Source organism: Candoia aspera, chromosome 1, assembly GCF_035149785.1.
Source record: "Candoia aspera isolate rCanAsp1 chromosome 1, rCanAsp1.hap2, whole genome shotgun sequence".
Classification (NCBI taxonomy): Eukaryota; Metazoa; Chordata; class Lepidosauria; order Squamata; family Boidae; genus Candoia; species Candoia aspera.
In genome coordinates this window covers 234928451-234988195 of record NC_086153.1, presented here as the reverse complement: position 1 = coordinate 234988195, position 59745 = coordinate 234928451, and the positions used below count along the sequence as shown (strand labels likewise).

General features: G+C 44.5%; 1 protein-coding gene across 1 annotated transcript; it reads right to left on the bottom strand.

The window, feature by feature from the left end:
• Positions 1–11188: 11188 nt before the first annotated feature.
• On the bottom strand, positions 11189–57422 carry INCENP (inner centromere protein). Its single transcript, XM_063289240.1, has 18 exons — positions 57306–57422; positions 55408–55552; positions 54794–54904; positions 49790–50544; positions 48071–48119; positions 41008–41041; positions 39548–39644; positions 31503–31554; positions 26115–26229; positions 25894–26031; positions 20033–20142; positions 19822–19942; positions 18676–18798; positions 14728–14900; positions 14421–14535; positions 14201–14299; positions 12865–13015; positions 11189–11717 (listed from the first exon to the last, which is right to left on the bottom strand). The coding sequence occupies exons 2-18, from the start codon at positions 55542–55544 to the stop codon at positions 11512–11514; spliced, it is 2586 nt and encodes an 861-aa protein (XP_063145310.1). The 5' UTR covers positions 55545–55552; positions 57306–57422; the 3' UTR covers positions 11189–11511.
• Positions 57423–59745: the final 2323 nt, after the last annotated feature.

Sequence of the window (59745 nt, the reverse complement as noted above, 5' to 3'; positions counted from 1 at the left end):
GGCCCTTTGGATTATTTGCCGTTTATTCAGATGTTAAGATGCTATCTGCATGGACAGGTCTAAATCTTTATGAATCTAGAGCTTACAGAGCACTGTCAGACAATCAGCACTTGCTGTTTCTGGCCAATGGCTGAGCAGAGAGAGCTGTCACCTTATCGGTGCCTAATTGGTATCAGGTCAAGGATGCCCATAAGGGAGTGATCTATCTTGTCCTCTTAGATTCCACTGAGTGCTTCTTTATTTATTCATTAATTACACAAATTTATATGGCTGCCCAACTCACACACAGTGACTCTGGGAGGTTTACAGAGTTAAAAAACCAGTAAAACAAGAAAAAAAAAACAATAAACCTCCCTACCCTACCCCTGGCGGTAGCAGATACTCTCTAAATCAGCCTTTCTCAACCATTTGACCCTGGAGGAACCCTTGAAATATTTTTCAGGCCTTGGGGAACCCCTGCATATTCAGGCTCAAATGTAGGCCAGAAGTTACAAAATTATTATATTCGTTTCATGGGAAGGCCTGTATATACAGTATGCATTAACAGTGTTCTTAAACTAAAAGTAAAGAATGAAACTTACCTCTTTAATGTGAAGTTGCCTGAATTTGAAATAATTTTTTAAATAAATTGTTATCTCCCAGGGAACCCTTAGTGACCTCTTGCAGAATCCTAGGGTTCCACGGAACCTGGTTGAGAAACCCTACTCTAAACTAACCATTTCGTCCATATCGGCCTGGAGTCCCCAGGCCCACTGACAGAACCACGTCTTCAGGGCCTTCTGGAAAAGTATCACGGTGGGGGCCAATCTTATCTCTGGGGGAATGAAAAACCTCAAAAGCTTCCCAGTCAACATGGCAACAAAACTTTCTTGCTCTCCAAACCCCTGCAATTTATAATGCTGGTGTTCAAGCAATCCAGCACCTTTTTCTAACTGTCCTAATGCATTACAAGAACAGGAGCAGAGGAGCCAGGAGGTGAGGAGGGGCAATAATTCTTCCATTGGGGGCATCGGCTGCTTCTTAAAGCACCCAACGGCAATACCCTGTTGGTTGTAAAGCAGCATTCACTGGGCTGAAATGACATTTTCTGCATTCAAGGATAAAAGCACTCTACACAGACGATACTGCGAGTGGAACACTCCAGTGAAAACATCATGCAATTGCTAGGAGCATCAGCTTGCTTGAGACCAGAGACTGCAAAATCATCTCAGATACCTCAAAAGTAAACTCTGCTTTGCTTTGCTTTAGAAAGAATGTTGTGCAGTCTGTAACATATTAAAACAAAAAACTTGGAAGAGGATCTGAATCGAAAAGGTTCTACCAAAGCTGACCCTACCATTAAGTAAAGTGGTGCAACTGCCTCAGGTAATAGAAACTGAAAATCTTGATGCTGTAAGCTTGTTGGAAGGCAGAGCTTTTGTAGTATAGGGGTTGTCCTGTTCTCAGTAAGCTGGCCTGCCGTTGACTTAACTAGATTTACCAGATTAGTAGCAGTGCTGGTGGTCTCTCTCCCTTAAGATTTTATGTCTCCAACAAAAGGTGGATGAGAAGCAGGAGTTTCAGGTCCAGGTCTTTGGTATACTTCCCTTCTTCTTTGCCCATGGTTGTAATGCTGACAGTGTCTAACCATCATGATCTTGAGGCTAATGCTTACAGAGTGAAATGCATGTGTGAACAAGTCACTGTAAATTAAATATCTATAAACACACTTTTCATTTTGCAGTGCTTTTCAGTGGAGGGAATTTAAGCAAGCTCTCAAGTTCTGGATGTGAATATTATGCATACTCAAACCAGGTCTTGTGGCATTGGTACAATCCTTGTGAGCAGGATGTACAGAAAGTAAAAGGCTCAGCAGCTTCAGACTTTGACCAGTAAAAGACTGGTAGTACTGACTTTGGGTATGGGTGGACTCTGGGACAACATGCCTTCACCAGGCCTCCCCATTTTAAAGGACTATCCCTGCCAGCAGCAGCATTGTCCTCTCTTGTCACAGTTGGCATCTCTGAAGAGGCAAAGAGGATGAGGTTGCTGCTTCACAGAGCTAGTTCTTCAGAGTAAAGAGTGTATTGACTCTAATTCTGTGTAAAACTTGCCTGAGAACAGTTCCTGAAATAAGGGAAAACACAGTACTTGAAATGTATGTTATATACTGATGATTCGTGTGGGGAGGGGGCTTAAAGGCTTAAAGTTTCCCAAATAAAGAATGAATGTCTTTATTCTTGGCATTGTCAATATGATGAATCGTTTGGTTCTGACAAATGCCTGGCTACGTGGACTTCTGATATCAGATATGTCAGGGGATTTTTCCCCTTCTTTCTGCTGGGAGCTTTCCTTTTATTTCAGTTTCACAAATAGTCATAGAGCCCAAATTATTATCTTGTTCTTCCTTCTCCAGGTGCTGGAGCTTGAGCACCTCAATGATGCCATGAGCTAAACCGTGAAGGGCCACCCAAGACGGGAAGGTCATGACAGAGAGGTCAGACTAAATGCGATCCCTGGGGAAGGTAATGGCAACCCACCTCAGTATTCTTGCCGTGAAAACTAAATGGATCAGTACAACCAGAGATATGTCGGTATACCATCGGAAGATGAGACCCCCAGGTCGGAAGATGGTCAAAATGCTACTGGGGAGGAACAGAGGATGAGCTCAACTAGCCCCAGACGTGATGACGCAGCTAGCTCAAAGCCGGAAGGACGGCTAGCGGCCGACGGTGCTGGTGGTGAACGGCGAATCCGATGTTCTAAGGATCAACACACCATCGGAACCTGGAATGTAAGATCTATGAGCCAGGGCAAATTGGATGTGGTTATTGGTGAGATGTCAAGATTAAAGATAGACATTCTGGGCATCAGTGAACTGAAATGGACTGGAATGGGCCACTTCACATCAAATGACCACCAGATCTACTACTGCGGACAAGAGGACCACAGAAGAAATGGAGTAGCCTTCATAATTAATAGTAAAGTGGCTAAAGCAGTGCTTGGATACAACCCAAAAAACGACAGAATGATCTCAATTCGAATTCAGGGCAAGCCATCTAACATCACAGTGATCCAAATATACGCCCCAACCACAAATGCTGAAGAAGCTGAAGTAGAGCAGTTCTATGAGGATCTGCAGCACCTACTGGACAACACGCCTAAAAGAGATGTTATTTTCATCACAGGAGACTGGAATGCTAAGGTGGGCAGTCAAATGACAACTCGAATTACAGGTAAGTATGGCCTGGGAGAACAAAACGAAGCAGGACACAGGCTGATAGAATTTTGCCAAGACAACTCACTCTGCATAACAAACACTCTCTTCCAACAACCTAAGAGATGGCTTTATACATGGACTTCACCAGATGGACAACACCGAAATCAGATTGATTACATCCTTTGCAGCCAAAGGTGGCGGACATCTGTACAGTCGGTAAAAACAAGGCCTGGAGCTGACTGTAGTTCAGATCACGAACTTCTTCTTGCACAATTTAGGATCAGACTAAAGAGATTAGGGAAGACCCACAGATCAGCTAGATATGAGCTCACTAATATTCCTAAGGAATATGCAGTGGAGGTGAAGAATAGATTTAAGGGACTGGACTTAGTAGATAGGGTCCCGGAAGAACTCTGGACAGAAGTTGGCAGCATTGTTCAGGAGGCGGCAACAAAATACATCCCAAAGAAAGAGAAAACCAAGAAGGCAAAATGGCTGTCTGCTGAGACACTAGAAGTAGCCCAAGAAAGAAGGAAAGCAAAAGGCAACAGTGATAGGGGGAGATATGCCCAATTAAATGCAAAATTCCAGAGGTTAGCCAGAAGAGATAAGGAATTATTTTTAAACAAGCAATGCGCGGAAGTGGAAGAAGACAATAGAATAGGAAGGACAAGAGACCTCTTCCAGAAAATTGGAAACATTGGAGGTAAATTCCAGGCAAAAATGGGTATGATCAAAAACAAAGATGGCAAGGACCTAACAGAAGAAGAAGAGATCAAGAAAAGGTGGCAAGAATATACAGAAGACCTGTATAGGAAGGATAACAATATCGGGGATAGCTTTGACGGTGTGGTCGGTGAGCTAGAGCCAGACATCCTGAAGAGTGAGGTTGAGTGGGCCTTAAGAAGCATTGCTAATAACAAGGCAACAGGAGACGATGGCATCCCAGCTGAACTGTTCAAAATCTTACAAGATGATGCTGTCAAGGTAATGCACGCTATATGCCAGCAAATTTGGAAAACACAAGAATGGCCATCAGACTGGAAAAAATCAACTTATATCCCCATACCAAAAAAGGGAAACACTAAAGAATGTTCAAACTATCGAACAGTGGCACTCATTTCACATGCCAGTAAGGTAATGCTCAAGATCCTGCAAGGTAGACTTCAGCAGTTCATGGAGCGAGAATTGCCAGATGTACAAGCTGGGTTTAGAAAAGGCAGAGGAACTAGAGACCAAATTGCCAATATCCGCTGGATAATGGAAAAAGCCAGGGAGTTTCAGAAAAACATCTATTTCTGTTTTATTGACTATTCTAAAGCCTTTGACTGTGTGGACCATAACAAATTGTGGCAAGTTCTTAGTGGTATGGGGATACCAAGTCATCTTTTATGCCTCCTGAAGAATCTGTATAATGACCAAGTAGCAACAGTAAGAACAGACCACGGAACAACAGACTGGTTTAAGATTGGGAAAGGAGTACGGCAGGGCTGTATACTCTCACCCTACCTATTCAACTTGTATGCAGAACACATCATGCGACAAGCTGGCCTTGAGGAATCCAAGGCTGGAGTTAAAATCTCTGGAAGAAACATTAACAATCTCAGATATGCAGATGATACCACCTTGATGGCTGAAAGTGAAGAGGAACTGAGGAGCCTTATGATGAAGGTGAAAGAAGAAAGTGCAAAAGCTGGTTTGCAGCTAAACCTCAAAAAAACCAAGATTATGGCAACCAGCTTGATTGATAACTGGCAAATAGAGGGAGAAAATGTAGAAGCAGTGAAAGACTTTGTATTCCTAGGTGCAAAGATTACTGCAGATGCTGACTGCAGTCAGGAAATCAGAAGACGCTTAATCCTTGGAAGAAGAGCAATGACAAATCTCGATAAAATAGTTAAGAGCAGAGACATCACACTGACAACAAAGGCCCGCATAGTTAAAGCAATGGTGTTCCCTGTAGTAACATATGGCTGCGAGAGCTGGACCATAAGGAAGGCTGAGCGAAGGAAGATTGATGCTTTTGAACTGTGGTGTTGGAGGAAAATTCTGAGAGTGCCTTGGACTGCAAGAAGATCCAACCAGTCCATCCTCCAGGAAATAAAGCCAGACTGCTCACTTGAGGGAATGATATTAAAGGCAAAACTGAAATACTTTGGCCACATAATGAGAAGACAGGACACCCTGGAGAAGATGCTGATGCTAGGGAGAGTGGAAGGCAAAAGGAAGAGGGGCCGACCAAGGGCAAGATGGATGGATGATATTCTAGAGGTGACGGACTCGTCCCTGGGGGAGCTGGGGGTGTTGACGACCGACAGGAAGCTCTGGCGTGGGCTGGTCCATGAAGTCACGAAGAGTCGGAAGCGACTAAACGAATAAATAAACAACAACAATGACAAATGGATTATCTTTATTAGCTCAAAAGTCTCCCTCAAAAGTCAGTTGGCTGGTTCTGTGCATAGGTTTAGAATGAACGCATTGAAAGTAATGGGACTTCAGTTAGTTTATGTTTCATTGGTCTGAAAGGGTTTGTAACCCCAATATGTGAATTTAGATTATGAATACATTGTCTTGTATCATGTGAACAGGTGTACACATTGTTAGCACTATATTAACCTACAGCAGCATAATATACATTCATTCAATCGGTTACTCATTCATTCACCATTGCATCTAGTTCTTTATCTACCCCCATCTCAAAACTTGCTGGATTACATCAACTGCCTAATTACTCAATATACTTAGTTCAGAGCAACCTTTCCTAACCTGATGCTCTGGAGATATGTTGGGATTCCCAGCCAGAAATTTCACAGGACATGCCAACTGGGAACCTAGGCAATAGTGTTCCCAATAAATAAATCTAAAACATATATGATGGAGAACAGTAACATAAAGAACGTTTCTTTATTCATCTGCTTTCCCAAAATTGCCATTTGGGCACATTCTTTGGAGAAAGCAACCTCCATTGTTTGCGGGGGGTGGGGTTCATGACAGGAGAGATGATGGTCATGGCATTATAATCAAAGATCCACCATTTTGTATGAATGTGAGATGTCAATATGTGTAGAAAAGGGGTGAGGCTTCAACCACTATTTTGCCTGTTACAACTCTCTCCCTCAAATGCTTCTGGGAGCCACTAAACTGGAACCACCTGAATGTTTATGCTTCTGAACAATTTCTACAATACAAGCAATAGGTATTCCTTAAAAAAAACATTCTGCTTTTTTTGCCTTGGGACAGAAAATGAATAAAACCCTAACCAAAGCAGAAGGGAAGCTAGGAAAATGCTACAGAAGAAAAATGGAAACCATGAATATAATTAACCCATTTCCTTTCTTGGACAAGAAAAAAAAAGGAAGAAGCAGCTTATATATATGTGTGTGTGTGTGTGTGTGTATAAACATTTAAAAAATAATGGCAAACACAGACTCTTTGATGATGGAACAGTGGGAATATCAACCCCATGTGACACCCACATTCAGTCTTCCTGACCATGCTATTTTTTTTTTAAAAGGCTGGGTGAGGGTTTGTATTCTCTAGCAGCCAATGCTGAAATGGCCTTCGAGGAACTGAGCCCAGTGGCCACATGAGTGCTGCTCCATTGCCAGAGCAGGCCAGCAACTATTTCTGGAGGGCAGAAATGTTGTATAGGCACCTCCTCCCATTGCAGATGAAACTTCCAGGTACATTTACCTGCTGTGGTTTTAAAGTACACTTTTTCCTCTTATGTTACCTTCAGTATTCCTGTTCATTTTGGCTGCTGTGCTTTACTTGGTTACAGGCTGACCCAAGAAGGAATACCCTTCAACTGACTCAATGATTACCATGGTCTCTAATATCTTTTAGAGCTACTGTTACTAAGAATGCTGTAATAACATAATGGTTATATCACTTGCTTTGTAAATAGAAGGCTGCTGGTTTGAAACACACCAAAAACACTTTTTAAAATTATGATTTTATTTTCTCATAGTTTTTCTAGTCACCTGATGAAGGATTTCATCTCTGGCTCCCAAATAGCCCCCAGGAATATATGGATGGAATTTGCTACGAATGATTTATTTTCCACTGTTACCTTAGTCTGACTAGCATATTGACTTGGCTTTTCCCCATAACCTCACAGTCCAATCCCACTTTTTTTTTTAACTCTCACCCAACTTCCTATTCTCTTGCTCTGTTCCCAGTCTTCCTGAGTGTTGTAATTTTCAGCCTTTTCTGTGATATATAAGCTTCTAATTCTTCAGGCTTTCTGCTAATGTAAGTGTGAACATTAGGATTAAATGTTCCCTAATTTTTTTTTTAACTAATGCCCTCACTTCCAAAGACCCAGAAAAGTGTTCTATATGTTTCTTTTCCACCACAAAATTACGCATTGTATTTTCTTTTTTACATCCAACTTCCCATCCATTTTCTCTGGAAGCAACAGTGTTCTGTGCCACAAAGCTTTCAGTTGTTTATACAGCTATATAGTTAAGATGTGGTTGCACTGTGCTAGTGACAGCATCCATTCAGTTTTCTTGGTAGTGCTATAGAAGTGACTAGCTACTGTTGCATTTTGGGATTTTTTTTGGGGGGGTGACTTATCAATCTAGCCCAGTGTTTCTCAACCTTGGCCATTTTAAGATGTGTGGACTTCAACTCCCAAAGTTCCCCAGCCAGCCATGCCACACATCTGAAAGTGGCCAAGGTTGGAAACACCAATCTAGGCAATGCACAAGCACATTGCAATAGGTTGTTAGGTGACAAGAGCACGAGTGACTGTCTAAAGGGCCTCCCAGCTGAGGAACAGGCACAACTGGTGCATATGATGAACCTATGCAAAGGCCCTCCTGGCCACAGCTGCCACCTGCTCATTGAGTAGTAGCCGCAAATCCAAGAGGACCCCCATGTTGTGCACCAGTCTCAAATGGGGAAGTGCAATCCCATTCAAGGCCGCTGGTGAAAAAGTCCCCAACCTGTGGGGGTGGGGGGGCAAAACCGCCACAGCCACTCAGCCTTGTCAGGATTGAGCTGAAGTCTGTTTCACCCCATCCAGACCCGAACAGCTTCCAGACACTGGGCTAGTACATTGACAGCTTCACCTGTGCAGCCCAGGGTTGAGATGCAGAGCTGGTTATCATCAGCCTACTGATAAGACTGAACAACTGACAGATGACCTCATTCTACAGTTCCATGTAGATGTTTTGAGGGGGAATGTGTTGAGCCTGGAGACACCCCACAAGTAAGGGGCTGTAGGTGCAATCTCTCCCCTCCCGTCAACACCAACTGGAAGTGACCACTAAGGAAGGTGAACCACTGCCATACAGTGCCTCCCACTCCAAACCCCTGCAGCTGATCTAAAAGGGTACTGTAGTCAATGGTATTAAAAGCCACTGAGAAATCAAGGTGCAGAAGGATGGATATACCAACCCCATCACGGCACTGGGAAAGGTCTTCAACAAGCACAACGAGGTTAAGGTTTGAAACCAAGATCAGGAAGACCTACTGAGTGACCTTGGTCCTGTCACTATTATTCAGTCCAAAGTACCTCAGAAAGTTATTGTGGAGGAAAAACCAGAGGATGGAAGGATAGGAAGGAAAGCAGGAGTCTCTGAAGGAATGACAGAATATAAATCCAACTTTGGCTTTGGAATTCACATTGGCAAACTACAGTTTCAGAGCAGAAAGTTAGCTTTCCTTTTCAGTTATGGTATTTGGGGAGGGTGGTGAAAATGGTCAGTTCTGACTTCATGAAAATCCAATTTCTCCATTGGTTTCAGTGGAAAGCTCTTCCATCTTTAAAGATATCACTCAGGGAAGACAATTGTTACTTTATTCTACAGGCAAACATTTCAGAATCAATTATGGGATAACAACAAACCAGCTTTAAGAGGCATCCCCAAAAGAGGTATGGAGAAAAGGTGGCAAGGAATGGGGAATGAGACAGGGTGGATTAAGTGAACCAGTATGAGATACTTTATCCAAGGAAACCAAACAAGTGAAAAGAAAAATAGAAGTGCTCTTTTAAAAAAAAAAGGAAAAGGAAATGGTTTACAATTTTTCTTGTTTTGGAAGGTAATTCGATATTTTCCGACAACTTGTCTCTAACAGCTTTTGGACAGATTGTTACAGAGTTCACTGTCTCTTTTGATTTAAGGCTAGTTAGTAACAAAGGTAGCTGGTTTAACTTGCTTTCCTCCAGTCAAGTGGGTGTCAAATGCTGCCCCTAATGTGGGGTGGGGATCACTATAACTTTGGATCAGATAAACCTGAAGTTAGGTGGCCTTGGCTGGGCGTGGGGATGACAGGAAGGCTGTGTCATAAGGAAGTATCCTTCATTATAAAGGGATTTTGACACCAAAGTTAGGGAGCTGTGTGGATGGGCCCTAAGCATCCAGTTAGATTCACCAATTGTCAATGTTTCTGGACTCTCCTGTTCGAGTCCTGTGCAGTTGAGGTGTTCCTAATAAGGCCAGCTCTCCTCTTAGCCAGAACCTCAGCAGGCAGTCCCTGAAAGATGAGGGGTGGATAGAGCTGTATGTACCCTAAGGATGCTGAACTCTTGCCAGCCCTGAAGTTTTAGCCACATATTTGGTTGGCTTTTATAAACAGAATGGAGGTGATGAGATTTAGTCCTCTTCAGGGAGGACATTTCTTGGGCCAACCTTTACTATGGACTAGAAACATAAAAAGTATAGCTCAAGAAGTGTCTAAGACAATAAGGAATAAAACAATTTATAACGGAAACGTAAAAAAATAGCTATTTTTAGTTTCTTAGTGTATCTTTCCTGTTATTAAAAAAAATTGAACCAAATACAAAAAGCCAATTTTACACTCCCAAGTTCCTGCTATGTATAAACATGAGATATAACCATATCCTCTTTATCATAAAAAGCCTGATAGGCAGATTTGTGCCTAAAAGCAAGCTAGGCTACAGTTTAACAATGTCACAACACTACAAAATCTTGCAGTGCTGGTTGATATTTTTTCCTCAAAATTGTGATGGAGTTTTTGCAGAATCATCCCAGAACAGTCTAAAGGGTAGAATGCATGTATTGTGTTCACCCATAATGGTTTCATTTTGAATGGTATAAAAATGTGGCATTTTGTATGAAACGGTTTATTGATTTGTAACTATGGTTTGTGCCTTAGAATGAGGGTGAAAGGGCAACTTCACTGAGGCAAACATTTTATAGGACACAGTAAGTAAAGGACTGGCACAACTTATTAAGGAAACTAGGGATTAATATCAGCCAATCCTATGCACAGCTATATTGAAAACTAAGCCCTTTTATGAGCAGTTACATTCTCCATCATCTCTAACAATAAAGCTCAAAAATACATTCAAGAGACATTTACCTCCAGGTTCTAAAACAGACCTCCCATTAACTTACCTGATCTTTTTAATAACTGGAAATGTAAAGAATTAAATATATGACCTTAGGCACGCTTCATAGTACATTTGTATCCCCCCTTCCCTCAAGGGCTTGATTTGTCCCAATTTATTTTTATAGTAATCTAATGATAGATTAGAATGAGTGTGTATTCACCCAAGGTCACTCAATGACAACTCAAGATTTGTCCTTACAGGTCCTTATTCTTAGTCCTACATGCCAGTTACAACAGCCCCACTAGGGAGAAGAGACAGAAAATAATATACTTTATAGAGATAGGCTGTCCTAACAACCAGGAAACACACTGAGACAATGAACTGGTCTCTAATATTTATTACTAGTACCTAACAGGAATCCTAACAAACTGAAGAAGCGTGGGAAAAACCCAGACATATAACCCCCAAGGGTTAAGGCGGTCCCGATCTGTGTCTCTTTGAATGGCTGAACAGTTCCTCAGTGCTACGCATGCACTTGACAGTCTGGATGGGAGCCCCCTGCTCGCCATCCTTACTCATGACATAGGCTATAATAAAAGAATCTTGAATGTCTTATTGTATTGTACCTCCACTCCTTCTTATACCTCAGTAAATCAGGCAAACATTTGTCTGAGCTACTTCCAAATATTGTCTTGCTTCCCAGGACTTAAATAATGTTTCAGCCGTCTTTGCCTAGGTAACGGTTCTTATTTATTTCCGTCGAGGTCAACTCCCTTACTCTCTACATATAGGTTCCTAACAGCTGACATATATAACAATAGGGTTATTATAATATTGTTGCCAATCCTAGCAGGTCACTTAGGCACCGTGAGCAGAGACAGAAACTTCATCATGGGAGCATAATATTTATTAATATTGATAAAAGAAAAAAGAGTGTACACATTAAAAAGCAATACATGTTCTCCTTTGACAAATATAACCAGACACACATTAGACTGAACAGGCATCAGCACCTCTTGAAAGCAGAAGGGACAGATTTGCCACCTGTGAAAGGTGGGGAATTCCATACTGCAGAGCTAGTGCGCTTGAAATAACGCGGCTTGCTCTTATAGAAGATTTCTTCCAACCTGGGACTCTTCACCACTCCAAAGAGTGCTTTGGTATTTGGTGGGTTATAATATTGACGCAGGATTGCTTGGCTTAGCTGATTTCCTAAGGGAAGGAAGAACAGATATATTGACTGCTGTTTGGGGTCTGTATTCTGCAGTTTCAGTTCTTAAAATGGACAGCAAGAATTCCCAAGGAAGAATGGATAATTTTTCCCCAATCTCATGGATGAAATTGTCGTCTTCCCTCATAATCCAATTCACACAAAAGACAGTAGCAACAATTATGAACATTTTAAAATGAAAAGATATTGTGCATGTGTAATTAAAATTAGAATTGATCTTGTCCATTGCTAGCAAAGCATTTCCTTCCTGAAATATTTCCAGACCATTACAGATCGCTGCTGGAAGCACTGAAATCTGCCTGCCAAAATATACTTAACAGATCTGGCCCATAAAAGAGATGGACATCCTATATATTGTAGATGTATATAATTTGGAATGTATTTATGTAAGTTTTTGTAATGTGTTTCTTTTTCTATATTAAAAATGAAAAAGGTCTCTGTCCTCAAACAAACAGGAAATACAAATTCTGCTTCCCAGCACATTTTAAAGCTATATTCACTAAGTATGAAAAAAGACCAAAGTGCTAAACCACTACGTTTAAAAGATACTATGTCAAGTCTCCAGGTACATCATGAATACTGCATTGTCACACTGCACAGAAGTTTCACGTTTTTAGTAGCCCAGATCTTTAGAAGAAATACAATTCCATGTTGCCCAGCTTTGCTTTTAAGCAAGCATGTTTAGAAGATGCTTGAAAATCTCATTAGACCACAGAAATGGTTACACTGGGTCATAAACAGCCAGAAACTTCTAAAATGTGAACAGCTTCTTTCCAAATACCAGTGACAAGAAATACAGCTTCTGAGCACAGTTGTTCTGTTCAGCACTCAAGGCCAATAGCAGGATAAAAATGTTCTCTGTAAACCTGTCCACCAATTTTTAAAACCATGTAAAGTGAACTACCATATCCCATGGCAACAGGTTCCATAAAATACTGGGAAGCCTTCCTCAGCCTGGTACCCTCCTGGCACATTGGGACTTTGTCTCTCTGAATTCTTAGCAAAGAGTTGGGAGTTCTAGAGGTTGCACTTTCTGTACATCTGCCGGGCACTGGATTAGGGAAAGCATATTTAAGGGAGTGCTCAGCTGTAATGTGAATCAAAGAATACAGATGGTTTCCAACATACCAGTAGCCCAAGCAGGGATGGGTTTGCGGGGCTGGCTCTCATCATCTGTTGAATCATCACTGTTCAAATCCATCCCATAATTATTTAGATCAATCTTGGGTTGTTTGGGGCCTTGAGGTGTCATCTGGTATGAATTACTGATAGGCGAGTTCTAGAAAGAAGAATGCCAGAAAAATCAAGTCACTGGAATTGGATCCTGGAACCACTAAGAGAGTTGTAGGACATGCTAGAGTCCAAGAGGAGATCTGTTAGTAGTTTCCCATTGTTTTTCAGAAGAGCAACTGACATAACTTATTTGTTCTCATTTCCAAACAAACTCTCTAGTTCTTCCCAACAGTGGCAGCAGGAAGGCCTAAAAATTATGTCTCAGTTGAGAGATCCCAAGCTGCACCCTCCCTCCTTCAAAGCAGCTGGTGGTAAAGCATAACCTGAAGATCCAAAGTTCCTTTCTATTTCAAGAAAAAGTTATTTTCTATTAGAATAATAGCTTTATTTTTCTAACGACAAGTCCTAGGAGGCAGCCAGGGTTTTTTTATCCAATGTATTAGTCCAGATATTTCCTTCTAGCACGTTTTATTTTTCCTCTTTAGATTTTAACTTCTGCCACTATACTTTCAACTTTCCCCAGTTTTGTGAAAGGATGTCTATCTCAGAGAGACAGAGGCACACTAAAAAGGTACCCCCCCCCAAACACAACACACACACAGAGGAAGGAATGAGGGGAGAAGCAAATTTGTATTAAAGTATTATAGGGCAATAAAATAGGCCAATGTTTTGATTTGCTGCATTTCTCAGGGCCAAGGCCATTTTATTCTAGTTTACGTAGCAGTTCAGTGTCAAACTGTGGTTATTGTAGGACTAGGACTGTGACTCTCCAGATGCTGCCAAGCTACAATTCCTAGCAGGAGTGGGTGAGGAGATAGGAGTCAATCCTCATCTGTTTTATTGCTTTATTGGATTTATGAGCCCCAATATCATTACCGGGGCTGGTCCGGGTTCTTTTCTTGCCTCTGGATGGCATTTTTAGGGTGTGGGACTGAGCCAGAAGGGTTGAGGCCAGTCACAAGCTGGGAGCTTATTTCAGAAGCTGCTAGTTGGTCACCATCTTGGCTCCTCCCCTTTTATGGGTGTATACAAAGAGATGTTCCTGTTCGATTCAACAACTGAAGAGCCAGAAGTTCCACTTTGTTGGCAGTATTAAAAATGGCTCTGTATGGTAAACCTTAAACACCCACTAGAGTTAACCTGCTTTCCAATATAATCTTAAGTTTAAGACCATATACTTAGGGTTACTGTCACTCTTTTTGCTAATTATTCAGTGTAGTTCTGAGATTACCTCAACATTCACCGTCACATTCAGTTGTTTATTGGCAGTCTCCGCCTGAGCCTCTAAAGTTGTTTTCTGTAGTTCCTCTTCTTGCTTCTGTTGTTCCTGCTAAAAAGAGGCCATGCAATATTGAGAAAGGACATTGCGGTTGCCCCACAACAGATCCAGATGAGGTGGGTGGGCTGCAAACGTAACGGAAGACATTCAGAGAGATGGATGAGCCCCTTACCAACTTCCTCTCTTTTTCCTCCATTTCTTTGCTGAGCCTCTCCTTTTCCTTAGCTGCTTGTAAAACCTCTCTCTGCAAGCGAGCAGCCTTTTCTTTCTCTTGCTGTTCACACTCCCTGCAAGCAAACATGCTACATTACCACCTGAAGAGAAAACCAATCAATCTTTTCAGCATAACTTGAACCCCGTTAGTCCCAGCTATGCCACCAGATGTCCTAATCATATATTTGTGCACATGAGAACTCTTCCCATGCCTGCTTCTATGAGAATTCATGGAATGGAAGGACGCTCAGCTATTCTGTTCTTACTGCTGCGCCTGGATCTTTTCCTGTTCTCGCTTCCTCTCCAGTTCTCTCTCAGCAGCCAGGTTTTTTTCTCTTTCCAGCTCAGCCTGGCGTTGTTCGGCAATCTTCTTTGCTTTCTCTTGTTCCTCCTTTCTTTTCCTCTGCATCAGCTCCTTATGTCTACGTTCTTCCTCTTCCTAGGAAAAGATCATGTTATTTTCTAAGTGAGGTTCACACCATAGGCAAATGAAGCCAGTTAACCTGAAAATCAGAGAGGAGTCATGGGAAAAGTCATACATGGCACTAGCTACATCTCTCCCACAAGCCCATCTGAGATTGCAAACCTGAAATATCCTGTTTTTCTATTCAACTCTTAAATGCTAAGATTATGACGAAAAAAGAACCCCAAAATTCTAACATTTTGAAGCTTAGCCTGACTATGTGGGGAACGATTTGTGAGAAAAAAGTTCTACTATAGGAGGAACAGTATACTAAGAATTGAACGTGATCTCCCTAGTGCACCTCTGCAACCATTGTACTGACGTGGGTGCTACAAGGCCACAGATATTTAATACAACGTATGCTATGATTTTGGTTTGATTCAAGTCAAATCTGCACTGGACAAGATCAGTTATAATCTGCTTTATCCAGGTTTTCCTCGATGTTCTGCACTGAACTTTCTATCCATGTGGTTAAGTTCTCCAGAGGAGCTTGCATGGGTAGCAAGCTCGATTCATTCTGCAAATGTGCCCAAACTATATCAACTACCATCTTGGATTTCATTGGCTATTGACTGGTGGCAGCATTTCTGACATGGTCTATCAATGTGATACCAAGGATTCTATGGAGATAGAACATTTGGAATGTTTCCTGTTTTTGGATCTCTGGCTCTAGAACTATCTATTATTCAGCCCTATATAGAATTTGTAGTATCAGTTACCATAAATTTTGATGTATATAGTAATGTGAGGCTTCTGCCAGATGAGTAAACCAAAAACAGTGGTGGCCGCACCAATGTCAGCCCTTCAAGGTACACCAGATCAGGAAAAAGAGTCCATAGGACTATAGCTATACTTTATGGAGATAGACTATAACAACAGAATCCTGCAAGTCTGCCTGTCTTCCCTCTCCTCCCTCTTATACCCCAGGGAGTCAGGGAGGAGGGCCAGTTGAGTTTCTAACATTTTCCTGCCTCTCCAGACTGCACTTGCTGTTTCCCTAATGGCCCCTAGATTCCTTCTCCAAGGTTCTCTATACCAGTCTGGGGTTTCACTTCAGCTGTTAAGGCAACCTCCTTTTCCTGTACTATGGAACTGGAGTATTTGAATTCTTGGACTTGTTCTAAATTGCACTCCATTTAGGTGTATGGATAATGCTGATTGCTAAATACTGTGTGGTCAGTACTTCATGTTTTCCATGCTGATGACCAGTCCAAATAGCCCTGTTGCATCCCTGATGTCACAGAGGATATCAGTGGCTTCCACTTTTTCATCAGCAAATATGGCCGTATCATTTGTATCTATGAGGTCTCCAATGATTTGTCCCTTGCCAAATTCAATTCCATGCCTATTTGCGAAGACTTTTTTCATGATGGTGTCTACTTTGGTATTGAATAGCAATGGAGATAGAATGCATCCCTAGCATACCTCAGTGCTGACTGGGAAGCTCTTCTTCATGGGCCACTTGTTCTGTTTTTCAGAATTCAACTACCTGCTTGAATATTTTATTGGCCATGGAGAACAGACTGATCCCACTGTAGTTTTTGCACTCACTGTTATCTCCTCTTTTAAAGATAGGGACTATGATAGCTTGCTTCCATGTGCTTGGTTCTTGCTCTGATAGCCTGAATAACTGAATTAGTTAGCACAGTCACTGTAGTAAAGTGTCGGCGTCTGCTGCTGTCTGTGCTTTTGCTGGGACATCACATCAAGCAGTTTTGTTTTGCTTTACATGTTTTCAGTGCTTGCCACCTCCCCTGATGTTGATTTATCAGGAAGGCCTAGGTTGTGGGGTGGTCCTGCAGGTTGTATATATCAGATTCTTGTTGGTTATATAGTTGGTAGAAATATTATTTCTACTGTTTCAAATGTTCAGTGTTGGAACATAACATGCAAATGAGTGTTGCTAATGCTTTCATTGATGCTATGTGTACAAGCTCTAAGATGTTGCGGTGTACACTGTCTAGCATTCTTTTTGATGTGCAACTTCTTGCAAGTCTGCAGGAATATTATCGCTATAATAAAGACAGATGATATGGTGAAGTTAGTAGTATTGGGATTGTTTCTTTTGGTCAATCATGTCTACACTTTCATCTGATATCCAGGCTTGGGTGTGTTTACAGGGGGCAGAGCAGAGAGACCTGGTGCATTTATTTAGTTGAAGCAGAGAGATTTGCAGCTTCCTCCATATTTTCTGGTTCTGCAAGCATTGCAAAGCAATTGGATGGGGCTAGCTGAAACCATTGAGGATATAATGGCCAGTCAAGACCATTCCCTGCAGTGCGAGAGTTTTGCCTTGGGGGTGGGTCTTTTAAAGCAGAGTTGCACTTACATGTATAAGATGATGATCAGACATGCAGCCTGCTTCCCACAGTACATGGATGTCTTTAAATGAGGTCCTGAATTGGTTGAGTATTATAAAGTAATCCAGGAACGTGGCATTGTTTTTACTGGGTGTGTGTCATGTAAGTTGGTGTTCTGCAAGTGCTGGAATATGCTATTTCCAATGATTAGCCAATGTTATGCTGCAAATGATAACAGGCACAAGCCATCACCATTTAATGCCAAACATTTCTGACTATGTCCTCCTGTCCTGGCTAATTTGCCCCAGCATGGGCATTCAGGTCTCCTGCAATGATGATAATATGGCTGTGTAATAGAGAGTCCAGTGTGGCTTAGCACTGAAAGTAGAATTCATTCTTTGCTTAATTTCATAAAATTCACCAAATGAATTTGCATAATAGCTAATAATGTGAAGTCAACTCAAAATAGGTTGAAAAGCCACAATACTGTTAGATGCCTTTTAGTCCACTGTGAAAGCAATACTCTCAGTATGCTGGTCGCCCTGAGTAATATAACATCATCCATTTTTCAGTGTCTGGAACAGTGATTCACATGTTGCTTGAACCAGGCAGTCACAATTCATCCAATGCAGTCATCAATATTCTGTAGCTTCTTTGTTTAGAAAATTTACAGAAAATGCAATTACCAATTAATGAAGGTGATTCAATTTTCTGAATCTAGAGCTATATCATCATGCTTATCTATTGTTAAGTTTTAAATACTGGAAACCAATAATTGGTGTTAATTTTCTCATTTGGGCAACTTTGGAATATACACATATAGCACCTCTGGCTGGATGGACAATTGTTGTTGTTGTAAATAACTCGATGGCAACTAACATCTCATGACGACCCTATGTATAAGATCAAGATACACTAGAACTCTAGTAATAATGGAAAGATTTGTGACAGCTAGAAAGTTATGGAATGTGATGTCTAATAAAAGGTTTGACCCCTTTTCTCATGCTAAATTGACTTTATGGGGAAACACAAATTTAAAAGTGGGAAAAAGATGGTGATATGGAAAAATTGGATGGAAGCGGGGATACTGACTTTGGAGCAACTGATTTTTTTGTTGTTGGTCTTGACCAGTAGTTAACTATCATTGATGCCCTGGATGTGGTAGCATTATTCAGTGAACACTTTTGTCCCAGTGCTTGTGTAGATGCATGCTTTATTTTGCAATCCCTTGGTGGAAGATTAATCCTCCCCATTTATCTAGGCTTGGGACCACCATATAGATAAGTTACCATCTGGTTAAACTAAGGATATAGTTACTTAAGAATACCACCAAAAATCAGCAGAAATTAAAACAATTGTGTCAGTAATAAATAGGAATGTGTTCATTTCACCTTCCTCAGTCCCCTAGGTCCACCACCTCCCTGCTTTTGCCCACCAACCCTCTACTTTACCAGCTGTAGTGCTCTCTGTTTCCGGGCATCTTCCTCTTGTTTGCGCCGGGCTTCAAGCTCTTCCAGCTTCTTGACAGCTGCCCTTTTCTTAATTTTGTCTTCTGCCACTTTTTCCTCTCGAACCTAAAATATACATTTTGCATTGTACAGAGAACATATTCTGTTTGATGCATGGGGGGAGACAATACATTATGCCAAAATAATCCCTTTTCTTATCTTAAGGCTGGGGAAACAGTATTTTCATGGCCAAGGGCTATAGTGCATAGGGCCATGTCACACACATGGAAGGGACTGATTTTTTCCTAGCTTTGAGAAAAATGGGATAGAGGGTTCTTTGTTTTTTCTACAATTTTTGTGGATTCCTCACCTGAAATTGTTAGGAAGCAATTCTACTAACATGTTGATAGGAAAGCGTTATAGGGAGAATAAAAAACAAAAAAGGGTCTTACAGTCTGCACATGATAGGGGGACCTCTAGAGTTGTAAAGCAGAGGCATGGAAAAGAAGTAAGAGTCCAAACCATGAAATGTGATGTGGAATTATATTCTGAAAATTTGGAACCTAGTATGAAGTATGAAGCTCAGAAGACTGTTCTTTTCCAGCAGAGACTCTGCTGCATCTGAATTAAAGTTTTGGATGGAGTTTCTACAGATGAAGAAGGCTGTGAGAAATTTGATAAATATGATTCCATATGGCCAGGGTTTAATTTGTTGGTTAAGAGTTGGTTAAGATTATATTTCATTGTTCTAATATGTACAACTTTATTGTTGTTTTTGTTACTACTATTATCTTTTTTCTAAGCTTTATTTTATTTTGGTTTATCTTGTTTTGTTTCTTGGAATTATCATTTATTACTGTACTGGATTATTTTTTTTTCTTTTGTTACAGATTAAAAAGCAATAGTTTTTTTTAAAGAGGAAGTAAAAGAAAAAGTTAAAAGGGGTGTTTTCTTTACATGAGACTGAAAAATCTGGTATAAAGAATGTACTGACCGCCTGAGAGTGGCTCTGAGCTGAGAAGATAATACTCGAAGTGCATGATTTTAACAATCCCACCTGGCTTTAGCAGAGGGTACATTAGCAACATCTTACAGCCAGATATTATGCAGGGGCCCCACCTTCCCCACAAGCTCCCTCACTGCATTCACCTTCTCATTCTTCTCTTCATGTTGAGCAAATTTTTGCTCAATTCGTTTCTTCTTCTCCTCTTCTAACTGCTCTGCTCGCTCCCGGGCCTGCAACACCTTGCGGAGGCGCTCTTCACGTTTTCTGAGGGCACACAGGAGACCAGTGAGAAGAAAAAACAGAAAACTCAGGGCAGATCACAAAAGGAGCAGCCAGAAGGTCTCAAATCCATACCGCTTCATCTCTTCTAGTCGCCGCCTTTTTTCCTCCTCCATTTTCCTTTTTCTTTGCTGCTCAGCCTCTTCTTTCTTCCTCAGATTCTCTAACCGCTGCCTCTCCTTTTCCTAGACCGAAGAAGAGACGGAAGAAGCTTATCTTAGTGCCTTATGAAAAGCTGCATCCATTTTTATTGCTACTGTAATGGTCCCCCCAAGGCGAAGGGTAGAAAGCAGAATTGTGGCTGTAGCTACAGAAAGGTCACCTTTTCTCAGTTCTGGTGAACACATTTCACAGTAAGACTATGCAATGGCTTCAGAAACAAAATAACAGGAACATGAAACATACAATTCAGAATATGGGATGTTTCTGACAGCTCAAGAATGTTTTTTTTTTCCCTGGACCACCACGACCTGGCCATTCATTTGGGTGGTCCAAAAACTTTCTGAAATAGACTGGCAGAAACAGGAAATACAGTGCATTCAGAAAGTATTCAGACCCCCTTCACTTTTTTCAATTTTGTTATCTTGCAGCCTGATACTACAATCGTTCAAATTCATTTTTTTTCTCATTAATCTACACTCAGTACCCCATAATGACAAAGTGAAAACAGAATTTTAGAAATGTCTGTAAATTTATTAAAAAGGAAAAACTGAAATATTACATGTACGTAAGTATTCAGACCCTTTGCAACAACACTTAAAATTTAGCTCAGGTGCCTCCCATTTCTCTTGATAGTTGCTGAGCTGTTTCTACACCTTGATTGGAGTCCGCCTGTGGTAAATTAAATTGATTGGACATGATTTGGAAAGGCGCACACCTCTCTATAGAAGGCCTCACAGCTGACAATGCATACTGTATCAGAGCAAAAGCCTTGAGGTCAGAGGAACTACCTGCAGAGCTCAGAGACAGGATTACTGCAAGGCACAGATCTGGGGAAGGCTACAAAAAAAATTCTGCTGCGCTGAAGGTTCCCAAGAGCACAGTGGCCTCCATAGTTCTCAAATGGAAGAAGTTTGGCACAACCAGGACTCTTCCAAGAGCTGGCTGCCCAGCCAAACTGAGCAATCGGGGGAGAAGAGCCTTAGTAAGAGAGGTGACCAAGAACCTGACTGAGCTCGAGATCCTGTGTGGAGATGGGACAACGTTCCAGAAGGACAACCATCACTGCAGCCCTCCACCAATCTTGGCTTTATGGCAGAGTGGGTAGACAGAAGTCTTCTCAGTGCAAAACACATGAAAGCCCACTTGGAGTTTGCAAAAAAGCACCTGAAGGACTCTCAGACTGTGAGGAACAAGATTCTCTGGTCTGATGAAACCAAGATTGAACTGTTTGGCCTCAATTCTAAACATTATGTCTGGAGGACACCAGGCACCGCTCATCATCTGCCCAATACCATCCCAACAGTGAAGCACGGTGGTGGCAGCATCATGCTGTGGGGGTGTTTTTCAGCAGCAGGGACTGGGAGACTGGTCAGGGTTGAGGGAAAGCTGAATGGAGCAAAGTACAGAGATATCCTGAATGAAAACCTGTTCCACAGCACTCAGGACCTCAGACTGGGCCAAAGGTTCACCTTCCAACATGACAACGATCTTAAGCACACAGCCAAGACAACACAGGAATGGCTTAGGGACAACTCTGTGAATGTCCTAGAGTGGCCCAGCCAGAGCCCTGACTTGAACCCTATTGAACATCTCTGGAGAGACCTGAAAATGGCTGTCCACCGACGGTCCCCATCCAACCTGATTGAGCTTGAGAGGATTTGCAAAGAAGAATGGCAGAAAATCCCCTAATCCAGGTATGCAAAGCTTGTTGCGTCATACCAAAAAAGACTCAAGGCTGTAATTGCTGCCAAAGGTGCTTCAACAAAGTACTGAGTAAAGGGTCTGAATACTTACGCACATGTGGTATTTCAGTTTTTCCTTTTTAATAAACTTACAGACATTTCTAAAATTCTGTTTTCACTTTGTCATTATGGGGTACTGAGTGTAGATTAATGAGGAAAAAAAATGAATTTGAACGATTGTAGTATCAGGCTGCAAGATAACAAAATTGAAAAAAGTGAAGGGGGTCTGAATACTTCCCGAATGCACTGTAGGTGTTCTTGAATACTTTTGGATCAACCTCAGAACAACTGGATTAGTGAGGCCTGGGAAAAAAGTGGAATGTTTCAGAGTTCTACACAATGTCTTACTTCATGAACAGAATGTTTTCCGTGTATACAAAACAATAGTGCCAATTTAGTCACAATTTTCAAGTGGGGGAGGGGAAACCATGTAAGAGCCTGAGTAGTTCTTTGCACGCCCAGCTTTGCTCCTGCAAGTCATGCTGACTGCCACTACAAATTCCTGAAAGTTTCAAGCAATTGGCGTTAAAAAAAAAAATCAAGAGTGGGGATTAAAAGAACCCAACTATTTTGGTAAAACCTGAAACATATGCTATACTTAGGCGTTGGGACCCTTTATAGCTATATAGGCACTTCATTACTTTTTAAAATATGTTAAGTATAAATTGGCTTGTACATAAGAGTATGATTCATGTATAAATGTTTAAGGTATACTTTATTCAGAAAATTTGTTATATATTCCTTGACTGAATTTACTCAGTGTTTTAAATTTCTATGGAAATGGGACTACAAACTGAACTTTGCAGTGGAAAGTTGAACATCTTTCTGGAACATCTCTTCCTTTCTGCATGTTAGAAGAATTAGGCATGCAAAATGTGTATACTAAAAACAGAAGAAACCGTTGATATTGTAGTAAAATAAAGTTACATATTCTGGATCTTGTCTTCCACTGTATCAAATGCAAAAAAATACTAATTTTCCGGAGAAAAAAAAGCTGAGAAAATGTCACGACTCAGAATACACATTTTGCCATATGAAACACTGAATCTGTCTCTGAGTCTGAAATACTTTTAACTGTCAGCAGTTTCTATTTCTTTTGGCTTTTATTTTTATTCTTTTCATGGACTTCTGAAAACTGAAATTTTGTTTATGATAAGAAAAGCTTCTCCATCCTTCTCCATATTAGTTTATTTCTTGATTTAATATCTTTCCAAATCTACATAATTTTTTTTTTGCATCTTTCCATATATCATTTAAGAAGAAAATGTTAGGAAACATTTCATCGTCCACTGTTTTCATTAAAACAAGCAAACAAACAAGAAAAAGTCTTGAGAAAAGTAAGTTCTCTGGACCTTTGCACTCCACTGTCACTGCAAACTGTTAATACGGTTAATTAAACTCCACTCAGATCTGAAACAGGAACAAACAACAAGGATGTTTTTGCACAGATGCAGCACTGGCAAGTAATTTCTACTTCAGTGTCTCACGCTGTGCTCTCCACCGCTGGCAACAGCCACTTAGCCAGACCACAAATGATCCTTCAAGAGAAAATTCAACAGGCAACATTCTCTTGTTTAGCAGGAACAGCATTCCTGTGTTCTTATGGACCAAAAAAAGCATGTATAGATGCCGTTATCCACAGCTCTTTTTCACATGTGGCAGGGATCAGCAATCTGATGCTAGCCAAATGGTTGGAACAACTCCCATAATCCATTGCCTTTGGCAATGTTGGCTGAACCTGATGAGAGTCTAAAGTACAAAATGTCTGGACGACAGTATATGCTGTTATAAGGAATCAAACAAACTTGACTGAGGCAAAGATTCAGTGCACAAGAATAGGTGTGAGGAGAAGGAGCAAGCACACGAAGCATAACATGGTAGATAAGTGATTAACTGTTTCCCCTCAGAGCAGCAGAACGAAGTATCACGCCACAGGTGCCAGCAAGAGCAGAGAGGAACTACACCTGCCAGCAAAATCAGCTGCAGAAAAGATAAAGGAAGGCAAATGCTGGGACAGGGTGTTGAGTCCATCCCCTTTGCTTGAGGAGAGACTGGCATGCTAGTTGGCCCCACTAGGCTTCACTGCCATCCAATTTGGCTAGGAAGTATGCCTCATTTAATTCAGTGGGGTATTAAGTAATATCGTACTGGTTAACATTCTTGTCTCTTCCTTTATTGTAAGTATTTGGGCAAAAAATGTAAAATAGTCTGTTATTCAGGAAAAATCTAGATACGTAATTTTATTAAATTACATCCAAAGACAGACCCTGGAAGAAGAATAACAACAAAGGTATATGTTATGGTAAATGTGCCAAATCATTTTGGCTTTGCGTGGGAATAGAAAAATGCAAGCTTTATTCATACGTGGCAGAATTTGGGCCAGAAATACTCGGAATGTTAATGTACACTGAAGAAGGTTGACATGCACCAATTTAAGGCTTAACTAATGTAAGCAAGTTAGCATTTATGAATTGCAACAAAGGGCTACTTTAGATGTCATAAACCAAACATTGTCACAGAATACAGGTAATCCTCATTCAGTGACCACAATTGGGCCTGGCAGCTTGGTTGTTAAGTGAAGGGGTCACTAAGCAAAACCACAACTGTGCTTATGATCTTATTTCAGCTTTCCTTTGCTTTACAGACCTGCAAAGGTTGTAAATGCGAGGACTGGCCGTAAAGTTATTTTTTCATCACCATTGCAAACAGTCGCTAAACAAGACAGTTGTTAAACAAGGACTACCTGTACACATATATAGCTAGTTACAACTGAGCATGTCACTATGAATTATATTTTTTATTTATACTTCATGTTGTACACCTTATAGCAACTGTATTACTAACAATATACATGAAGTGATCAAAAGGTAGCTTAAATAGCTTCTTTGTTGCACTTCGTTAGCTTCAAAAAATGGATCAAAGTTGAGATGAAATAGTAAATGTACCATGTTCTGAAGTATTGAAGGCTTTCTCAATAAACAGAAGAATTAGAATAATAATTGTACATGCACTATCTACTTTTCAGTAGAATGTAGTTGAAAAGTACTAGATATATGCTGGGCTTCCCTTTTAAAAGAGGTCTCTATGCAAGTTAGGGCAGCTTTAGACAACACACACTGGGTTAAATATGCACAAATACACCTACTGTAAGATCATTCTTGTTACTTACAACAAACCCTCCCTGTGTGAAGAAAAGATTGAGGCATGGTTAATAAATATATTTGGGTATTAACAAAATCTTTTCAAAATCTATGTACTGCCAAGTCTACAACAGGACTGAACTACGGCCTCAAGTAGGATCCTGCTAGTTATACATTTTGTTAATTCAGACTGAACTCCATTATCCTGTAGAATCAGTAAGAGCAACCTGCTGAGCTATTTAACCCAAGAAGCAACAATGGGTTGAACTATCTGCCAGAAACTTGTATGGAAGAATACTGAACTGCTAGGCTATGGTGCGTGGGACAGAATCATTTAGCCTGCAGGTTTAACAGAGTTGAATCTAGAGCCATGGCTCAGAATTTCAAAACAATGCCTCTCCCAGCCAACATGCCTGCCTTTCAGTCTCTTTGGCCTCTTTGCCTATCTACTTTCTTGCTACCAGTAGTGCACAATTTCACCTCTCAGACACTGCTTATAAAGTACCCGCTGAGCTACTGGCATAACGTGAGTTCCTCCTGCCTCTTTTTAAACTCCTTATTTCTTTCACCAACTGTTCAAATTCTTGCTTTTCAACCTGTTTCTTTTACTAGCGCAACTCAACTGAGATGTAACCACACTTCAAAGCCTTTCATCATTTGAACCAAAAAAGCTCCAAAGAAGGGCTTTCAATCTGAACATTTGTGTAAACTCATCAGTAATAGCAGAATAAATGCCATGTGAAACCAGTTTCTTAGCTAAAAGCAGTAAAGGGACAAGAGCTTGAACCTTTTGATGTTTAAAACTTTTGAAGAGGGGAGGACAACTTCCTCCCCCAGTCCAGAAGCCCCCCCGCTTTTTTTTGGTTACCAAGTACAGAGTACTTTAGACTACCTTGGGATCGATGCGGAGAGGAGTGTTCTGTCTGAGGAATGATTTTATAGTGCTGTTTCGACTAACAGAGCCAGGAGTCATCATCAGCATCTGGTTCTTCTGTACTGTGTGCAAGAATGTCTTGAAAGGACGCACAACCTGAAAAACCCAGAATCTTATCAATCCGTGGGAGCCCACCCCTTGTCCTGGGTGCCCGCTCAGGGTTGTGACGCTTGACTTACCTTGCTGGCAGGGCACTGAGGAGATGGAGTCTTTTTTCTTGGTGGGGAGAGCTCATCTTCCGTGTGCTGTCCATCATCTCTATTGCTAACTGCCCTCTTATAGCTTGGCTTTCTCCTGTAAGATTATAAAGGGCTCATTCCACACAGCAACTCAGCCACAACATCTCCTTGTCTCCCATACAGGTATGAAGTGTAAAATCTTATCACAAAGGACTCGGGGGCAAAATAGCTGCTTGGGCAACTATTCAATGACACCTGCCTTTTCCTAGAAACTAGTTGTATCTGTTTGCCTCCATGGGCCTACTCTGTTGTTACCTAAGTTTGTGGTACAGTCTTGAAAGCCTCTCTTAAGCAGAGGGCAGGATATCAATCCTTACTGTGAAGATCCTTTCCAGTTTGGTATGCAGATACATTCAAGGTGCGCTTATCTACTCCTCCTTATTTAGGACAGAGAATCACGTGACTTAACCTTTTATACTGTATCTTCCTGGGGACAATTCCCCCCCAGTTCCATACTGTGGCCAGCAAAATGACAAGATAGTTAAGGGACAGAACAAAAAGAGCAGGCATTGTTTTGGTGAAGGCCATTTATGAATGAATTAAAAACTCCACTGTCCCTTAAGCAATAGACAGTCAGTTTGGAATGCTAGTAAGATCTTGGGGGTGTTTATATACCAAATCTTTGAGACCCATTGTGATCCATACCAGTTTTACATTCTGATTGGTACAGAGGGTTTCAAAACTGCACACTCAAAGGTATGCAAAATTCTGCACAGGCTGTGGTTGCAGCATAGGTGGAAGAATTATTTGCACATGGTGCCTCAGTAGTGTTATGAATGTCAAGCATAGACTCTTTGCTAAATGTATCAGCCAAAGAATTAGTGGTAGTCCTGCCAAAATTTGTAACTGGAGCATGAGGTGGCTACTACTGCTTTAATAAAGAGGGCTAGGGCATTACACGTGGAAGGAATATGCTGCATTTCAAAAGCTAGGAGGCAAATTTTGAGTCATCATGCTATTATAGGAAAGGGCATCTTTTCTTCCTATAATAGGTGTGATGAAGGGAACTAGAGACTGATTAGGCTCACACAAGACACCAACTTTGCACAGCAGCAACTTCCACAAAATGGCAAATAACCTGTGTGCGCACCCCTGCTCCCAAACAAACACAATCACTGCACTAGGCTGGGGCTGGGCAATAAATAAATGCACAATCTACTCTCAGTAAGAACATTTCAATCTATATTCCAAACAAAATGATGATAGAACCCTGCAGCCTCAAAAAACAAAAAAATAACAAAGCATTATTAGGAACAAACATCAAAGCAATAAAATTCAAAACCGTATCAATCAAGGTGAAGGATGAGTCAACTCAACCCTGCAACCCTGAAATCTGGCCAACTTCTAGACAGCTACACTTAACTCCTTACCCCATACTCACTCAGGATCAAGGTTTACTTTCTGCAACTAGAGCAAATCTTGAATTTGCTGCCAGCTCATCCAGGAAGTGAGGGACCAAATACAAATAGTGATTTGGTGCAAAGGGCCGGCTCATTGCAAGAACGTACCAGGACCTTGCAACCTGGACTCTGGGTCCTCTCTTCCCATCCAGCAGCAGCTCAAACTTCAGGGTGCACATCAGAGGCCTGCAGGGCCACTCCAGAGCTCTGCCTAACTGCACTCCTGCTTTGCCCGGAGAAGCATCTATCTAGGCAGAATGAGGTTTGGCGGTGATCTGTATATTTAAGTGCCTTCCCCCTGAAAATGTGCAATCCCATTTAAATTTTTTTTGCACCCCCACCCCAAAGCAGGTCATGACCCAGTTTGAGAACTTCTGCACTAAACCATTATGTAATTTATGATTTGTAAATCATGGTTTATAGCTTAGCATTATATACTGTATGAGCAAGTTCACTTGGCTTGTTTGACAAACATGAGTTAAAACAAATTGGGCCTTATATAAAATATGAACCTCGTTATTTCCAAAATGAAGCCACTGCATGATATTCTGAATGCTCTTCCACTGCACCATATACACCACAGAATGACAAGAAAAAGATAGGTAAGTGAGCACAGGGAGTTCACTTTTGAAAGGAACAAAGGATCAGGTCTGATGGCCATACCCTTAACAGAAAAAGTATAACTCTCCAGTACCCTTTTACCTGATCAGCAGAAGACTCAAATCTTTTTACTATTTACAAGAGACCATGGCTCTGTAAACATGTTAAAGATGAAACTCTTGATGAAATGTTTACCTCTATGTGTCTGTTGATGGCTGTTTTGTCTGAGTGCCAAGCTTCCAGGAATTCTCTGGCCTTTTTGGATTTGGCTTGGTTTAGGATGCTCACAGTGAGCACCCTGCAAGCCTGGCACTCAGACAAAGCAGCCATCAACAGTCACACAGAGGTAAACAACATTTACATACCATTCAAAAGAGACAATACAGAAGCCGAAAGACCAGAACACCTCCTCGCCAGCAATCAACACCCAGATATGCAAAAATCAACACTAGGATCAACACCAGATGAACCATCAAACAGCACAATACACCCTAATCAAGGAACTAGTAACTCAGGCAATCAAGCAAGCAGCAAACAACAGCCCAATCAAAGAACTCCCAAGGAGAGAACAACACCCCCACCAACACAAGCAGGGCAAGCCACGGTATATAAACAGAGAGCAAGGCCCTCTCCCTGTTTGCACTGAAGATGTTGCCTAGTCTGGCAATGAAACATCTGCAAGAAAACAAGGCTCAGAGAGCACCAAGGACTCCACAGTTCAACCCTGAGCTACAAATATTCACTTCGAAAATAGATGTTCTCTCCAAGCAAAATTAGTTAAATATTTTATGTTGAGGAGAGCTTTCTAAGTGGAAAAATTATCTCATTCAGGCACTGAGCAGACCCATATTTGCTTGGCTTCAGTAAGGCTGCTGCATCTTAGAGGTCTTCATAAGCATGGCTTGCTTCTTTACCACTTAGAGCTGCAGACATTAAAATAGGTTTTCTTAATGATTCAAGGAAATGCAGAAGACTATGAGTTGCTCCAAACTTTCAGAGGACTGCATTACCCCTTGTTACTGGTGGAATATATTTCTGTTTATAACAATGCAAACCTAAGACAGTTTTGGGGAAACAAGGAAAATGGTTATCTAAAACTGTCTAGAAGTCAGCAGTTTTTTGGGGGTAGAGCTATCAGTCTGATCTGATCCTCTTATCTGAAGAAGGGTGAAAATGTTTTAAATGAAAGGAGAGGCATTGCCATGTCTCATTGCCTGAGTCAAAACTTGATCATTACATGATCTGTCTCTAGGATTAAAGGTTTTCTTAAGGATAAATTACATTTCACTATCAGATTCTTCAAGGAGAGGTAAAAATCCAAGATTAGCCTTCTTAGGATTTAAGACTGTATCTAAAACCCCCTTATCCTTAAATCTGAGAAGCAGATGGGAGAGGATAAGGATTCTTTGAGGGGATATTATCAATTTAGCAGCTGATCAGTAATTGCCTCCTATATATCAGAGGAAAATTAAATGCTAAAAGCTCTAGGAAAAGTTTCTATTTTCCAAGAGATTCTCTTGAAGTTTCCAAGGGAAAGAAAAACCTCCTTTGGTTTCAGCCATCTGGAAAGGCTGCACCTATTGTTCTTTTCTCCCATTGGTGGCTTCTGAGAGCAGTTCCCATATGGCTGGGATACACAAAAACCTGCAGAGGTTATTAAATTCTAACTCCCATCAGCTCTAACCAAAGGTAATGCACACTGGGAGATGCAGAGCACTGACATCTAAAGAAATACATGCAGCCCACCTCTGGCAGGGGGTACATAGAGGCATCACTGAATTACTTTGGCAGGAAGCTGGTAGAAGATACCGTTGAATCCCTGGAGGGACTGCCCTGTGGGAGACTTCTGCTGAGCATTTCTTAGTATTTGAACAGATGGCTGGGAAGACTAGCAGCAGGAGTTCCCTCAATAGCTTGGCCTGAAACTGATGACTCTTTTTTGTCCTGTGACTTAGACCTGCTGAGCTTTCTTCTTTGTAGGTTTGCTACATCACACACTTCACTGTGGGTGCTGTGAGAAACAGAGGCAAGGGAAACAGAAAGAAACTGCACACCCTTTTTCTTATAGAATTTAAGATTACAGTGCTCTGAAAATAGAGAAGTTTCAAAATTCTTGAAAGCAGAGGTTTGGGGAAGAATGTTTCATCTGTTCTGAGCAAAGACACGGAAGAACTGGGAAGGAGTTTACTAGAAGAATATAGCTTTTGATACTATATCACATGGTTCCTTGTAATTAGCTAGGAAGATTTATACTTTATCCTGATTATCATCAAGTCATTTTTGACTCCTAGCAACCACATAGATTTTCTCCATGACAATCTATCTCTAGCCTGTTCTTTCAAGTCTCCCAATGGCACACTCATCACCACTGCAAGTGAATCCATCCACCTTCCACCTTTCCCAGCATTACAGCCTTTTCCAGAGAGCTGAGAACTCTGGTTTGATTTGTTCAATGATCCATCGGTTTGTTTTCTTGGCTGTCCGCAGTATTCTCAGGAATCTTCTCCAACACCAGCGTTCAAAGGCGTCAATATTCCTCCTATCCTGCTTCTTTAAAATCCAACTTTCACTTCCACAGAGTGTCACAGGAATATCATGGCTTGCACAATTTTGAACTTTGTAGGTACAGACACATAATGGCATCTGAATATCTTTTCAGCACCTTCACGGCTGCTCTACCAACTGCTAGTCTGTGGGTTTTTTCTTGATTGGTTGTTCCTTTACTGTTGATGGTTGATCCTAAAAGGCAGAAGCTATCTAGCACTTTGATATCTTCATTCCCAATTCTAAGTCTGGTTGTTCTACCCGTTGTCATTAGTTTGGTCTTCTTTATATTTAATTTTAATCCCATTTTTTCACAGTGCTCTTTGACTTTTAGTACTAGGCCTTGCAGATCCTTTGCATTTTCAGCTATCCTGACTTACGCTGACTAACCTCCTATACCCAAAGAGAAAAACAGAAAGGGTCGCCTCCTTATCTTCCTCCCTCTCTTTAGATCAGTGTTTCTCAACTGAATGACATAAATCAGTGTTTTTCAAACTTGACAGCTTTAAGATGTGTGGAATTCAACATGCTGGCTGGGGATGCTGGGTGTTGATGTCCGCCAATCTTAAAGTTGCCAAGAGTGAGAAACACTGTTGCAAATGAATCTTCCTCAACTAATTGCCTTTCTTGTGTCTTGGACTACAATCTCATTATCATCCACTAATTAACATAGCTGCTTAGAAGATTCTTAAGACTTAACACATTAATTGGCAAAAAAGTTAACACTATTTGTTTAAATAAAACTAATCAAAGAGTTTTTGTCAAAAGAGGCAAAGAAACATACCGGGCACTCTGAGGCTGCTTTTGTAACTCATCACTCATTTCAGACAAGCCTTCTGCATATAAGGAGAAACAGAGAATGAGCATTCAAGCATTTGGCTAAGTTAGGTCAGAGGCAAAGTTGTTTTATCAACAAATAAGTAGTCAATTGTCAGGGCAGAATGTTCATATGTTTACAAAGTCTTTTTACAGAAAATATTCATACAAACTGTTTATTGCAGTATAAACTAAATAGTAAACAAAGTAAATAGCAGCTCTCTACCTCTTCCTGTCCATAAACAGCTCTGCTAGAGTCACACTAGATAAAACCAGAATTTTTAAACCATTTCTGCTAACCCAGAGTAGTGCCAAACCATTATCCTAATTTTACTGAATTAATTTCTTCACCGTAGCAGTGTATGGGGTTTTGAATTACTTGACTTCAAAAATCTGAAGCCAGAAGTACTAATTATGTAATAGGGCCAATTAGATTTTACCTTCTGCCTCTGTTCTAGTGGCATATTCGCTCTGAATTAAAAATTTGATTTCAGCACACACTATTCTCACACAACAATCCTGTGAGGCTGATTATTTATTCAATTCATATGGCTGCCCATGTACCAGGTAACTCTGAGCAGCTAACAAGGATTAAAAACTGAAAATATTTCCTTAAAATAGAAAGGAAAACAAAAATAATAAAACATAGCAGAATAAAGCATACTGCACTGGGAGTGGCAGACACACAACTTGTATAGTTACAACTGGGCTGGCTCCTGGGGGAAGAACTAGAACTTCTTAAAGGCCAGTAGGGTCAGGGCAAACCACACTTCAAGGTGAAGTCTCTTTGATAGGGCAGACCCAGAAAGCATGCTTCCTGGGTCCCGCAAGGTGTCATGCGCTGCCTGCCTCTGAATAACGCTCAGACACTGGTTCGTGGATCAGGCTCTGATTTATTCATGGTGCGGTACAGCTTAGGAAGAAAAAAGCTGAGAGTGACAGGAGCGCGCCGGTGCGGGGTTCAAATACCCCGCGCCGGTCAGCGCCCCCTCACTCGCGGTCACGTCACCCCCCTTTGTCTAATACGTTGCCCTGCCGGTGGGTGAGGGGTTCCGGGATCGCCCATCATCAGGTTTTCCATTCCTCTGCTGATTGCTGTCAGCTGGGCGATCTCCGTGGTATTGGCGCTGATGGCTTGGGTGTGCTCCGTGATCTGTTTAGTTATTGTTTGTTGGCCGTTAGTCGTTGTGGGTTGATGGCTACTTATCTTGCGCCCCTTCACCTATCTCCTTGCCATTGTCATGTGTGCCTTTGCGCTGATGACTTTAGCTCAACGGCACTCATGACATACTGCCCCCTTTCCGAATAGTGTTCCCCCCCGGTTTTCTGGGTTTTTTTTTTTTTTTTTTTTCCCGTGGAGCTGTCAAAGCGCCACATTTTTTTTTTTTTTCGAAATTCCCGCCGGAGTGGTTGTCACCCCTCCCTTTGCTCCTCCCCCTACCACGTGCCTTCCCAAGGTGTGTCCATGTTGCGCATGCTCGGGTCCTGTCCTGGCGTGCGCATGCTCCAGCCACACCCTGTTTGTTTGGCTCAGTTCGGCTAGGAGAGAGGCGTGGCTGGTCGGGTGCTTCTCAGCCCCAGGTAGGGCCCTTCTTTTTCCTTTTTTAAAGTGCGTCGCCTTTGTTGTGTCTCCTGGGCGTTGCCCCCAGGTTGCCCTGTTGCCTTGCTTGCCACTCCCCCACGGCCGGGGGGGCGGGGGGAGGGTGCTGGCGAACGTTTGTCACCACCCCGTGGGCCCGGGGCGGGGGGAGTGAGTCCCGGGGGGGGGAAGGTCCACCCAAGTCGCGGGCTTGGGGGGGGCCCTTTCCCTTGGGGCACGGGAGGCGGGGGGGGGCCTGCAGGGGGGGTTTTTGGCTTGCTGACCTTGGTTGTGGTTTGTCGGGGTATGCCCGGTGAAATGCTCTGGTCAGGTCGAGCGCGTTAACGTTGTGCGCCGCCACCCATTCCGGGTGGGGGAAGTGTTTCCACCTGACCAGATAGTGTAGAGTTCCGCGTTGCTTGCGGGAGTCGAGAATGTCCCTTATCTCGAAGTGGTGTTGCCCGTCGATCATCACCGGTGCGGGCTGTGGCGTGCTTGGGTGCCATCGGGAGGTGGTTGCCGGTTTCAGGAGGCTGGTGTGGAACACCGGGTGGAGTCTTCGTAGGTTGTGTGGCAGGTCCAAGCGTATTGCTACCGGGTTCACTATTTGCGTGACTCGGAACGGCCCGATGTACTTAGGCCCCAGTTTTTTCGAGGGTTGGGTTGACTTTAGGAACTTGGTGGATAGGTAGGCCATATCCCCCGCTTGAAACGTTGGTTGTTGGCGCCGGTGCCTGTCGGCCTGCTCTTTGTAGGCTGCCTGTGCCTCCTTCAGCGCCGCCGTGATCACTGGCCATGCTTCCGCGATCTTCCGTCCCCAGTCGCTAGCGTCCACCTGGGGTTCCGGGGGTTGGGGTAGCTCTGGTATGGGGACGAAGTCGCGCCCCGAGACTACTTCGAACGGAGTTTTCCCCGTGCTCGTGTGGACGGCGTTGTTGTATGCGACTTCGGCGAACGGGAGCAGTTCCGCCCAGTCGTCTTGGTGGTAGTTAGTATATGATCCTATGAATTGCTCTAAGGTGGCATTAAGAACCTCTGTGGCTCCGTCCGTCTGAGGGTGCCAAGCCGTAGATAGGGCCTGTTGGGTCCCCGTCAGCTTCAGGAAGGCCCGCCAGAATTTGGAGGTGAACTGTGTGCCCCTGTCGGTCACCACACGTGCGGGACATCCGTGTAGCCTGTACACGTGGATGAGGAAGAGTTTGGCTAGCTGTTGTGAGGATGGGACCGACGTGCAGGGGATGAAGTGGGCCTGCTTTGAGAAGTAGTCCTTCACCACCCAAATGGCCGTTTTCTTCTGGCTGGGTGGGAGGTCCACTATAAAATCCATAGAGATTTCCTCCCATGGGCGGGAGGGTTCTGCCACCCGTTGCAATAGCCCCGCGGGTTTGCCTGGTGCCCGTTTGGCCCTAGCGCACGTTGGGCAGGACGCTACGTAGGTTTTTACGTCTCGCCTGAGCGCGGGCCACCAGAATTGACGCCTTGTTAGGTGTAGGGTCTTGAGGAACCCAAAGTGTCCCGCTTGTTTGGCGTCGTGTGACCTATGCAAGATTGCCTGACGTTGCGAGTCCGGGACGTAGATTCTGCCTTCCCCCCATGCCAGGTCCTGTGCCATCGTTACCTTGTCGGGGTTTGCCAGGAACCAGGGGTCGGTTTTGAGGGCGGCGGCGAGGTCCGTGCGCATGCTCCCTGGTAGTTGCGGTTGCCTTCTTCCGGTCGCCGGTTGTCCCGCCGTCGGCTGCGCCGTAGAGTCGAGCTGCCTCCGCGCGCCGCTTCGGGTGGTCACGGCCATCCCCAGTTGCGAGGCGGATAGGACCGTCCCGATGGTGTCTGGGGCGGGCTCTTCGTCTTGGGGCAGTCGGGAGAGGGCGTCGGCCAGGAAGTTCTTTTTGCCCGGCATGAACTTCAGCTGGAAATTAAAGCGGCTGAAGAATTGGGCCCATCGGACCTGTTTTGGGCTAAGGCGTCTAGGCGTTCGTAGGGCCTCGAGGTTGCGGTGGTCAGTCCATACCTCGAATGGTTGGGTGGCTCCCTCGAGTAGGTGTCGCCATGTCTCTAGCGCTGATTTCACCGTGAAGGCTTCTTTCTCCCAGACGTGCCATCGCCTTTCTGTCTCGGAGAACTTCCTTGACAGGTAGGCGCATGGTTTCAGGAGTCCCGTGGGGTCTTTTTGTAGCAGGATGGCTCCCAGGGAGAAGTCTGAGGCGTCGGCTTGGACCACGAACGGCCATTCTGGGTCCGGGTGCGCGAGGATTGGCTCCGTAGTGAACAGCGCTTTCAGCTTGTTGAATGCGGTCTGGCACGCGGGAGTCCAATTCAGCACTGTGCCTGGGTTCTTGGCGCGTCGGGTGTCCCCCACCCCTTTGGTTTTGAGGAGGTCCGTTAGGGGGAGGGCTATCTCAGCGAACCCCCGGGCGAATGACCTGTAAAAATTCGCGAATCCGAGGAAGCTCTGTAGTTGGCGTCTGTTGCGGGGGCGCTCCCAGTTTAGCACCGCTTCGACTTTTGCGGGGTCCATTTCGATGCCGTCCCTGGAGATTCGGTACCCCAGGTAGTCTAGGCGCTCTTTGTGAAACTCGCACTTTGTAGGCTTGGCATAGAGCTGCGCCCTTCTGAGCTTGTCGAGGACTTGCCGGACTAGGGTCACGTGTTCCTCGTGCGTTTTTGTGTAAATCAGGACGTCGTCGATGTAGACCAGGACCCCTTTGAACAGATGTTCATGCAGTACCTCATTGATGAGCTGCATGAACACCCCAGGGGCCCCCGCGAGTCCGAAGGGCAGTACTTTGTACTGGAAGGCGCCTAGGGGGCAGTTGAACGCCGTCTTCCATTCGTCCCCCTCCCTGATTCGGATGCGATAGTACGCCTCGCGAAGGTCCAGTTTGGAAAAGACTTTGCCCGTGGATAGGTGGGCGAGCATGTCCTTCACCAGGGGTAAGGGGTATTTGTTGGACAGGGAAGCTGCGTTTAGACCCCGGTAGTCGGTGCAGAGCCGTAGGGTCCCGTCTTTCTTCTCCCGGAATAAGACGGGGGCTCCGACCGGTGAGCATGCTGGCTCTATGAATCCCCTGTCTAGGTTTTTATCGATGAACTCCCGGAGGGTTGCCATCTCCTTCGGGGTCATCGAATAGATCTTTGGTCTAGGTAAGGGGACGTCGGGCAGTAGGTCGATCCGGCAATCCGTCTTGCGGTGGGGGGGTAGTTGGTCAGCTTCTGCCTCTCCGAAGACCTCGGAGAAGTCGGCGTATTGTTCTGGTAGGTCTGCTGTGGTAGCGCCGTTGTCTTGTGTGGTCGCCTCCGCTCGTCCTACCGTGGGGTTGGTTCTGCCCGCTGGAACTGGTGCTCGATATTCGCCGTCGCCGAATGTGAAGGTGCGGGTCTCCCAGTTGATCCGCGGGTTGTTTGTCGCGAGCCATGGCATCCCCAGGACTGCAATGGGCCGTCCGATGTGCGTGACTACAAACGATGTGCGCTCGGTGTGAGTGCCCATTTGCAGGGTGACCGGCTCGGTTTGTAGCGTGGCTGGCTTCCCTCCCGCTGTAGAGCCGTCCAGCTGGTGGAATGCTAGCGGCGTGGGGAGGGGGAAGCAGCAGAGGTCGAGTTTGGCGACTAGGTCGGGGTGGATGAGGTTTTTTGAGCACCCCGAGTCCACTAGTGCCGCGGCCGTGGTGGCTCCGTTGCCGGCAGAGAGTTTAATTGCCGCCATTATTACGGGGCTTTCGTCGTTTCGTTGAGGTGGTCCGCGCTGCTGTCCCACCGCCTGCCTCGCAACGCGTTTCAGGGCAGGCGGGGAGCTTTTCCCGCCGGCTGGTCGGGGTCTACGTTGTCCTCTTCCCCCCAGTAAGCGTCCCAGCCCTCCTCTGGTGTCGCTGTGGCCACGGTCATTCGGCGGTGAGGGGGCGGCCCCAGGTTGGGTTGTTCGGGGCTAATTTTCGGGGTGGGTTTGGGCGCGCTGGTCGGCGGTCGGTTGGCGAAGCAATCCACCGTCTTGTGCCCTAATTTGCCACACCTCCCGCAGGGCTCCCGGTTGAACTTCTTTTTTGGGTATATGGGGCCGGCCATCCCCCCGTGTGGTGCGGGTACCTTTTTCCCGGCATAGTTTGTGTCTTCCGTGGTTGTCATGAGGAAGGTGCGGTGCGCGTGTTCGGCTTTCCCCGCGAGGTGGATCCACCCGTGTAGCGTTTCTGGGTCGTCGCGGTAGAGGGCCCATTGGAGAACGTCGCGGCTGAGCCCCCTTTTGAACATTTCCACCAGGGTGGTCTCGGACCAGTCGCTGACCTTCCCCGCGAGGGCTTTGAACTCCAGGGCGTAGTCAGGGACCGTGCGTGTGCCCTGTTTAAGTCTTTGGAGTGCGCTTTTCGCCCTTACTTTGGCTAGGGGGTCTTCGAAGTAGTTTTTCATCTCATTGATGAAAGCAGGGAAGGTGGCGAGGGCGGGGGAACTGGACTCGTACAGTTGGACGTACCAGTCCGCCGCCCTGTCTTGGAATTTGATCGCCACGGCGGCGATCTTGTCGGCCTCGGAGTCATAGGAGTGTCCGTGCCTCCCCATGAACTCCCTAGCGTTCGTAACAAAAAACGAGAGTTTTGTGGGGGTGCCATCGAAGAAGATGGGGAAGTCCTTTGGGGCCCGGGCGTTTTGTGCGGCCCCGCCTCTCGCTTCCCGGTGTGTGGTGTCGGCCACCTGTGCCGTCTGCTGGCCCTCTGCTGGCTCGTGGGGGTGGGCCTGTGCGGGGACGTCGTTGGGTGGCGCGGGGGGCATAAGCGACTGGAGCATGGTCCGGAGTTCCGTCAGTTGAGCCCGCATGGCCGCGAGTTCAGTTCGTGCCTCCTCGTCCACAACCCGCGCCGCCGCTGGGGCCGGTTCCATTGGCGCGTCGTCGGGGGTGGGTTGTCGGCGGGGTTCATCGTTCCTCTGCCGCGGGTCCGCTTCCTCCGCCGTCTGCTGGGTGTTGACCGCCGTTGGGCTGTCGCTCCACGCCCGTTGCTGGGGTGCGATGTGGGGCGCGGGGTCCTCCGCTGGTTTCGGAAGTCGTGCTGCTCCCTCCCGCGGTCGGGTTGCCTCCGTCGCCATCTCCCCTTGGGGTTGGAGCTGCGGCTCGGGTCGGGTGGGGTGGGCGTCCATGGCTCCGGGAGTCCGCGGTGCCTCTGGCCTTGATCGGTCCTCCTCTGTCTCTTGCCGCGCGGTTCGCCCTCCTTGCCCGCGCCGCTCCGGCTTCATCTTGCTGGTCTTCTCGCCGTTTACTCCTCCCGCGGCTCGTTGTCGTCCGGTGGGGCTCGGCGAGGCTGAGTTTATGACTCTCAGCTTTATGTCATGCGCTGCCTGCCTCTGAATAACGCTCAGACACTGGTTCGTGGATCAGGCTCTGATTTATTCATGGTGCGGTACAGCTTAGGAAGAAAAAAGCTGAGAGTGACAGGAGCGCGCCGGTGCGGGGTTCAAATACCCCGCGCCGGTCAGCGCCCCCTCACTCGCGGTCACGTCACCCCCCTTTGTCCAATACGTTGCCCTGCCGGTGGGTGAGGGGTTCCGGGATCGCCCATCATCAGGTTTTCCATTCCTCTGCTGATTGCTGTCAGCTGGGCGATCTCCGTGGTATTGGCGCTGATGGCTTGGGGGTGCTCCGTGATCTGTTTAGTTATTGTTTGTTGGCCGTTAGTCGTTGTGGGTTGATGGCTACTTATCTTGCGCCCCTTCACCTATCTCCTTGCCATTGTCATGTGTGCCTTTGCGCTGATGACTTTAGCTCAACGGCACTCATGACACAAGGTGACAATGTTTAATTGATGCCATGCAGAACATGGCAACTCCCTTGAGTTTTAAAGAACAGGCAAAGATAACTGGAGAAAGACAATCTGGCAAATATCCAGAACCCACACTATGAAAGGTGTTACAGGCAGCCATCAGTATCTTGAATTGCAATCAGAAGCCCACTGGTAGCTGGTGCAGCTTACACAGCAGCAGTGTTACACGGGTGTGCTGAGATGCCCTGATGCACTCATGCAGAGGCACAGATGCACTCATCCTGGATCAGCTGTAGCTTGAGTGGTCTTCAAGGGCACCTTTATGTAGAATGTGTTGCAGTACTCCAGAAAAAAAGTAACTAAGGCATGAGTGACATTGCTAATTTTAATTTGTAGGTTTAGCTTTCTATATATTGCTTTTGTTTTAAATTTTTATTAGGTGCCTTGAGTGCTGGACAGAGCAAAAATGCAGGGTATAAATGAAATCTAATCACCAATGAAAGATGGCTGATTCTACCCCCCCACCTGAAAAAAACCCCTATTAAAACTATTACTATTATTAAACTGGCCAAGTACCCTCAGATAATTGGTTTAGTACTGAATAAATAAGATTAGGGTTTTGTCTTCCTTAGGCATGTCCCATCTGCTTCAAAGTTGGCTACTTTTGCTACTCAGCCAACCCAATATACTGACCTTCCCAGTCTCCTTTGTGCTGTTTTTCTTGGGATTGGAGAGTTTCTGGCATGTCGGTCTTGTTAGAACAAAGGGATTTACTGAGATTTTCATCAACCTGTGGTAAAGGCAATCATATTCAGAATATAGACACTCCAGGTAAATCTGAGTTATTAGCTGACTGAGCCATTGCTTTAATGGTTTAGCCAAAATATAATTTCTTTCACTGAATTTTACATTTCGCCTACTGAAATCAGTGGGATTTAAATGGCAGAGAAATCCTATGCTATGAGTGTGATTAAGTCAAAGTCCAATGCATGGTTGAGAAACATTAAGCACAGAAACGGGCTGAAAATTTTTCACTTCAGGTAAGTTTGGCAGTTTCATAATTGTATGTTTGCTTTCTAGATGATCTGATGCTTTAGCAAGGACCATAAGGCTCCCCAAATGTAATTTATATATTCTTTTGGGGCATCTCTCTGGCTCAATTATCTTTGTGACAATATCTCTTAATAAAAGCTTTTTAGTTATAGAATGCCACAAATATAATGCTCACATCACTTTAATACAAACTGCTTCAAAGCAATAAAAAAACAATAGAAGTACCTAGGAATGTGAAGCCCCAAACAGTGACGGTTGTTTGATTGCACCAGTCACTTCCAGGATGGTTGATGAGAGATTATACCAAATCTCCATTACTATGTCAATCAATGTACGCAATTATGAATGTTCTAATGCACACTCATAGGTTCTTTCCTACTTAGCAGTACCAAGATGGTCAAGACTTGACCAGAAAGGTATATTCTCTCACCTCTGCAGTTCTACCTGCCAGACACCTCCTTTGTGGATAAAGAATATAGTGCCAGTCACATTATACAAAGAAGTATTACATTTGGCCAAGGGTAAGTTGCTTATGAGTTTTCTCATCCTAGCTCACAAAAGTTGTATGATGTAGCAATGTATAAATTTAATAAAATAATAAATAAATGGTACCAACCATAGAAAAAGCTAAACTTCTACCATTTAACGGTGAAGCAATTATTTGGAAACACTAAGGATAATACATTTCTAGCTGGCTACCTGAAATTTAACATGTGCTTTGATATGTGGCTGTCAATAGTCCCAGTAGGAGGACAGATGTGTCCTTACCCTGGGGACAGAAAATTATCACTTGCTCCTCTAATACATATGATATTTGACAAGTTAGGAATTGTCCAGTTGAGGTTCCAAAGTGCAGTTCAGGGGATAGGAGGACCACCCAAAGCATTCAAAAGAGGTGTTTTGCAATGTGTGTTAACATCAGCAAAGCCCTCCCTGTTCAAAACACCTATCTGTCAGGTTTACATGTACACACATATCCAGAGTTAGACAGCCTTAGAGGTAGTTATGCAACTCTACCAAAGGGTACAGCTGATTAATGCTTTATGAAGGGGTGCTCTGCTCACATGAACATGCTTTTTTGAGCATCTATTTTAACTTACCTCCTGAGAATGACACATAGAACGTAACTTTGCTCTGTGGGAGGAAAAAAAATAGAGATATATAACTATCAATAACTATATATATATTTAGTAGTGAGATTTTAATTAAGACTGTGCAAAGCTCACTGACTCTAGAGAGTTCTGTTACTCTCTAGACCATACCATGCCAAACCTCTTCCACCTAGAACGTGCTTTACAGAGGTTTGGCAGTTTTGGGAAGTAAACCTCCAAACTGGAAGCAGTTCAAAGTGACCTGGAGATGCTGTTCCAGATCCAATGTTAATTGATCACATCACTGTATGTCAGGCTTTACTAAGAATAATTAAACAGGCATACAAGAATCCAGAAACTTTTGATAAGTAGATTTTATTGTAGAAAAGCTAAGAAGCCATTATGAGAAAATTTGAAAGATTGCTGTGTGTGAAAAGCGAGCTCTAATTACAACAGACAGTGTTCAAATTTCTTGTGCCTCTTTCTTCCAGCCACTCTACATAAGGACCTAGAAGTGATTTGCTTTTGTGCAGGAAATAATTTCCATCAGGATCTTGTTTTGCTAACCGTCTGATCTAGCATCAAATTATTTATTTTTGTTCATGCCAGAACATGTCATGACCTCGTTGCAAGGCACAAAGAGCCTCACAACGTGGATCATGATCATTAAGGAAAAGGGGGAAGAAGATAATCCAATCAGGGATTAAAACAAGCACCCAAAGACACCCACACCCATGATCCCATCAACAACTGAAAAGAGACGTCAGAGGAGTGAAGATAAGGAGCACATGGTGCCCCGGAGAACTCAACCGTTGCAGGGAGACAAAGAGGACACCGGGGAAAACGCCCACGCAGCCATCAAGGATCCCATCAAGAGGGATCGGGGCATTGAGGGGTGGGGAAGCCCGGGGCAATACAGGAGGGTATAAAAGGGGCACCCCCACACTCCCTACCCCGTTCCCGTTTTTCGTTCTGTCAGCTATCATTCCAATAAACCAGAAATCCTTAATACCCATTAAGTGAGTCTGTGTCTTATTGCGGAGCGAGGCTGGCCCTGACATAAAAACGGGAACCGCAAAAAAATTTTTTTCCACCTGGTACCTATCCAACAAGTTTGTGAGGGACCCAGCCAGGCATGGAGAACCAGGAACCGAGGAGGCGCAACCCTTCGGCGCCAGGCGACGAAGCCCCGCTCTCGCAGGGCGGGATGCAGCTGAGGTCCGGGCGATGCAACGCCCTGGTAAGTATGGGACCCAGCTGGGGGGAAGCAGCGGGGGAGGGACCCACCCCGGCGCCCCGGAGCCCGCGAGGCACCGGGGGCGAGACGAGGGGACCCTCTCCAAGCCTACAGGCAACCCCGGAGGAAGCGCGAGACGAACCGCCACCCTGGGCGCTCGAAGGCGAGGGCGCACCTGGCACCGCGGCGGGATCGAGGGACGATCCGTCCTCTACCACGGCCAACGGCGAGGGCGAGCGGAGCGGCGAAAACCTCGGCGGGAAGCCGGGGACGGCGGAGAGGCTCGACGCGTTGGAGGAAGGGATGCAGGCGGTGCGGCAGATGCTCCAACAGCTGATGGCGGCACAGGGACTCCGCGACGGAGGCGGCGCAGGGGCACCCCCGGTCGAAAGGAGGCAGGGCGAGCGGGGCGGCGGTGACGGCGGAACCCGACCCAAGGAGCCCAACCGACGACCTGAGGCGCACCGGGAGGCGAGACGGGGTGGAGACCCAGCGGACGGCGGCGACCACGGCGGGACCCGACCCCAGGAGGCCACCCAACGAGCGGAGGCACGCCCGGACGTGAGACGGCGGGACAACCTCGGCGGCGGCGGCGTCCGGCCCCAGGAGCCCACCCCACGACGGGAGATGCGCCAGGCTGAGAGGCGGAGGGACGACCCGGCGGGCGGCGACGGCGACGGCGGAGCCTGGATCCAGGAGCCCGACCGAGGGAGAACACCCCGCCCTCCCCCCCGAGCGACGGGACGACGACCTTGCGAGGAGACCCAGAGAGAGGCACCAATGCCGCAAGAGAACCGGAGACACCCCGACCCGCAGCAGCTCCTGCAGAGCCCGAGGCACGACGCAGAGGGGGCCAGGAGCCAGACCAGGACACCCGCCAAAGACTTTGGCATAAAGTTCGATGGGGACCCCTCGAAACTCTCCTTTTTGACTACCTCGAAGAATGGGGTCCCTGCTTCAGAACTGAGCAGGGCAAAATCAATGCCCTGGCCATAAAATTAAAAGGGCGGGCCGCCGATTGGTACGTCCAATTGTGCCAATCAGGCGCCCGGGCGCTGCAGGACAGCACTGAATTCCTGCAGGCACTAGAAAGGCACTTCAGGGACCCCCTGGAGCAAGAAAAGGCAAAAAGGGCGCTAGAGACACTTAGACAAAGCCCGCGCTCCGTGGCTGAGTATGCCATGGAGTTCCAAGCCCTAGCCGGAAAAGTGGACACTTGGTCTCAATCGACACTGATTGAGAAGTTCAAACATGGACTCAACTTAAACGTCCTCCGGTGGGCACTTGGCCGCGACAACCCCAGCTCCCTCACGGGGTGGATCCAGCTGGCAGCGGAAGCGGAGAACGCCCACGACACGTTCCTCCACGCAAGGAGGGAAACGCAACAGATGGAGACAGTGAGACCCCCACGCACCAACGCAAGGCAGGTGAGGGCGAGACCCCAACCTTGGAAGGAGGAACGGGACAGACGCTTCGCTAAAGGGCAATGTTTCACGTGCGGCAGGGAAGATCACAAAGCAGCCGCATGCCCCAAAACGACGCCCAGAGAGAGCCCAAGGAGGGCACAAACAGCACCAACCCCAGCGCCAAGAAAGCGACCAGCAGCAAAGGGGGAGTACCGACGCAGACACGGCCCCTACAGTTCAGAGGAGGAGGAAAGCAACCCCGATGAGGCGGCGGGAAACGACAACCACCTGGCCTAAGGGGCGCCGAAGGACAGGTGGAGGACACTGACAGGCGCTTCGACAAAGGGGTGAGTGAGGAATGCCCCACCCTCTACGTCCGTGTCACCCTCACCCATAGAAATAAAACCGAAAAGGTCTGGGCACTCATTGATTCGGGTTGCTCCAAAAGCCTCATGCACCCTGACCTGGCAGCCGCACTCGACCTCCGCTGCTATCCACTTCAGCACCACCTGGTGTTCTCGCAGCTCGATGGATCTGCAGCGGGAGGGGGCCCGGTCACCCAATACACCGGAGAAACCGCGCTACGGCTCGGCAGCCACGAGGAAAAATTGGCTTTCATCGTGGCACCGGTGGGGCAACCCCGACTCATACTGAGGATCCCATGGCTCGTGCAGCAAAACCCAGTCATCAACTGGAGAACCAGAGAGATTAAGTTTGCTGACGGGCGTTACCAAGCACCTTCAGGGAACAGGGTTCCCCGAGCAGCCATGGGGGGGGCGACGACGACTGTGGAACACAGAGAGACAGCACTGCCAGAGGGACTGCCGACCAAATACGGGGATTTCGCCGACGTTTTCGGTGAGAAAGAGGCGGACAAACTCCCCCCCCACAGAAAGACGGACTGCACCATTGAACTGGTCCCGGGGGTACCCCTACCCAAACCAAAAATATATGCTATGACCCAGCGAGAGCTAGCTGCATTAAGGGACTTCATAGACAAAAACCTGGCGAGAGGTTTTATCGAGCCAGCAAACTCTCCAGTGGGAGCGCCAGTCCTCTTTCGCGAGAAAAAGGACGGGTCATTGCGGCTCTGTACAGACTACCGCGGATTAAACGCAGCAAGCATTTCAAATAAATACCCCTTACCCTTAATAAAGGACATTTTGTCCCACTTGGTAAAGGGTAAGGTATTCTCCAAACTGGACATAAGGGAAGCCTACTACCGCATACGGATACGGGAGGGGGATGAGTGAAAGACTGCTTTTAATTGCCCATTGGGGGCGTTTCAATATAAAGTACTCCCATTCGGATTGGCAGGAGCACCGGGGGTATTCATGCAGTTAATTAATGAGGTCCTGCGTGACCACCTTTTTAAGGGGGTTTTGGTTTACCTGGATGATGTATTGATCTACACAGAAACAGAACGTGAGCACGAACGCTTGGTAAAAGACGTGCTCAGGAAACTTCGCAAGGCAGAGCTGTTTGTAAAGCTCTCCAAGTGCGAGTTTCACAAAAAACAAATTGACTACCTAGGGTATAGGATTTCTGCTAAAGGGATAGAAATGGACCCCAGCAAGGTCCAAGCCATCCTGGCGTGGGAACGCCCACGCACGAGGAGACAGCTGCAAAGCCTCCTGGGATTCACTAATTTCTACAGGGGGTTCACGCCCAGGCTGGCAGAGACTATATTGCCCCTAACTAACCTGCTAAAGACTAAGGGCTTGGGGGACACGCGCAAATCGAGGAACCCGGGGGCGCTACTGAATTGGACAGCTGACTGTCAAACGGCTTTCGAGAGACTGAAAACCCTCTTCACAGCTGAGCCAGTGTTACAACACCCCGACCCCACCAAGCCTTTTGTGGTGCAGGCAGATGCCTCCGACTTTTCCATCGGAGCCATCCTGCTCCAAAAGGACTCCGACAACCACCTAAAGCCCTGCGCCTACCTTTCCCGCAAATTCTCCGAAACGGAGCGGAGATGGCACGTATGGGAAAAGGAGGCGTTTGCAGTGAAGACAGCCTTGGAAACGTGGCGACACCTGCTGGAGGGGGCCTCCTGCCCCTTCGAGGTCTGGACGGACCACAAGAACCTGGAGGCACTCAGCACACCAAAACGACTCAGCCCGAAGCAGGTGCGATGGGCTCAGTTTTTCAGCCGGTTCAATTTCACGCTGAAATTCATACCGGGCAAGAAAAACTTCTTGGCAGACGCCCTTTCCCGACGGCCACAGGACGACACGCAAGCCTCCGACATCGTAGGAACAGTATGGACCGAGAAACAGCTCGGCTGCCCAGCTGTCACGCGGAGCCAGACAAGGAATCAGCGCACGCCAGCACGAATGGCGGGGAGCGATCGGAGCCGACGCTCAATTTCACCGAACTGGCAACAAAGACTCACACAAGCACTACAGCAAGACACATGGTTGCAGAATAACCAACAACATGTATCTTTCAAAGACAACATCGCCTGGAAAGAGAAAGCCTTGTACGTGCCCGAATCACTGCGGGGGGAAATCTTACACAGAGCGCACGATGACAAATCTGCAGGGCATTTTGGGTTTGTAAAAACCCTCCACCTAACGAGGAGGCAATTTTGGTGGCCAAACCTCAGAAAGGACGTAAAAGACTACGTAGGCAACTGCCCCATATGTGCCACCACCAAACGTAAAGGAGGGAAACCCCACGGGCTGCTACAGGCGGTAGCCAGCCCCTCCCGGCCATGGGAAGAAATTTCCATGGATTTCATTGTGGACCTCCCACCCAGCCAAAGAAAAACTGTGATATGGGTGGTAAAAGACTATTTCTCGAAACAAGCACACTTCATCCCGTGCGCGACTATCCCCTCCGCACAACAGCTGGCACGTTTTTTCCTAACACACATATACAGGATCCACGGCGCCCCCTACAGGTTGGTGACCGACAGAGGCACACAATTCACGTCAAAGTTTTGGCGGGAATTTTTAAAACTAATCGGAACCAAGCAAGCACTGTCCACTGCGTGGCATCCAAACACGGACGGATCAACAGAGATCCTAAACTCAACACTTGAACAGTTCCTGAGGGCATTCATAAATTATCAACAGGACAACTGGGTAGACCTACTACCTTTTGCAGAGGTGGCCTATAATAACGCGGTACACCAGAGCACTGGCCACACCCCTTTTAAGGTGGTCTATGGAAGGGACTTTGTACCGATACCAGAATTGCCGCAACCTGAAACCCTGCCCTGCTCACCAGACGATTGGGCGGCACAGCTGGCAACAACCTGGCCAATCATCCAAACGGCCCTAGCAGACGCACAAACAACGTACAAAAAATATGCGGACAACCACAGGGCGGAGGCACCGAACTACAAAGTGGGAGATAGGGTCTACCTCTCCACTAAGTTCATAAAGACCTCGCAACCCTCGAAGAAATTGGCACCGAAATTCATCGGACCTTTTAAAATCATACAGGTAATCAACCCAGTTACGTTCAAACTGGAACTGCCTTACAATTTGAGACGGGTCCACCCAGTGTTTCATTGTGCACTACTGAAACCAACGAGCACATCCAAATGGCATACGGAAGAACCTCCACCCCCACCCATAATGATAGACAACCAACAACATTTTGAAGTAAAAGAAATACTGGACTCAAGAAAGCAAAGAGGAACACTACAATACCTCGTGAGATGGAAACATTTCTCACACCCAGAGTGGGTCCAGGCACGACACGTCATGGCTAGACAACTAACAAGACAGTTCCATGAGGCATACCCAGAGAAACAAGCACCATAGAACATCTTTGGAGGGGCAGCATGTCATGACCTCGTTGCAAGGCACAAAGAGCCTCACAACGTGGATCATGATCATTATGGAAAAGGGGGAAGAAGATAATCCAATCAGGGATTAAAACAAGCACCCAAAGACACCCACACCCATGATCCCATCAACAACTGAAAAGAGACGTCAGAGGAGTGAAGATAAGGAGCACATGGTGCCCCGGAGAACTCAACCGTTGCAGGGAGACAAAGAGGACACCGGGGAAAACGCCCACGCAGCCATCAAGGATCCCATCAAGAGGGATCGGGGCATTGAGGGGTGGGGAAGCCCGGGGCAATACAGGAGGGTATAAAAGGGGCACCCCCACACTCCCTACCCCGTTCCCGTTTTTCGTTCTGTCAGCTATCATTCCAATAAACCAGAAATCCTTAATACCCATTAAGTGAGTCTGTGTCTTATTGCGGAGCGAGGCTGGCCCTGACAGAACATGTCTTTGACACCATATAATAAATAAATCAAAATGATTCAGTAAAATTAACTGCTTATCAATTATTCTTTATCTATATTCTATACTAGATTACAGAAGGCTGCATAATGTCTCAGTATCTGTCTTCAGTCAAGTATTTATTACTTTCACAAATTTTATTTGACTGAAATAAGCTTACCCAGATTCAGTACTTTCTTTATCCAGAAATTCCTCCGTAACAGCCTGAGCTGAAAAGGAGCAAAAAATTTTTATCTGCAACATAGACCATACCATTAAAATAAAATGCAACATCTACAAAGACATCTTTTTTCTACTAACTTTAAAGCAGCCTCCAGGCCAAAAGAAAAGTAACTCACTGAATTAGTCTGGGTTGAAGCACATGAAGCCTGTTTAACATACTTTTGGATATTCTATCCCAGACTACACAATTTTTGTAAGCCAGAAATCTGAGTTATGTCTATTGAATGATCTCTGATTCCCTCATTTGTTAAAATATTCTTCTACTGGTTTTTTTTTTAGTTTACATTGACTATTTTTACCAATTCGTTTTTGATATTTTTTAAGGATCAACTTTAAACATATATTAAAGGAGAAGTGGGTTATAGGAATGAATTTTCTCCCATGAAGATGCTTCTCCCCTGCTACAGCTACATGAAGCTAACTCAGCTGTAATTTTCTTCAGCATATCAATGAACAAACAGAAAAAAGAAGGTAGGCGATATAGAAAGTCACATTATAACAACAGGGAGAAAGCTATCCAGAGATGTGATGCTAAGTGACATTATATGCAGATGACAGGCATCCACCTTTGTTTTCCACCTAACCTCAGGAGGACTGAATGCCCTCTGTGAATACTGGGATAGTTTTGAGATGATGAAAGAGGACAAGCTTATACTTAATCTAAAACAACAACCCACAGTGATAATTCGGATAGGAAAGCCTTCTCACACAGAGATTCAACTTGTCTTGGATGAGACTTTCTTAAACTGCCAAGTATATGACTTGGGGGTCCTTCTGGATTCATTGCTAACTGCAAGACATGGCACAAAACAAATTTGTCACTGCACCCTATCCTAAAGCCTTTTTTGAGCCAAGGTTAAGCTCAACTCCTGGTGATTTCATGGACCTGTTTATGTAATTTTCTTGGCAACCCTATAGAAATGCTTGCTGCCTTCTTCTGATATATATTATAGTCCTGGTATTCTCTGGATGTCTCCCACCCAAGTGCTAACTAAGCGTGATTCTCCTTAACTTCCAAACCTGGGCAAGTTCAGCCAACTGCTGCCACCTTATGCATTTCCTAAATTCTTTAAATCATTTTCAGAGTGCCCACTTACTAGTTCCTCATGAAGGTCAATAAGGCTGAGAGGTATTAGAAAGAGGGACTTATCCCAGTAGTAGCCTTTCTGATTAACTTGGTTCCATCTAGGGATACTTTTTAAGGGAGCTCTGAAAACACCTTGGGTGTTAAAAAAATACTGCTGTGTTAAATACTTTAATTGTTAAAATACAAATTATATCTAACTTTTTGGGTGCCTTAGAGTCAATCTTGACTCCTGGCAACTGCCTGGACTAGTCCCTGCAGTTTTCTTGGCAAGATTTCAGAAGTGGTTTGCCATTGCCTTCTTCCTAGGGCTGAGAGAGTGACTGGCCCAAGATCACCCAGCTAAGGGACTAGAACTCACAGTCTCTAGCCTGATGCCTTGACCACTATACCAAACTGGCTCATGTCTAATTTGAAAGGGCATATAAAGAATTTTGAACTTCTTTAAAAGTGCAGTGTTTTTATAATTTGATGGGGAATTTTATTTTGAATTATATACTCCCCTGAAAGGACCACTCTTGAAAAGATGGCCAAGAATTTTATGAAATAAAATTGAAAAAAAAAAAAACTTACTGTTTACATGCCTATGAACAGATGACTGCTGGATCAATTCCTGCTTGGATACAATCCTGCTACTGCGTCTCAGGACTATTTGTTCCCTTCTGGTGCTTAGTGAGCACCTCTTGACCAGAGAGGCTCTACAGCTTGTGGAGGTTCTGCCCATCAAGCTTCGGCGCACTGAGCGACGGCTTCCTTTAGGGGCAATAGGTGTTTGTGGACCTTCATTGAAGTTCAGAGTGGCTTTGGGTTCACACAGCAGCTTATTTTCTTGTTGTGGTGGACATAAATTTTGAGCATTGGGCTCTTCATTTTCAATACTTCTGGAGAGAGACACATTTGCTATCTTCAACTTACATGCTGCCCGTCCCTCTTTTGTTATTTTTTCCTCAGGAGTGTTCGGGATCACGAGCACAGAAGCTTTAGACAAGGGTTGTGATCTCTTAACAGGTGATGTAGACGAAGTATGGCTTATGGGGACCTTCGCTATTTGAGGTGGTGTTTTTTCCATCTGCAATTCTGCACTGCGCCTCTCATTGGCACTAATTTCTACTAGTGGTATCCTCCCTTTGGCTAAATCAATAACTGGATTCTTAAAAGCATCCACTGAGGGGGGCCTGGAAGAACTGGCAGCCCGTGATCTAGTTACACGAAGACAAGGAGAGGCATTCTCTAATCCAGCTTTCAAAATTTCCAACTCTTTTTTACACTGGACACGTTGGGAAATCCTCTTTGAAGCCCTTATCCGGGCACTGCTTCTTTTTGACAATCTGGTAAAAGAAACATATTGTTAAGTACACAATGTAAAAACTGGCACTTACTATGAGGGAAGCAAAACATTTCTCCATTTACTTTTTCACACAATAAAAGCAATTGGGGAACTACAGTTTCTAAAATAAATTGGACAATTTATTTTATCTCAAGGGATATATTTTCCTTATATCCCTCGAGATAAAAGTGATCTTTGACATTTTCTCAAAATTGCAGTGAACAATATTTTCTGAGCAGAAAACTAGAGAAATTAATCACATCATAACAGCCATGGAGAATAACTTCAACCCAAGTGCTACATAATCTAGTAGGTAGACTTCTGCCCAATCAATGGGGTCTGAGAAGCTGCCTTCCTTTAGATTCGCAGTCTCAGGGCAGTCAAAGCAATTCTTGATGGTCTTTGAGGATTGTTTGTAACTCCCTACAGCTTCTTTTCTGGCCAGTGGTTGGGATTCAGAAGACATTTCAGTAGCCATGATGTGCTTTCTGGATCAGAGGAAATATCTTAGCTATATTTCAGAATTTATAGATAGTCCCAGTCTGAGCAACTCTGGGCAATGAACAGGAAGCATTCCAAAAACAGACCATCCCAAGCATTAAAAACTAGCACAATAGTACTTCATAATAAATAATGAAAGTCTGGGCATTGGGCATGAAGGGGAAAATAAAATGATTTAAGAATCTTTCAGAACAAAACAGTGGGAGACAAACATGTTGTATTCCATAATGTAAAGATGACTATCAAGAATGCCTATCTCCTAGTCCAGATTTCAAGTGGGTGTGAAATCCTTACAAAATCTTCCTGTGTTTAGACTTGTCAGATAGACTCATACTTCATAAGGCACTCCCTGATATATCTGAATACCATGCCATATAGGGTTTTATAAGTGACAACTGGCATTTTGAGATGGGTCCTGAAGCCTGGTAGTCAATGCAACAACATCAAGATGGGCATTAATTCTGAAATGTCCCTGATTAGTAGTCCAGCTTCAGCATTATGTAACAAATTCAGTTTCTGAGTAGCCTTCAGAAGCATTCCAGGTATTTTGAGATATATTACCTTCTTTGATTAGAGAAAAGACACTACCTACATTTATTGGTAACTGGAAACCTCTTATGGACTTTTTGAGTAAAAATGAAAAAAATGAACTTGTGATTTATGGCTTTGATGATTAGACAGGATAGATTCTAGAAAGAATATTATGATGTAACTTTAGAAAGAACGTAAAGTATAATTGTATTTATTACTGCTGTGAAGAATATTGGAAGCCACTTTGTATCTTTTCTCTTTTTCTTCAACCTTTTTTCTTTTCTTGCACTTTTTTTTGATTTCCTTCCTTTTTTATATTAGTTTGTATCTTTTTTTAAAATAAAAATCATATTAAAGAAGCATTCCCAGTATTTTGAGGAAGTTTTCAAAGAGGTGCTTCACTAAAATATCTGGCAAAGCTGAATACTCCTTTAAAGATTTACCCAGCCCTACTATTTAACGTTACACAATGCCAAGCTACCATAGACTCTGAAGTCCTTAATAATACATCCAACACATGCAATCAAATAATCAGAACTATAAAAACCCCGATGACTACTAGGCAAAATGTTTTCTGTATCCCTCTGTTTCCATCTAGTCATGATCCACATTTCTGCAGCCCATATCTGGTAGCGCTAAAAATCCACTTCCGAACCAAACAGTATGTGGAAAGAAATTATGTAAAAAGGCTTAGGACTCTGTCCATCTGTCCATCAGCAGGACAACTCTCCAAAAACAGTACACAACTGGACCAAATTTGGCAGAGAGAGAGAAAAGCCAGGAAAAAATATCAAGTTCAAAAATTGGCTGGATCAGAATTGGAGCTGTGCTAGGAAAAAAAATTGCTAATACATCCCTATGAAAGCTGGATAGCAGCTTAGTATCATAATTCCAAGTATAATCTTGAAATGTCCATTTGTCCAATGCACACTTTTCATATCTGTTGCCTGAAGGAAACTGGAGTACCACTGGAGTACAGTGGTAATGGAAGCCACTTATTTGGGGGGCCAAGTTTGATTTTTGTGAGTTAAATGCAGCAGGAAATGAAATATTTTAAAAGTCCCTCTATGAATGCTAACTTCACTATAATCTTAGTTCATGTTTCCTCCAGATGATTAAAAAAACTATAATAAGCTATTATCCTATATACAGCAATTCTTGCTCATTGGGCTCACTGAATTTCATATGCTTTAATCAGAACAGGAGATGAATGCAACCTTCCATTATTATCTTACCTTATTTTGTGTGTTTTAATGTACAACCAACTCCATTAACACTAAAGAAACAGTTCTACAGTATATAACTGAAGCAAAACAAGTGTTTGTAATGATTGCCTATTCTAAGATACATTTATTAAAGAACAGCATGCAGGATCACAAAGAAAGCTGAGAATGGTAAAAGTGCGGGTAAATTCAAACTAAAAACCCTCGGTGAAAACGAAATCCCTCCCCCCTTAGAATTTTCTCAAGTCCACAACCACAGGTGCTCCTAACATGGTCTGTGGGAAAAGTCCTTGAACAGAGAAAATAACCCAAACACATTCCATTGTCCTGATTTCACATACAGAGCTTGGTACAAGGTTTCACAGCAGCTCCCTCCCATACAGAAACACACGTCAGCGCCATGGCATGGGAAATGTTATGTTTGAAATACATTGAAACAGTGAACATGACAGTGTTAAGGACACATGTGTTGTGCCATGCCACCTTCTCAGATTGTTTTTTCCCTTTTGACACTGCAGAGAGACAGCACATATTCTAAACAACTTTTTGTACCAATGCAGGAACGCAAAGAGTTTCAAGCTTGTTACAAACAAAAGAAAATACAGACATGTCAGAACATGAACTGACTTCCTGGGCCATGCATTTCTAGTAGGCCAAAGAAAAACGAAAAAGTGCAAGAAAAGAAAAAAAGGTTGAAGAAAAAGAGAAAAGAGAAAAGATACAAAGTGGCTTTCAATATTCTAGATACCAATGCTCTAAACTAGCCTGCACAAACTTGCTAAGTCTATCTTCAGACTTTGTGGCAAGTTGTTTCTTATCCCCAAACATTCTATGTACCTGGCTTATTGTTCCTGTGATACATGAGCTCATTTCATATGAAGCTATAATCCATATAATTCTGTTTATGTATCCTGATTTTCTCACCATGTCCACATAAAAAGAACCTGACTAGGTTCGTGATCAAAATAAAGGACAGTTGCTCTGCAAGATTTGTAAAGAGGACAGGGATGAAGAAACAAAATGCTGGATCTTCCAAAGATCTTCCGGCTCATGCAGGCCAAAACAAGCAGCAGATCTTTTATTCCACCAGACAAGTGTTTTTAAAACCGGTTTCTATTGAATTCAATAGGAGGAAAAAAAAACCTTTGTCAGCCTGAGGATATTGTAGGCAGAGTCCAATCCTGAGGGCTCATAAGCAACGGAGAGACTTCAGCTTGTTGGATCCAAGATCTTACCTAGAACACCATTATGTTGAATATTCAGAATGGCCCATCAATAAATTTATATCTACAGAGATTCCTACAGGTACAACCAAGATTCTATTCCTGTTCCCACCCACCAGATGGAGAGCACATCCTACTATCTGACAGCAGAGGGGTCTGAGGGTAAGGATTAATTATATGAGCCTAAAACAGATTCAAGGGACGCGGTGGCACTGCGGGTTAAACCGCTGAGCTTGCCGATCGGAAGGTCGGCGGTTCGAATCCGCGTGACGGGGTGAGTTCCCGTTGCTAGTCCCAGCTCCTGCCAACCTAGCAGTTTGAAAACATGCAAATGTGAGTAGATTAATAGGTACCGCTTTGGCGGGCAGGTAATGGCGTTCCGTGTAGTCATGCTGGCCACATGACCACGGAACTGTCTATGGACAAACGCCGGCTCTTTGGCTTTGAAACGGAGATGAGCACTGCCCCCTAGAGTCGGACACGACTGGACTTAACGTCACGGGAAACCTTTACCTTTACCTTAAAACAGATTCACAGTTAGATCATAATGTATTTATTAGCAGATGAAGATACTGTATGTCTCAGTAGCCACATTCTGTCCCATGAAAATTTGTTTTGTACTTTAGTTTAAGTTTGTAAACCATCCCCAAATGGTAAATTTATTCAGCTCACTGTAAGTACTCCTAATCATAACATCTTCCACAAATATCAATTGTATATATACCCCAAACATCTGCATATAGAACATACAAATGTGGAACTGAAATCCTACCTCTTTGTGGCAAACGGATCATTTTTAACAGAAGAGAAACGTTTCTTTTTACTGCGATTTTTCTGAGATGGTGTTTTTGGCATCAGCTCTGGTTCTCCATCAAAGCTGTTACTTGGACACAAAAGAAATGAGAACAATTTAACCCTATTTGCTAGGTGCCTTTATTAAGAACTTTGCCAAACTAGGATATCTGCTGACCACTAATTTAATTGTTCAGATCCATAGTTTGATACTGGAGGATTGGCCATTTTCTTAACAAATTCAAACCAATTCATACTATAAAGGATTAAAAATTGGAGGTATTTGGAGATCTATTCCCATGAACGCTGGTTAGTGGTGGCTTAGAGTGTTAGCACCTTTTCCTGAAAATTAGAAGAAGCCAAGGACCAACTCCAATAAGTAGGAGGAGTTAGGACAAAGAGTTGGATAGGATGAGGACAAAAACTAATTTTAATTCCTGTATATAATCATTTTCTCCTATTGTTTATAAAGATTCACATTAAGAATTTGAGATTGGAGAGTTTCTGGGAGTCATGTCCAAGATGTACCCTTGTAGTAAGCTATTACCGTTTGGATAGGTAGGTTACCATTTCTAGCAAATAGTTAGTTCTTACTTCTTGAACATCTTGATAGCCTCTTCAAGAATCTCATCCATCCATACAAAATCTCTGTTATGGACATTCTGGAGAAATTCTGTGAGCTTTTTATTTGCCTCCTCTTCCAATGCCATGGGGTTCAGCATCTTCAACATGGCTTGGCCTGCAAAACAAGTTACAGAAAAGCAAGACCCCATTTTAACATGCTGCAAATTGCATGTTTCAATGTAAAGTTGCAAGAAGTAACTTTTTCTCACACTCCACATTATCTTACAGTTCTGATTGCCATGTTATTTTTTTTAGTAATCTTTAATCAGTCGTGTTATACTGTTGGTCGATTATGTTTCTTTCTTTTCCTTGTATTCACTGCCTGGAATCCCAAAGTCTTAGTTGAGTGGCCATATAAATGATTAAATAAATATATAAATCCTAATAATCCTGAAATGCTTAATCATCTGATTTTTTTCGCAGAAGCATGCAAAACCCAGTAGTAGCCTAAAAACCAAAGCCAAATTTTTTCTACAAATACATTCATAAGGAAATATCTTTTAAAAAAATGTAATTCTATAATATTAATATTTAATCTTAAAATTTAGTATAAATATATAAAATATTGTACAATTTACTCAGTGGTTTTCAAATGCTGTGGAATTGCAACTTCTGAAAATGTTAAATGAATTTGGGTGCCTCCCCCATAAATAAAACTAATGATTTCATTGATGTTAAGGTTGGCCAAAAAATAAAAATAACTTCCCAGAACAAGGTTTGACAGTGCTCCCTCTGCAATTTTTTAAAAAAAATGTCCCCCCCCCACCTTTCTTAGTTGATTGTAACCCCCCAAGGGTACAACCCAACCTGCAGCTTGAGAAACCCTGCTGTAACTCATTATTTAAACTTGCCCTTAAAATTGGCTTACAGAACACTAAAACAAAACTAAAGATAAAATTAAGAGATATTAACCATCTACTTATATGACATTTATTTGCTATATATAATAAATCACTTCCTTGGCTGCCCAGTTTATAAACCAAACCCCAGAGCAAATAAAGCAATTTAAAATAATAGAAACAGCTGAAACAAGAACAGATTATCAGTAAGAACCCTGGCGACAGCCTTAAAAAAAATACAGATCAACTTTTGCAATACAGTGTTTAAAACACAGATCTAATGCTAGCTGATCATATAAGTGGACCGAATGAAGCAAGATCCCTTAATTGATAACTGAGTGGTATGTAACCCTAACAACCAGGAACTGAAATGTTAATGTTGCTCTGCAGGATACCAGTCTTGACAAAACAATCTGACCAAAATCTTAAAGGGACCCCATCAAAACATCTTTCAGAGCTACTGTCTGCATCAGCAACTGATACCTCATATTTTTTTTTATGTAACACATAATTATGGAACGGAAGAAAATTAGAGTGGAATAACACATCTCCATGGCTGTATCTGCACAAAATTAACCAGGCCAGATCTAGATGCGGCATTTGCACATGCCAAACCTGGTTCAATTTAGCCTTAGTTATACAGTATATTTGCGATTCAGGATGGGGTCCAACCCCCGCTTGCGTGGCTAGCTTACGATTCAGCGCCCCATGCAAATACAGAAGGTGGATTATTTCACCAAGAAGATTAAGCGCGCTCTGCAATCCCAGACTCTTGAGTTCCGCCTCCTTTATAAAGCCGCCTTCCACGTCCCCTAGCGATATTTGACTACAGTTTCTGTTATTCCTAACCGAAGTCGTGCTGGCCGGGAATCATGGGAACTACACTCCACATTGGCCGTTGCTTGCCACTGAATCCACTGAGAGCAAAATAAGAGCCCTTATAAAACCCACCACCTTCCCCGCCGTATGGCGATCAAGGAGCCAGCCAGACACCGATCCTCCTCCTTTCCCGAAGGCTCACTCGCTCACCGCTCCCGCGGAGGGACAGCCCGTTTCGTTCGGACGCGGCACAGACCCGAGCGCGCTGCCAGACCGTCTTCAGCCACCCGCGATAGGAATGTCGGCAAAACAGCCACACTTGCTGCGCCCGCTACAAATTTCAAAGAGCGTCACACCCCCAGAGCTCCAATCAGAAGCAGATTTTTCAAAGGCGGTCGACTGCTATTGGCCGAGAAGCCACCCGGGAAGAAGAGAGCTGCGTTTGCAGATACGCGCGGTTCCGGGTAACAGGCTTCCGGCACCTGAAGAAAGAGGAGCTACGAGGGCTTCAGCTTTGTCGATACTACAGTTCATTCTTTTTATATGTTTGATTCAGTGTTGACTCCTGGCGACTGCCTGGACTAGTCCCTGCAGTTTTCTTGGCAAGATTTGTTAGTCTATAGTAGCAAAAAAACCAGGACTCTTGTAGCACCTTTCCCGACTAACAAGTTTTATTATAAGGCACACGCTTTTCGTGAAAGACTTACGCCTTTTAATAAAATTTTAGTCGGAAAAGGTGCTATCAGACTTTTAGTTATATACACAATGACTATGCACGAAGTGGTTGTAGCTGATAATGCAGAAATCAAAATATAAAGGAACATGTCCTTCGACAAATATAGACTGAGTTAAAGCACCGTGTTTCTAATTAAGAGACAGGAAAGGCTGTATCTGAAACTTTTGCACTGACTCAGCGAAGAAGCGCGATGCTACAGCTGCCCACTTTGACGTAAGTCTTATGAACACAATAGAACTACCTCCCTCCAAGGAATGTTTACGTAAGACTTTTTGATTATGCGCCATCAAGTCGTTTTCGACTCGTAGCGACCATAGATAGATTTTCTCTATAACGATCTATCCCTAACCTGTTATTTCAAGTCTTCCAACGTTATGTAAGACTGCAGCAAATTTATTTTTGTTGCACCCGATGTGGATGCAGGTAGGTTATGTCTTCCCTGCAAATCGAAGAAGGGAAGAAGTGAGAGTGGGGATGGACAGATTCGTGCTTGTTTAACAAACCCGGATCCCTGCAGAAAAATGACTATAGCTCCTCCTAAGTATATAGTGCTGCTGGACTACTCTGCAAGGTGTCTGAAAGTTTCCTCTCCCTCACCACAGACGCAATCGGATTCTCACGGCCACGTCAGTTTTTTCAAAAACTTGTTTTTTGGGTGCGGGGCTTGACCCGCTTTTCAGCCACGTCCTTGCCTTGGCTCCTCGGCGGGAGGAAGGCTCACAAGCGCTTCGGGTATATGGAAAAACTTACTTCAAGTCTGGTCTGACTTCCGTTGACTCCCTGGACGTATATCTGAGGCTTCCTTGGCATCAGTAACGAAGTGGTCCGCCCCTGCCTTCTGCTACATTTTTTAAATCTCAGTCTAACATACAGCCCAGAGATCTTTCTGATGGCCTCCCACCAAGCTCCACCCAGGTCAGACCCTGGTTAACTTTTAGTGATCAGACAGGGCCAGCTACGTATTACTGCTGTCGCCCTTAAAACAAGCACCGGCATCCTCCGCTCGCTTTTCAAGCCTTTGCTCCCACAGTCCAGCCCAAGAGACCCATTTAATAAGGCTAGAAGGAGCGGCGGCTCCCCTCTCAAATTAAGCCTGTAGTTTCCCCACCTAATTGAGAAGGTGCGCAGAGAAAAGGCGACAAAAGCTGCCCTTCCCAGCACAGGGGTGCGAGCGAAAACGAGAACCCGGCAAAACCAAGCGAAGCGCAGCTTCGGTTGCCACGTGGCGAGGGAGGTCTGGCAGGGAGCGCGACGCCTCGAAAGGTATCGGGGTCCAGCTTCCTAAAGACGCTCTGAAGGGCGCCGTCCGAGCATCCCAGAAAGCTTGAATCCTTTTCTCGTCGCCGGTTGCAACTCCCGCCGCAGCAGGTTTTATAACATCTCTTAGCTTTCCTTCCTCCCCCAAGACCAGCTGTTTTTATCTCGCTTAAAGGCAGGTCTAAGGCACCAGACGCAAAGCCACGATCGCCTCTCCGCCCTTTGAAGGCTCCGCGATTGCAGTCTCACAGGCGGGTTCAGCGAGCCTCCCTTTCCTTTCCTCCTTTGCGTTTAAACGTGCAAGGGAGCGGAGCTAGTCGAGGCGCTTTAATTCAGAGTGATCGAAAGCCGAGCAGCGTCCGGGGATGTGACGCCGTTTCTGAAGGCGGCCGAAGGTCGTTCCCAGGGGCGCAGTGCGCGCGCGCACATTTCGCAAGCGGCGCGTTGTGAGCGTGGCTCAGGTGTTTGATGTTGTTGGAGTGGGGAATGCTGTCGTAGGTGTGTGCTCTCTCGTGCGGAGGAATTGTCTGTTTTGGCTATCTTTCTTGTTATGGATGGAAGGAAAAAAGGAGCATTTACTTTGTTTTTTTAGTTTGTCTTAGTAGGACGCATCAGTCCGTTTTTACGTCTCAGCTCTGCGTTTGGTTCTTCGGTGGT

Excerpts from the sequence above, each read along its gene's own strand:
- INCENP (XM_063289240.1), bottom strand. The coding sequence starts at position 55,544 with ATGTTGAAGATGCTGAACCCCATGGCATTGGAAGAGGAGGCAAATAAA. Across the intron at positions 48,120-49,789 it reads TGTTCATAGGCATGTAAACA|CTCAGGCTGTTACGGAGGAA; the intron begins GTAAGTTTTTTT and ends GCTCCTTTTCAG. Across the intron at positions 20,143-25,893 it reads CTCTCCGCATCGATCCCAAG|GAAAAGGAGAGGCAGCGGTT; the intron begins GTAGTCTAAAGT and ends TCTTCGGTCTAG.